Consider the following 72,089-nt stretch of genomic DNA (forward strand, 5'->3'; position numbering starts at 1 on the left):
GACTTTGACCTACCTCTCCGCTCTATTCCACCACGCCACCCTGCGACGTCATTACATTTTACCCAGTTTTACACCTGTCACACGTAACATAATATAATGGCGTCATCATCTTCCAACACAAGCGTACAACATGATTGCGTAAAAGATGACAGCCTTAGCTTTCAGCTGCAAAAAGAATGAAAGCTCTAGCTGTTATGGTTTTTATTTTAGATCTATTTGAATTAGACTATGTAAACAACGACCCCCCGCGGCCAGTCTAGGGCCACCCCCAGGACGTCCGTTTTCAAAGGGTTAAAACCATTTAACGCACACCTACAAGTTGATTATCCCACTTACACCATGGTCATTTGCCAACAATATAAAATAAAAGCATTTGCATAATTAATAATAATAATTAATAATTATAAAAGTCAATAGGTTATGAAGCTTTCTGTTGTCAGGACAGCTTGCCACACTGTTCTGTACTCATGTAAGGTGTTACTAAGCATAACTGCAGAGTATGTCTCCAAATCAGTGTTCTTCTGTTTTTGGCACAGAAAGTCTCCCAGTATATTGCCAATTTTGTTGCCTTTTTGTATTAATCTGATCCTTCTCTTACTTTATCATTTGAAGCACTTCAGGTGTCACTTCCTCGTGCTGTTTTTCCACTTGGTTTCTTTCTTATCTTCTCCATTTCTTTGTCCTCTGCTGCATCCCATTCTCCAAAACCTCTTCAACAGAGCCACATCTTCTTTAAACTAGCAAGAGACACTTGTCTCTCATGTGCAATAACCAAAATGGTTATGCCACTGGCAGAAAACTGCTTTCATTTAGGACACCATTGCTCATAGTAAGAAGCTGGTTGAGAAAATATTTTCAGGGCCTCTAATGTAAAGCATACTGATTTTTAATGAAATGTGCCTTACCTAAAGTTTAATAGCTGCTCTGATAAGCCTCCAGCAGTGATAAAATTTTAGGATCGGTTTGATGTTAGAACCTGTATAATGATGAGTCATTTCCCAAAGGTCATGTCTTGTGTTTTATACGTCAGAGACGAGGCTACAACACTCCATGATTATGATGATGATGATGATGACGTGCTGTTAGTAGCTCCTCTCAGCTTTTACACTGTTGAACAGACATATTCTCCCTCCTAACAGCAAGATCAATGTTTCTAACGCTACTCTTCCCAGCAATATATACATCATCTGATGCCATTTACGTCAATTATACATCATCATACTGCAAATGAATTTATATTAGGTAACACTCATGAGAATGCTTCATAATGGAGTGAACACAAATGACATATGCAGATGTATGGAAGTGGAGTGGTCATAATCAAATATCTAGATAGCTTGGACATATCATTAGTAATGATCATGGGCCTTGCGAGACCTCATCAATAGATGATATCACTGATGTAATAAAATAAAATAAAAAAAAACACCTCAGACATTGCCGTGGGCATGGCCCTGGAAGCAGCTTTTATCAGTTAGCTCACAGAAGATGTGAAGTGTTGGATGTGTGATTTCTGACAGGTTTTGAAAGGTTTTGATTGAAGCAGGACTTTGATGTTTAAGCCAGGACGCTCGCTTATGTTTATTCTGGAAAACTGTTTTGTCAGTAATTAGACCGAATGCACTGTCTGTCCTCAGTGACGGGGAGATAGTGTAATTGAGCCGTAGAAAAGCCTCTAATATTTAACTCCCAGATACTCCACTGACGGCGCTGACAACGTAATTAGAAATTCATTTCGAAGTGCTGGAGATTGTACGCACCTTTTTTTGGGGTGTGAGAGTTGGTGCAGGAGTTGGGAGTGTGTTTCACTGCTTTTTTTTTTTAAATGTGAGCTTAAGGAGTCTGTAAAATCCATTGAGGCCCTCCACATGGCCAGGGTAACAGCCCTGATTAGAGAAGGTCCTCCACACCCAATTTTATATATTCATTACAGCCAGTGCTTCCATCAGTACAGACTTAAGTAATTAGTAATTAAGTGTGATGTGTTGACAGGATTATATTGTATTGTTTTGATCTAATCTTTTTATTTGATAATGGAAAGTTATTTTTTATATTTGTATTGTGACTAGTGAGGCAGAGAGTGAGAGTGTGAAGGTCAGGGTGGTGGATGGGCGAGTAACACATTGGACTCTAGTGCAGCAATGCAGTAGAGAGAGTTAACATCCCTTTAAAAACCTGTACTTAACCTGCAGTTAGCCTTTTGTTAAAACTGTAACCATGTTCTTTTTCTCAAAGATCTGGTATTATGGCCTTTTTGACTCATTTTTATAAATTTTGAGTCTATTTTAAACATATCTGTGATATTTTATTCGCCAGAAGTTGTTTAGATTTCTCTAAATCCATCTTTCCTTGCAGTCCAAATTCCCCTCTGTCCTCCAGCAGGCTGATTTTTTAAGCTATTTACATAAAGTTGCCATTAGTAGTCTAATGAAAGTTCCCTTACACTGCATCTTTACCTGGAGTAATGGCTGTAGCTGGAGACATAAGACAGTTTATAGAGGTCTATGAAGCGGAGTCTGATCCTGAATGAAGGGAGGAACTGGCTGTTGCACATTTGAGACTTCAACAGCATGTTTCAGAATGGCAACATCATGTCTAAGTTTCCTAACAAAGTAGCCAGAAGTTGCTAGCTTAGCTTTAGTACATTTCCAGTGTCCTGCTTTGCTCGTCATCTGGCTGAAATGCAAACTCTGGCTACAGAAGTTACGTATGGACTCAGCGTAGTGCTGGGCGGTGAAGGCCTTGTGGTAAAGCTTCCTGCATTTCATACGACTGTAGGGGGTCCAACCTCAATGCCACTTGCTCTTGAGCCACGAATTTCAAAATTTCAAAAGACTTAAAAAGACAGGAGACAGAAATGAGTAATTTTACAGCACAGGAGGCCCCACCATCACCTTAATCCATCCCAAAGCTCAGTTTTCTTGTTTTCCACCATACCAACCCTTTAACCAACACCTTAATCGCCTAAAACTAACCACACCTTATCTTCCTCAACCCTAAATATACAATAGTTTTTATTTTAGTTTTTTTTTTAATCTTTTGGGAGATTTTTGGGTCTGGATCTTTTGTCCATCAGATGATGCACACTTACAGAAGAGTACATGCAGCATGAGGAGGATTTAGAAATAGAAGAAAGCGTGTGTGTACGTGTGCACTTTTCTGTGGACAAAGTCAACATGAGGCTTATTGTATGTCCGCAGAAGAAAATGAAATCCCTGTCCAGACAATAGCTCCCAGTGGGCGTCATGGCGGCTGGAGATACAACTGCCCTCCTACAACAAAGAGAGAAGACGAGGAGGAGAGGAAGGAGAGGTCCCCTGAGTTAAGGATGTTTTCAATTTTAGAGAGACGTGATTTCAACCCAACAGCCTGAAGCTTTCAGTCAAAATGACAAGAAGCTGTGTTTGTGTGTGTGTATCGGCACACATCTCACACACACACACACACACCCACACACACAGAGGCAAAAGAACCATTTAATCAATCTCTTTGCCAGGCGTCAAGCCTGCACACTCATATACATCAGGTGTGGCATGTGCATACTTCATATCGCCCACCGCGATAGATTTATCATCCGAGGTGAGCCCATGCTTCATATCCCTCCCCCAGCCATCGATCGGCCAGACGCCTGTTGCCCTGAACTTCCACTGAGAGCCACTTCATCTGAAGATGGAAGTCAGGAGCTTGTCACCCTGACCCACTGGTTGTGAGAGAGATCAGCCAGCACAATGAAAGCGATTTTCTACAGCTGCTCGCACACTTCCTCCTCTCACTCGCTGCTGTGATGTGTTAGATGGATTTGATTGTTTCTCAGACATGTTTATTTTCTCCAGGTGTCTTGTTGTTTTTTGTTACTGTGTAGAATCTCTGTTCTTTGTATCTAAAAGACGCCATAAAACACATGCTTGCCTACTCTGCTTTTGCTGCTACAGCTTTAGGTCTGATATGACAGGAAGCTTATGGTGGCTAATGTTAACTAACGTTAGATAGATACTGCTGTGTACCTGACCTGAGTCAGTTTCCTGGCTTTTTCAGCCTTCTCTATGTGCTACTGTCCTTTGTCTAGTATGTCACAGTGTAAAAATTTCAGTAGTTTTAGTATAAAAATAAAACAATGAGTGAACACAGCGTACCTCACCAGGAGACATTATTACCTTTCAGTTCCCAGGATTCTCTTGAGTCAGTTGCTTAAGGGTATGTAGTCTCCAACAGTTGTGCAGAGGCTTGGCAACACAGCATGTAAGATTGCATCAGCGCATCAGCCACTTTTAGCTAGCATGATAGCGACAACTTTCTCTACAGGGGGAGTCATACCGGTGGAGGACCCACCCGCATGATTCTGAGCTGGAAGATCACAGAGGTCCCGAGCCTCACCTGCTGTAGTTTGATCTGAGAGCACAGGAGATGTCAGAGAATGGTACAAGACATGTGTTGCCTCTCCTCAGCTGCGGTGGTGATAGTTTCATTAGTCATTAGCCATTTTTAATTATATTCACTTCCAAAACATTTTGGTATTAGCTACTCCAACTACTTGTATTCTCTGTGGAAAGGAGAGGGTAAGCTAATATTCTGCTTTTTTATTCGTGCTGCATCAATAATTACCACAGCTGTGGAGATCAACGGACAGTACCTCAGAGAGATGACTACATCATGTTTGATAAGGGGCCACAGAATTCATCTTAACTGACTATTCAACTGTAAAGAGATACATAGAAGCTGTTTTGAAGTGTTTTTTTGCACACAATATTTGAATTGTTGGAAAAATGACATTATTACTATACTATAATAAATGGTAAATGGACTGCATTTACATAGCACCACTCAAAGCACTTTACACTACATGTCAGCATTCACTCATTAACACACATACACTGATGGCAGAGGCTGCCATGCAAAGTGCCAACCTGCTCGTCAGGAGGAGTTTCTATTGCTCATTCATCCACCAATAAGAATCCCTGCAGCAAAATAATAGAGTAAAAATTATCATATTAAAACCAGTGAAATGTTTATCAGTGACATGCTGAAACATAGTTATCGGATCAGCAAGCTGACTCCGTAATGTCAGTTAAGGAAATATATCAAGCTTATATCAGTATATATCAGTCTTATAATACATCAGTGGTCACTTTCCTGTTCAGTAATTGCTACACTGGTTGTTGTTCAGGAAAAGTAGTCACTTTTCTCAACTTCTTATTATGAGTGATTGGGTTTTACCTGAACACACAATTTTATAAAAGATTTCTGTATTTGTGTTTTTGCCTGAGCTCTTCTTACTGGTTGACAGTAGGTGGGTTTCAGTTGGAAGAAATACATTTTATAAATCAGTCATGACTGAGCAACATTTGAATTGTGATTAACAGTTGTTGGAGTGCTTATGTTGCCAGCACTGTCAGTCAAATCTTGTCAAACCACACCCACGCAGTCCTAATGAAGCAGTTTACGAGTTTTTAACTGTCAAATGTAAAAAATAATAATCAGGCATTGTTTGTTTTTTTTCTAAACTTTAACACCATAACCCCGAGGAAGTTTTTCAATTGTATGTTACTATGTTTTAATTAAATATTCATATCCCTGAGTCTTTGACTTTTCCTAGAACAGTGCTATGTAGCACCACCTATTGTTAAAAATAGTGAAGATGAATCCAGACAGGCATTTATACCTGTAAACACCACCAGGTAAACTTTACCCCCATATGAAATGCATTTATTTATTAGCAGTTTATGTTTAAACATTTTAAGTTGCTAGGCAATGGTATTTGTTGGAGTGTGTGATCTAACAACTACATCAAGTCATAATTAAATGGTAAAAAGAGCAGAAGAGAATGACCTGCAAAAACACCTTCAATAATCACCTGAAGTGCAGGAGAGCTGTGTGGAAAATAAACAGTCAAGGTGCTGAATGTCTGCTCAAAGTGTGTTTGAGAGACATGTGTTCAAATGAAGATGGTTTATTCTGCTCACAAATGTTCATTTTGTGTAAAACTTATTTTTAATTCATTGATTATTCATCATTTTTTTTTTGCCATGTGACTCTGTTCTCATGAACCGAACACCAAAACAGAAATATATATTTGCGTTATGATGTTATAAATTTAAAAAAGCTTTAATGGTTACCTCAAGTCTCTTGGTGATGTTCTCTTATTCACACATTGTTAAAATGCCTAAATTAATCATTAATTAGGTGAAATGACTTTGTCATGTGGATTTTGTTGTGACATTAAATCACCCATAAGTGTGGTGGTTATTTATTTTTATTATTATGGTTCGTTATTGTCCATTTGAGGTATTTAGGCTACTTTGGTAATTTAAATAACATGAGTTATTTCATTATGTGATGAATGTGGTTTTATAATAATATCACACCACCCAAACATGCAAATATTTCCTTTTAATGTCCATTTTCAGTGTCATTTTAGACTGACAGACTGACGGCCATGCAAAGCCATTAGTGCTTACATTATAAAACAACAGGACCAAAACATAGATGATTAAACAAACTCATTTCATGACTTTAGAGATTCCTTTGTGAAGACAAAGCTTTAATACAATGACAGAGTACATTTTTTAGTATTAGAAATGTGGTAGCCAGGTGCACAGGTAAATTTTACCTGTTGGTGGTTTTAGGTATATAGTGACCCCTGGTGGTCTTAGTGTTAAATTATATTCTTACTGTGTTGTATTGTGAATATTTAACATACAGAGAAATACTAAAGATTTGAAATCAAGTTTTTAGGGTTTTATGGGCATAATTAGAATATTGTCTTAAAGTTCAAGCTCAAGAAAACGATGTAATTAGGGAGTCAAGTGTCAGCAAAATCTGAAAAATCCATTATTAATGCAATGCATCTTAACTTTGTGACTTGAACTTCCCCCTGGTTCCATAGGTCAGAAGTTTGTACTCTAATGAGCAAGACCGCTCACACAGTTAACAGTAAACAGATATTAGCTAAAAGAATTTAATTATGAATAGGAGTTTCAGTATTGTATGTATTTATATCAATCATCAAACCAGAGAAGCATAATTTCAGCCCTCCGTCTACACAGGATGCATTCGAGCACGGTATCTAGTGTAGGTCACTTGCGTTCTAAGCAGTACTCAGAGCCTGATAGGCATGTACTCGGTACTAATGCGTGAAATGTACGATAATAGACCTGAAGCATAAAAATACACTTACACAATGTGTGTTGTTGGAGGTTCAGCCATTGTGGGGGAGTGTGTGGCACTGCTGTTTAGTAGACTCCTTTGGATTCATCTCTTAAGTTTTAATTAGTCCCTTCCTTTGCAGAGAAGATTTCCCACAAGTGTCCATATGGGCACTAGAATTTAATTTGGACAAATAGCGAGCATGTACAGCATCTCAAGCGTTAGGGATGGGGCTCTGTTCAGTGCTGCAGTGAAAGGCCATTGCATGTTTTAAATTTGAAAGACTACAGGGTGTATTGTGACATTTCAGAGCATGATTCAAGCATTTCTAGATTAAATCAAATTACATATCAAACAGATGTCAAGTACATATTGTTTCATCACTGATAGAGACTAAATCACTGGATGATGCCATCTTTTGAATAATGTAACATGTTCCTGAAGTGCAAATGGCTTCATGTTACAACATGTTACTGTAGCCAACACCAACCCCATGTGAGTGAAGAGGTGACATACAGTCTGTCCTCTATATGCTGGTAACATGCAGAGTCAATCTATAGGCCTCGTCCTCCTTCTGCTCCCGCTGCTCTTAAAGGAAATGAGCAGATGCATCAAAGCCAATGTTACCCAGTGCTCACACAAAGACACACTAAACCACAGATTCCAAGTCAATATGTCAGGTTTATTTGAAAAGTCCCGGATCACGTTCAATGGACTCCATACCGCGTGTTTCCCAAATGTATCTTTGTGACCAAAGATGTGGTCGGTTCAGTAAATGGAAAAGTACATAACCAGCAGCTTTTTTTTAACCAGACTACTGGATGTTTTTCCCCCTAAAGTAAATTATCATGATATCATTGATATATTTTTCTTTCTTTTTGAACAACAGTAAAAATAAAAGTGTTGTTATGTTATAGAAGAACATATAAGCTACATAATGCAAGTTAAAGAGTAACTACACACTCAAATTCTGCTAACTCCCTCCATCCCTGCATATTTAAAAAGTGCAACGGGGGTGGGGGGAGGGGGGTGGGGGGTGGTTGTCATACTGTAGATTGAGAGCTCTGAATATAGCACATTTATCAGCAGGCTCATGTGTTGTGTTTTCTGCCATTCCACCATCTCTTATCAGGCTTACTAACGCTACCAACAGCTCTGTGAGAGGTACCGACTGAAACTACAATTAGTCAGTGTTCTGATATTTATACTTGGCGCGGCAGCTGATATAAGAAATACACCTCGGAGTCTTGCCTATCTTGTCATTTTCAAATCCAAGCAGACAAATAACATGCTGCTGCTGAACTCCATTCAGAAAACAAGCATTTTAAAAGTTGTTTGCTTGTCATCTTGTGGACAGACCTGACAAAGAAAGAAAGAATACAGACTTTTTACAAATCGGCATCATGATGTAGTTATTTCTGCATCCTTTATTTATTGCAATTAAATCACAGCAAAATCTAAGCGTATTTTAGGTTCATATCACTTTAAGGTCTGTAGTTGTCGTCTGGGAAGTGCAAAACTTGAGTTGATAATGTATCTCTCAGTGTCTACAGATAAGTGTTGGCTGTTGTTAGCAGGAGGACTGAGTCGTCATGATGACAGGCGGGCTGAGCTTCAGTAACATCACCGCGCTAGCTCCCATTGTCGGTGTGGGGACTAGTCAGTACCTGACATTTGTCGCTGGCAGTTTGGGGAGAATAAATACAAATGATCCTGCGGCCAAACTTGCGAAGTGAAAATTTGCCTCATGTTTGGTGTGAACATAACATTAATGCTCTAAATGGGACATGGAAACACCTTTACTGAGTAAGTTCTGACGTAGCAAACATTTAACTCACATGACTGATGAGCTGTTTCTGCTGTCGGCATCTTCCCAGATATTCCCATAATGTGCAAAAACATAGCCAATGTAGCCAGGTTAAAAATACCATACATTGTAATAAAGTTTATGTTAAGTTAAATAATTAAGGTTAAAAGATACATCATAAATACGGTTAAAAACAGCTATTTCCTAAAAGATTAAAAGGTTCAATGGAATAAATAAGTTAAAAATATGCAGATGTATCGTTATAAATATTCGTTTTATTTTGAAGAGTTCATGGTCGTAAAAGGAAGTAGTATTCCAGAGTAAGTTTAATACTGGTCATTCATTGGTTGAAGTGGGTTGGATCCATAGATGTATAATAAGAACCGGATAGGGCGCCGCCGCTCAGTGGCCACTATTGCAGCGAAAAATCCCCCTGCAGCCCAAAAATGATTTTCCCCATAGATCATCACTGTAGAAGAGACGACAGTAAAACTGTTGACAGGACCCCTCGAACTGCAAACAATTATGATTCTTTCTATATGAACTTTTGAGCCATGGAGGTTTTATGTTTGTAAAACTTTCCTCGAGCCGAGAAAAGCGATTTAAAAATCCGTGACGTCATCACAATGTAAAGTCTATTGGCCGAGCGGGAGCTCGTGGGCGGGGCACACAGGTGTGGAGAGAGAACGAGAAAGAGAGAAAAGTAGAGTGTGAGTAAAAGTCCTGTAACTTGACGGACTGAGTAGCGATGTATGCGCAGTGTTCACAAACAAATGTGTAGCTGGTGTCTGAGATTATCTAACAGTCTATGCCAGAATACTCATGCTACATATTTTCTACGAGCAGCTGAAGATACTTCTACTCATAGTATGTTGTGCAGTTGTTCAAGTTTGTTTGTTTGTTAGCTCATTAGCCGAACGTGTGTTGTTAGCATTCATTAGCAAAGTGAACACACGAGTGATTTATTAGCATTAATTAGCACAGTCAATGGACTTATAGCCACCGTGTAGCTAACCCAGTTTATGCTAAAGGATTTAGTTCATCGTTTTCGACGTGGAAACCCTGAGGATTATCGGACAGTGCTATGAGCTACTAAGTCAATGTTCAGAGAGACTTTTCACTACATGGGCAGGACCAGCCATCTTTGGACTTCAGCGTGTATCCTGTTCCTTCCCGGAGACCGAGGCTGGTGTAAACTGTATCCTGTTCCCTCCCGGAGACCGAGGCTGGTGTAAACTGCATCCTGTTCCCTCCCGGAGACCGAGGCTGGTGTAAACTGTATCCTGTTCCCTCGCGGAGACCGAGGCTGGTGTAAACTGTATCCTGTTCCCTCGCGGAGACCGAGGCTGGTAGAAACTGCTGATTGGAGTCAGACGTCATGACCAAGGTACCGCATTTTATTTTGTTGCTGTTTTGAGTTAAGCGGCCAAATAGTTTTGGGCCTCTCTGTTCACATGCATCGAATCAGGCCTGCAACGGGGGGTTTATTTTCTTTTATTTAAATACCTGCCGGTGTGTGTGTGTGCGCGCGCTTAGTGAATGTGAGTCTTTGAGCATATTGTTTACATTTGAAGAGAGTTATTGCCATAACTCCAGTTATTGGAAGAGACTCTTATTTAGTTGCATATATGGGAAATTGGCAAAAGTAAAAAAAAGAGAAGTTCATTATTTCTAAAACTAATTCCAGTGTGATGTTTGGTTATTTCTTTCACTAGAGGTATTTAACAGTGGATATCAGTGACAGCTTTGTTTAAAGGAGTGATACACCTGTTTCATTGTAGTAGTCTAATTCATCAAGTAGATTACCTTGCATAGATTTAATACAAGGGTTAAGTAAAACAGAGCCTAATAATAATTACAGTTCATTAACAGTGAATAAAGGGACCCAAGACAAATACAAAAGTATATATAAACAAAAGAGAAACATTTAAGTATTTTATATTTATTGCACATTAAGTTAGTTGATTTTAAGAACTCAGGGCTCCTCTCTGATTAGACGAGAGATAAGTGTGCTACATCAATACTAGCTAACATGAAAGAACAATTACAACTTGCACAATTGAAACAAATTCATGAAGATTTTCCTCTCGTAGAGAAAGCGACTGGTTTTGTTTCCGGTTCACAACCTCTACTTCTTCTACTCTGTTTATTACAGCTATGCATAACAGCCTATACCACCAACTCCTGACGAAACTACACTTTGCATAGCCTAGTTTATTGCTCCAAACCAGCTGATGTTCACTTAAAATTCACTTCACAATTAGATGGAAACATGGCTAGTGGCACAAATGATATTTTATGCTATTTTCAAGGTATTTAATACACAATTTTCAGCATAAATGAACCATCGTTGCCGTGTTATTTTCACCACACTGACTGGAAGCCAGCAAAGAGTGTTGCACACACTGAACAAACTATCTGAATAGTATCAGCCCAAATGTGCACATGTCAGTGCGTGTAAGACCCATGTAACTTTATGCAATCTGATTCAATCCCTAAAAAGATGTGGATAGTGCAAGACAAATGTAATATTTGCTGTGTCACTGAGGCTCAGGCCTTAGTGTCAAAGAGCAATTTTGATGGATCATTTATTTATTTAGTTTCCAAACAGAATTCCACCCAAAGGCTGTCTGATATCAGAGCTGACAAGACTGCCATGAATGTGCCTTTTCAGATAGAGGAGACCAGTAGAGGCTGTTTGAACTAGTTAAGCCCTGAGCACTGTAATGTGGCAAACTCACTATCAGTCAGATGTGAATTACTCATGAAACATTGATTTCTCTCTCGACTTTCTGCTGATCGACAGGGGATATTTGGGTTTTTAACTTGAACGAGTCGCTGTCGGGGAGCTACACGTGGCTTTTGAAAGGAAAATGAAAATTCACATTTCCTAAACCCTCCCTACGTGTCCCTTTAGTGCGTCTGTCCCTCCCGTCCACACTGAATAGCATCCTCCCCTGACAATAATCAAAGGTCTGTGTCGACAGATATCAGTTCCCTCCTCGGAGAGCCTCAGACAACTCGCTTGTTTTATGTGTGTTTTCAATCCTCTGCAGGAGGGGAAATAAAGCTTCACATCCTTAACCAGTGAAGACTGGATCAGGGAGCAGTTGTGTTCCCAGGTAGGCAGTCGAGCCCAGCTGATAAATCATTTTTTCAGCAAATTTTACTTACTTATAAATTTATTACAGATACATTATCAATATGACCATATTCTGTTTGGGCCTTCTTGCACTGGTTCCCTGTAGCCTTCAGGATTGCCACTTTTATTACTTGTTTTGAAGGCACAGATCGGACTTGACCTACTCTACATTGCCAATCCTCTCACTCCTTACTCTCCGGCTCATAGCCTGAGGTCTGCTGACCAGTTGCTACTGACTGTCTGCAGCTCCAGGCTGGAGACAGACAGTCACAGGGTGTTTGTAGTCAGAGGTCCTCTGGAAAAACCCTCCACTGGAAATTAGATGAGCTTTTAATTAGTTACACTGGCTTTTAATTCTATTATTTTTTTTATTAAACTATTTTCTCTTTTCATCTTATTATTTACCATGTATTGCATATGCTCCCATGAGTGTTGATTTTCTCATGTCTGTAAAGCTCTTTTTTCAACTTGTTTTTGAAAAGTGCGGTAATGGTTATTATTAGCATTATTATCATTTTTATTATTAGCGTATGTTGGCTGTAAGCAACAAGAAACACACACTACAGAAACATCAAAGATGTGTTTAAGGTCATTAAGAAAGGGTTAGTCCACCAGAGAGCACTGACAACACTGTTAAATGTCCCTCTCACTATAGACTTACTCTGTCCCTCTCACTATAGACTTACTCTGTCCCTCTCACTATAGACTTACTCTGTCCCTCTCACTATAGACTTACTCTGTCCCTCTCACTATAGACTTACTCTGTCCCTCTCACTATAGACCTACTCTGTCCCTCTCACTATAGACCTACTCTGTCCCTCTCACTATAGACTTACTCTGTCCCTCTCACTATAGACCTACTCTGTCCCTCTCACTATAGACCTACTCTGTCCCTCTCACTATAGACCTACTCTGTCCCTCTCACTATAGACTTACTCTGTCCCTCTCACTATAGACCTACTCTGTCCCTCTCACTATAGACTTACTCTGTCCCTCTCACTATAGACTTACTCTGTCCCTCTCACTATAGACTTACTCTGTCCCTCTCACTATAGACCTACTCTGTCCCTCTCACTATAGACTTACTCTGTCCCTCTCACTATAGACCTACTCTGTCCCTCTCACTATAGACTTACTCTCACTATAGACCTACTCTGTCCCTCTCACTATAGACCTACTCTGTCCCTCTCACTATAGACTTACTCTCACTATAGACCTACTCTGTCCCTCTCACTATAGACCTACTCTGTCCCTCTCACTATAGACCTACTCTGTCCCTATCACTATAGACTTACTCTGTCCCTCTCACTATAGACCTACTCTGTCCCTCTCACTATAGACCTACTCTGTCCCTCTCACTATAGACTTACTCTGTCCCTCTCACTATAGACCTACTCTGTCCCTCTCACTATAGACCTACTCTGTCCCTCTCACTATAGACTTACTCTGTCCCTCTCACTATAGACCTACTCTGTCCCTCTCACTATAGACCTACTCTGTCCCTCTCACTATAGACCTACTCTGTCCCTCTCACTATAGACTTACTCTGTCCCTCTCACTATAGACCTACTCTGTCCCTCTCACTATAGACTTACTCTGTCCCTCTCACTATAGACTTACTCTGTCCCTCTCACTATAGACCTACTCTGTCCCTCTCACTATAGACTTACTCTGTCCCTCTCACTATAGACCTACTCTGTCCCTCTCACTATAGACTTACTCTCACTATAGACCTACTCTGTCCCTCTCACTATAGACCTACTCTGTCCCTCTCACTATAGACTTACTCTCACTATAGACCTACTCTGTCCCTCTCACTATAGACCTACTCTGTCCCTCTCACTATAGACCTACTCTGTCCCTCTCACTATAGACTTACTCTGTCCCTCTCACTATAGACCTACTCTGTCCCTCTCACTATAGACCTACTCTGTCCCTCTCACTATAGACTTACTCTGTCCCTCTCACTATAGACCTACTCTGTCCCTCTCACTATAGACCTACTCTGTCCCTCTCACTATAGACTTACTCTGTCCCTCTCACTATAGACCTACTCTGTCCCTCTCACTATAGACTTACTCTCACTATAGACCTACTCTGTCCCTCTCACTATAGACTTACTCTCACTATAGACCTACTCTGTCCCTCTCACTATAGACCTACTCTGTCCCTCTCACTATAGACTTACTCTGTCCCTCTCACTATAGACTTACTCTGTCCCTCTCACTATAGACTTACTCTGTCCCTCTCACTATAGACTTACTCTCACTATAGACTTACTCTGAACCTCTCACTATAGACTTACTCTGAACCTCTCACTATAGACTTACTCTGAACCTCTCACTATAGACTTACTCTGTCCCTCTCACTATAGACTTACTCTGTCCCTCTCACTATAGACTTACTCTCACTATAGACTTACTCTGAACCTCTCACTATAGACTTACTCTGTCCCTCTCACTATAGACTTACTCTCACTATAGACTTACTCTGAACCTCTCACTATAGACTTACTCTGAACCTCTCACTATAGACTTACTCTGAACCTCTCACTATAGACTTACTCTGAACCTCTCACTATAGACTTACTCTGAACCTCATTCATGCATCAGAAATCACATTTCTTCTGTTCACAATCATAACTAAATCAATATTAGAAAACACAAGGACGTAGAGATATGAATGTATACGTGTGTGGACGAAGCACATTTATAAATACTGACTGACACTGACTCTGTGAGTCAGAGCGGGAAAGTGTTAATAAGTTAACACAATAAAGTTTCATTCAGTGTTGTCAATTAATTCATCATTTATCAGACTTACATTTCATTAATGGTGATAAAGTGTAATCTGACTGTGTATCAGGCTGCAGCTACGTTACATTTTAAATACATTTGTTCATCTTTAATCTGACGGGGGCAAAAACACAGGAGGCAGCGACTGAAGATGAAAAATATAGTTAAAGATTTAAAACATATACAGATCAAAGACACAGAGACATGACTGTAAGCTCACAGTCTGATCAGTAATAATGTGTTTGGTGATTTGCACTTGAAAAGGCGTCGAGGTTAAAATACAGCAGATTTTAACATTTTAGACATCTATTTGTATCTGGGCTCAACAGCGTTCAGTGATGCTGCTGGATCCTGTTCACTCACAACCATGTTCCATCACTGCAACCAATCACATGATGAATGATAGAGATGATTATTCATTGATCCCACGTGTCTAAAGCTTCATACTGATTTTTTTTTTTTACACATTATGTGCAATAAAGTTTTCAGTGCAGGAGCTGCTCTGACAAACTGACAGAGTGTGAGTGTTAGAACAGAAGGACATGCAGAGGTTTTATTCTGAGCTGAGGATGAATTCACACTGTGTAATATTTAAATGTGAAGGCAAAAAAAACACTGTTCAAAGAAATGACTGATGTGCAAAAAAAGCGGTAACTTTAGAAAGTCCTTGAGTAAGTAAACTGATATCCAACCAGGATTTAGATTGTGACATACAGTAAACCTCTGCTTATTAATGTGCTTCCATACACGCTTTGATACGGACTGAATGAGGGAGGAGACGGACACAAACTCAGGGTTCGTTGAAGTAAAACTGCCAGCAAGAAGTTTGGCTTCACAGAGTCAGTTACCATGGTAACCCCAAGTTTAAGTTCCCTCTCTTTCTGGAACTGAAAAGCCAGAGTTTCCCTCAACTCAGGATTAACAAATTCAGTTTTCACTAAACCGGTTTTCTGGATTCTATATCTGCCAAAATAAACACATAGAGAGAAAAAGAGACTTAAAAATGCTGCAATGTCCATGTCTGATGGTAACCAAGAGACGTACAAATTAAAAGCCCTCCAGCGTTTCATAGCCATATACTAGTCTGACCTAGCCTTGTGTTTTGATGGTTTGCCTGTATGTAAACATGTACAGTATATATCTGTATATGAACAGATAGAGGAGACTCAGTAAAGTCAAAATATGAACTGATAGCTAACAAATGAGCTAATATTCTTCTGCTTTCTGTTTTCTTTGAAGTTTATTTCTTTGTATAGCACTTTTCATTCAGTAGTTGTAACTCAAGGTGCTGTACACATAGAACAAAACATTAAAAATACTTTAAATTCAGGCTATTTAAAAGATTTAGGCTATTTTTTTATGTGTTTTCACTTACTCACAACTCCATAAGAGTTTTAAGGCTGTAACTATTAAGTTCAACATTAAAGCTGAGTGTAAATGAGCTAATACAGTGTTTCATGTTGTTATGTCACTTTTATTTGATTCACTATGAACACAGAAATCACAGAAAAGACACATGTAAGGTGACGGCACACAGCTCCTTTCTACTGATGGAAATGTCACCACACAAACTGACAACATACTGAACTGGAATCTAAATGGTTACTTTCTCATCTGATAAAAATATGAAAACTTAATCAAATGAAATATAAACAGTCCTACAGTGCTCACATGTGAAATGCGACCGTGGACCTTCTGCGTGTGAGACGCTTCGGTCGGTAAACGTGTGTTTTTGCGCTCGGTCTCATTGAGAAGCTGAGTCCCGGCAGACATGATTGTGGAAGCGCCGTAAACACCCACTAATGACAGAATAGAAAAGTGTTTGCACTGAATCATTTTGAAATAGCCACGGCCAACGGGGGGAAATAAGTCAAATTGCATGAGACAAACATGAGGCTTCCAGGTGGCCCAGAGGTCTGAGTGACCTTGTAGCCACAACATGTGTGGTCAGACTGGGTTCCTCTGTTACATTCCATTAATGACATCTCTGACTATCCCACCTTCTACTGGAAGACATGCAGTAACTACGCCATGAGTCTGAGTTTAAATAAAGAAAAAATAAGCAAAAACAGCAAAGGTTGAAACAGGTTTAAACTCTAAAAAAAATCAATACCAGTATCAGCCTCAAAAATCCAGTATGGGTCAGGCTCTGGTGGGTAAAGCCCAGCTCCTCAGGCGTGTTTTTATGTGGCCCAGTGGTTAAGTTCTGGATCGTATATCTACTCTGGCTACAGGCAGTCTGCCTTGGGAGTACAAAAACCAAAAACAAGGACGCAGGGATTGGGGAAGACAAGTCCCTGCAAAGGTTTTCCCTAACAATACCAGAGAGTTCAAAGCAAAGCAAGTGGCAGTGCAAATATCCCATATCCCAGAATCCCCAGCCCCGTCCTTTAGCTTAAGGCAACAGCAGTGCTGAGATCTGGGGAACCGGAGAGCTTTATCGATTTGGACGTTCCTTAAAGGTTATACTGTCTCACGTCTGCCTTCCCCCTGCAGACAAACAGAAAGAGAGACGGGAGAGAGAGACTTCCAGGGGGCCCCCCCCCCCCCCCCCCCCCCCCCCCCCCCCCCCCCCCGCCATAAAGCATCGCAGGCAGGAGTATTTTGGAGGTATCTTTTAATTTCATGCACGACAGCTCTCACATTTGTTTCCCCTCCCTTTCCCGTTCGCCTTTTTTTTTTTTTTTTCCCGTCCTCTAATATCCCACCCCATCCCCCCCCCCCCCGCCCCCCACAGCCCCCTCCACCTTTTTCCCTTTCTTTCCATCTCCAGGGTTTGCATTCAAATGACGCTGCATCCTGAGCCATCCGGATGGGACCGAGGCACGGAAACAATGTTCATTTTGAACCTTTCCTTTTTAAGTGCGAGCGAGGCACTCCGGCCTTATGTAAGCAATTTATTCTGCAGTGCTGATACAGCTGAGTGATGTGATGCAGCTCCTACACAGAAATTACAAGGCTTTTAAAACTCAGGCCTCCTGATGTATTAACACTAGAACCACCAGCATCCTAACATCCCCCCTCCCCCAGAACCACCACAACACCATCAGCTAGTGTAAAGATGTGATTCCTTGAAGCAGTTAAGTTGATCATTTTCATGTATATATATATATATATAATAATAATAAGTAAGACTTGACAAAATAACTATTTAAAATTCAGTTTATGGGGTTTATTAATTTTACAGCTGCTTTAGGCTATTTCATTACAGATCAAAAAGGTCAAATACATTTTAAAATTCATCAGTAACTGTAGGCTACAACAAACAAACAACCAAATAATTAACATCTTTAAATTATTTAATTATTGTAGAAGAAGAGCTTTGAGTAAAAGTTAAAAATGAATTTTGGATAATAACGTGTTTTATAGGTTACTGGAAAAAAGAAATGGAGCATGCTCTCTCTCTCTCTCTCACACACACACACACACTCACACACACGCACACTCTCACACACACACACACACACACTCACTCACACACACACACACACACACACATAATCTGCACATCTGTTTTTTGCTCACTTGTGTTTTACACTGTAATTCTTCCTCTATCAAATCTAGCTAGCTCTAGTCTACTCTTGTGACACGGCCTCCTGCTTATTAAAAGACATCTAAACAATGGGTGTTGCTAAGCAACCGGATGTGGCAGGAATGTCGAGCACAGCAGTGTACAGCGGTTTCTGTGAGGGGGTAAAAATGACCCCGCGGGAGGATCAAGGTGTAAATAATCACCCATCATAATTCACTAGATGAACTCGTTGTAGGAAAAATCATGAACTGAGAAAACACATCTGAAAACACCAGGAGGGTAAAAAATGACCTCTTGGCAGCTCTGGTGTAAAATGTCATTCACCACCTATAAATGGTACATCTTGTGTTAATTATGTGCACAATAATAACATAGTTATGGTCTTCTCAGAAGCCTACAGGCAAGAGAACAGTTGACAGATATGTGTGAGGGTTATGCGGTGTGGTGCAGAGCTGGAGACGGGGGGGAAGGAGGGAGGTGTGTGTCAAATGTGATTACAGGAAAAAAAAAAAAAAAACAAAACAGGGTAATTAAGTGTAGCGATTTTGGCTGGAAATTTGAGTCAAACCTTTTGACCTGGAGAGCTGCCAAATCAGCTTCGATTCACTCTCCACAGGTGACGGCGAGGGATAAGGAGTCAGACTACGAGAGGCGCGCTTAACCTCTGACCCCGGTGTCAGAGGAGGGAGGGGTTACTCAACAGCCTCGACTCGCTCCCAAGGTTCAAGTGTCAATCTCAACAAAAAAAAAAAAGCAGGAGAGGAAAGCGAAGGTGACGTCTAACTGAGAAAGCTTAGTTTCCTGTCGTTCTTGTGCGGTAGAAAGCTCTGTCACTGGATCCTCGTTAGCAAAGCTTGTTAAGAGACTTAATTAGTCCAATATGGCTGCGCTGATTGCTCCTCACAGGACAGAGGGCTCCAGCTCCAGTTTCAATGTGCTTATCAAAGCCAACACAAGGTCTCTAGTAGGTAAGCTTTTCTTCCTTTAGGTGCCCTCTCTGTTTGCCTGTCAAGCTCGTGTTAAAGGACCTCACCCCCCCCCACCCCCCATCTCTGTCTGCCTATCAAATTTCACTGAAGGACCCCCTTCAACTCTGCCTGTCAAATTTTATTTTGAACGCCACTCCAGAGCCCTGGGTTAAACGCTTCAACAGATCCGGGATCCTAACAATCTGCTTGTCACACGAAGCCACAACCAGTGAGCTCTTCCTCTTTATCTCTCCCTCTGTCTGCCATGAAAACAGATAGCACGGGGGTTTGTGCATAGATAAACCACACAGCGCACTAGCAGGCAGTAATCCCACCGTCCCCGTCTGCCGTACACCCCGCAGGTCAATCTCAGGCTGCTTCCCCACCGGCTTCCCCTTTCACTCCTCTACCACCCGCTTGAAGCTGCCCGCTTTTGTAATAAAGCTGCTAAACCGCAGTGCGAGCCCTCGCAAACCGCAGCATTGGCTTCGGGGGTAATTGCGCTGGAGTTCTCAGAACGCTCCAATTCCCTTAATTATTAACGAGTGTTATTGTAAATTATGGATTATTAGCTCCCCTCCACGACACCGAGCGGCCGGGGCACCGCCTCGCGATGCCAGCGAACGGCAGGAACAGGTGAGGGGAAGAAAAAGCGACAGCGTAATGAGCTGAGAGAGAGAGCTAAATGAGGACAAAAACTCCAAACGAGAAGCGAGGGTAAGAGGAAAGAGGATTTTCGGAGAGGAGCTGGGAGCAGGAAGGTGAGGCAAGCTGCCAAGGCCCCAACTCCATTTAATCACTCAGCTGTTCCGCCGTGCACTGCCTATCCCAACGACTCAGCTCACCAGAATGACTCAGAAATCACTTGTGTGAGTTTTCATTTAGATGCAGTTAAAATGAGAGAGACTTATCAGAACGCATGCATGTTTGTCTTTCTTTTTTTTTTTTTTTTCCCATCACCTTCACCAGCCTATATTCATCTTTTGATGCGGAGCCATGGGCTGAATGTGGGACTAATTGAGTGGGTCAATTGCAACGCGGCGTGCAAAGCCGTCGTCATTAAATCATTACAAAACACTGAATATGGATTTGTGTCATTTAATTCACAAGAGGAGGGAGGCTCGCAGAGATGCTAACTGAATACAGTTCACGCTGATTGTAAATATGGTTTTGTCCATAAAGAGAAGTGATGGCTGTGTGTGTGTGGGTGTGTTTGCACAGTTGTTAATTGACTTATCAGCAAGTTTTGTATTACTGTGTTTGTCTCATTGCCTTGAATGTTCAGATGACTAATCCTCCCGTGTTTAGTCAGATGTTTAGTTACAGTCTCAAGTTTGAATCATCTCCTGTTTGACTTACAGTTTAAAAGTCTTGCTTTAAAGGAATATTGCTATTCTTTGATGAATTTTTATCAGATTTAAATGTTGCTTGTGCTAAGTTAGACTTCTGTGACATAAGATAATATATCTGAAGACGCAAACCCTCTGCTGTAACAGGTAAAAAAAATAAATAACACAGCTGTTATCATTCACATCCATGATTCAGTTCATGCGTTTCCCCCCAAGACTCAACTTCAGAAAGTCACGCCTGATGAACTCAGACTTGCAGAATTAGTGACTTGTCTTTTAAATTATCTCTGAAAATCCACTGTTAGTGAAAAGCCTGTTTTATCATTTAAATGTAGTTGGCTACTACGTGTGCATGAGTTCCTGCTTCATTCAGGTAGAGATTGCATTTGGGTGCAGTTGGTACAAAACGCAGCAGGAAGGATCACATGTGTCTTTAGCCTGTTAGCCACTGACTTCTCATGTATTCAGGTTTCTAGTCTCTTAAGCTATTTAACTGTATTTATCTCATCTTGCACCTATAATTGTCTCATGCACAGCCTCTCTGCGGAGCTCTTGATGAATATTACTAGATATGTATCTGTTTCTGGTACAGGTTTTTCTCTCTCGTAGCTGTTTGTAATCATACTTGGTATTTATTAGTCCTTTATTCCTGCTACCTGATCTCAATTTTTATGTTCACTTAGTTTGTCTCAGTGTTTTATTGTTTTTATGTTTGCCTTCAGTAATGAGCTTTTTTAATTGCTGGTTTTGGTAAAGTGCTATAAAAATCAACTTTATTATCATTATTATTTAGTTCTGGTGGCGTCTCCTGCTCCGCTCTGCCTCTCGACTCCAAGCTGCAGCCTAGCATAGATTCTATACTGGATTCATATCTTTGCAGCCTTTGTCATTTTCATATATATATATATATTTATATATATATATATGTGTGTGTATATACATATATACATATATACTAGGAAGAAATGGAACCAGAAATGGAAATATGGGCAAAAACGTGGTGAGAGTTGAAGATAAGAATCAGCTTGACACACACAGGTACAGACTAATAATTTTCCAGATGAGATTAGGAATTTGAAATAATATTAGTCACGCAGGAACCCCGAGACATAGCGCTCATTTTTCCCCACATCCCCCGTCTATCCGGGAGCCTTTGTCTCACAGCCTCATTAGCAGCACGGTTTTATATCTTATTACATCAGCTGCGTATTGGTGAGAATCAAAGGCAAATCTGTACCACTGCTTTCTCTTTCATGTTTGTCCCTTCGTCCCACTTCTCCCTTTCCTCTCTCTCTCTCTCTCTCTCTCTCTCTCTCTCCTCCCCTCCACCCCTTTCTATCTCTCCAAAGGATGGTAAGATTTTAATGACAGCTGAGAGGATTCCAGAGATTTAATAGGAAATTGTGACTGCCACTCAAAGGATCCGGGATTATTCCACAGGAAAAAAAAAAAAAAAAAAAAGCGACAGGGAGAGAGGCAAGGGACAGAAGGGAGGAGGGATGGAATCCTGGTTTTGTTCAAACAAAGAAATGAACTGGTTTTTGCATTTAATAGCTGTGCAGGCTCAACTCCAGGAGGCAGCCACACACACACACACACACACACACACACACACACACACACACACACACACACACTCTGTAGCCAGTAGATATAGTACCTAAACACACGTTTGATGGAGTAAAGCTGTTGTCTTGAACATTCACAGTCCATTTGGGAGATGTGTGTGTGTATATTATATGTATAATGTACATTATTTTAAGCCTCCCAGTGGACGGCTAAACTTGCTCTGCATATGACTGTTAGTGGAGGAGGACTGGATTGAGCCTGACAGCCGGTACGTCCTGTTCATTAGGCTGAAACAGTCAGTCTCCCACGGAGCGTCATGTTTACCGTCGACAGCAACAAGCACACACACTGTGATTATTACCATGGAGACCTATGCTATGGACCAACGAGCACAAAAGACACACAGTGGAAATTTTTTTTTGGTGAAAATGATGATAATAATAAACAAGAAATATGGAAGAGATATCCACCCAAAAAATGTAGAATGTTAACAGTTGTGGTTAGTGGAATGTGGGTTTATGAGGGGATGAGGTGCTGAGAGTCTGTGTCTGTTCTCATCTCAGCTGCCGGACTGCTGGAGGGTCATTCAGCCTGAATACTGAGCTTGTGTGTGTTTGCATGAGCAAAGCTGAACCAAGCTCACACACACAGAGTGCTACTCCCACCTACTGGACAAATGCAGAACAGAAACACACCCACTCATTTCTGTGTGTGTGTGTGTGTGTGTGTGTGTCAAGCTTAGAAAGAAAGAGAAAGTGAACAATGTGTAAAACGTCTGGTATACCGTTCCTGGCTTTTATTTTATTTTATTTGAACAACTACCTGATCAAATGTATATTTTCCACTGCTATATAAGACACACTGTCATACCACGTACCGTACACAAGACTAATAACTAAATAAACCATCACAATCAAAAATACACATTATTTTATAGCACAACACTGTGCAGAACATCATGTATGTAATGATAAACCTTTGAGAATGGAAGCAATATCATGTGTTACAGAAACTGTTTATAATTAGTATAATTGTGTCTAAATTAAGAAATTAATTCTAATCTTCTAATAATAAAATAAAATAAATAGCATCCTTAAGTGTACCGTTTGATTAAACTGCATCACACTGTGATTTGAAGTATGTAGCTATTAATTTCTTTGCTTATATTCATTATATATATATTCATTATACATGCATATATATATATATATATATATATGCACATACATATAAAATGCAAAATGGAAATAGAAATGCTATGTAAATGTCTTCTTCATCACTACCCTTGCTTAAAATAATGTTTAGTTTCCTTGATAGAGACCTGATAATTTAATGGTAATGATGGTAGTAATGAGGTATTTGCATCTATACCACAAAGGCTGGTACAGATGCAAATACAGTGTGTGTGTGTGTGTGTGTGTGTGGAAAAGACACATAAATAGAAAAATATATTCAAACTGTAACTATGAAAGTAAAAAAAGGATTTAGAAAAGAGAGAGGGGGATGGGGGGGGGGGGGGGGGGGGGGGGGGGGGTGTTGCTCCCATCCTCAGTGGAAATAACACCCTCTGACTTTATATCATGTGTAAAGTCAAAGGCTGAATGTAAACTTCCATCCTCCGGACCTGCCCACCACACCACACCACACTCACACACACACTGTCATCTTTCCTACCGCGATGTGTTCACCATCGTCACGACAAGTGTGCAAGGACGCCGGGGCTGCGAGGGAATGTAATGCGCTATGAAATGGGACTCAAGACCTTAAGTGTTTCCATGGAGATGAATTGAAATTCCTGACCGTGTACAGTAACTCATTTCAAAGTAATTCACTGAACACTTCTTGATGGCATTGATATCGGCAACTCATGCAGGATTTGTGCAGAATTTGTTGCTTCGTACAGTAGAACAGATCCAGTTCTGTTCCCTTTACATGAACTACCTATGATTTAAAAATGAAAACAAATGTATAATAATTATGGTAGGCCTATTATTATTATTATTATTATTATCCCTTTTCTTTATATTGTCATATCTGTATTGCTATGAACTTCGGATAATCTTCCAAGTGAAGACTGGTGAAGTCTGCAGCCCAAACACTCTCTCTCTAGAAGTCTGCAAATAATCCTGTGGAGGCGGCTGGTGGACTTGATGAGCGGTGGGTTTGGACAGCCCTGCAAGTGAAGTCTGGACATTTGGTTTCAGCCAAATAGTTTCTACCTGTTGAGAACGTCCACACTGGAAGGTATGTGAATAGCCTGCTGTCATAGCGTCCTCCTGGCTGCATCCCTCCGCCTCCTGATCTCTCTCTCTCTCTCTCTCTCTCTCACTCCAACAACTTTGTGTCTTTATACTCTCAATGCAATTAATCATACTAAAGGAGATAACAGAATTCCTGACAGTCTCTCCTCAAAACCAGTCATGTTGTTGACTATGTGAAGCGGGTGTGGCTGTCATGTGATCCTCAGTTTTGGAATATTACAAATGTTGGCAGACACAGCTCCTTGTTTCCATCATCAGAAACGCTGTTGAAGCATACTGAAGCCTTTAATGCACAGTGATATTTATGACTGCATCATTCCATCACATTTTAAATATTCGACATGCCCTCTGCATCATTTTAGATACATTTTCCCACAGTTGCAGCCTGATATTACATACTGTTTGAAAATGTTGGGATTTCCATTAACGTTTGGTTGCACAGCATGAGTCTGACTCATTACAACAGACTGATGCTTGTAGTATTTGTTGGTTATTTTATGATGTGATGGAATAATGTGTGTCTGTTGTAATGCAGTGTATTGTCTATGTAGAGGACCAGGTGAAATCAAGTCCCTGTGAGGTCATAACTGTATTAATAAAACTATTAATACACCAGGATAAATAAGGGTTTTTAAAATACCTAAAATACTTTTTTTTTTTTTCTCTGACCAGCTTTTTTCATCTGTAAGAGCTGGATTTAATGCATGTGACTGTATTATTGTGATCCGATATCATGTTTTAAACACACTGACAATTTACACGAGCAGCAACAGACATGATGCCCGAAGAGGAAAGTTACCGCCACAAACTCAGAGTTCATTAAAAGGACATCAGCAGAAGAGAGTCATCACAGTGCTGCTCATGACGTTTGATTGACAGGTGATCTCAGAGAAGTACAGAGCACAAAGAAGGCAGTGACTGCTGAGCATCAGAGATGGAAGGAATTAATGAACACTTAACAAAGAGGAAACAAAACCACACTCGCAGACTATTATCTGCTGACCCACCTATAGCAGTGTAATTAGTTCAGCTTTCAATGGTTTTTTTGTCATTTCCACTCTGGTGGAAGCATTTGATTTGTTAATGGTCCAGCTGGTAATTTTTCAGTCACACAAATGTATATAAGGAGTATAATAATTGTAATCATTGATAGATATAGGCATATTAGGCATAACTAGGTAAAAAACAAGTGAAAAGCTGCCAGTGCAGTGAGAATATTTTTACTTGTTTCTAATAAAAAATGAACTTCTTTCATCTATTTTCTAAAACGGAGTCAATTTTTTCAATTAAAGTTAGTGAAGCAAGCTGAATTATTCTAGAGACACTCAATTACAGAAAATTATTCTAAAAAGATGATTTCTACTGGAAACGATGCAATATGTTTTCACTTTTTAAAAAGATTCAGTTTAGACAGAAATGAGATGACATGGAATCAGAATATATTTTGGTCAGATTATGCAGCCCAGTCGCCCAAATAAAATGTCTGCATTATACATTTCTGCAAACCACGGATACGTTGAACCTCTATGTTTCAGTATGTTGAATATGTAGCATATCAGCATTTCTATAATATGTATCATAGGGAAAGTAGTTCAGGTGACATCTATATGAGCTCACTTCCAAAACCACTGTTCCAGACCACTGCTTGCTTCCGCTTTCAACTAGTGAGACGTAAGTACAGTTGCAGCCATTTTTGCTGGTGACAAAACCAGGTACTTCAACCAAAACCATGATTTTTCCCTAACTCTAAGTGGGTTTTCTGCCCATATGCCATCCACCACCTAAATAATAATAGATAGATGACTATTTGTGAAACTCCTGCAATAGAATTAAACATAAGGTTATTACATTTTTGGACTGCCAGACTGCTTTACAGTTAGGGAGACACCATCATTTAAAGGTTTATGTTCTGCTGTGCATTGTACCTGGATTCTTTTGCAACAGGGCATTCTTTTGAGCACAGTGACCAAAAAGACAAGTCTACCTATGTGATGCATATATTACATGTTTGTAGCATACTAATTTATAGTACTGGTAGCCTGTGAATATTATACTTCATGCTAGCATCACACAGGTTGGTGCTAATAGAGTCTGGCACTATTTTCTGTTTCACTGTCAAAAAAATTCCATGAAAAGAGCAGAACCAACGATGTCATAGTTCATCTCAATATTTTATGACTTCCCCACCATGTCTGTGCCTCTCTGCTCCGAGCCCATTGGTTGCTACTGAAGACATACATTTTAAAAAAAGGACTCACAAAGCAGGGGGAAATAGTGCATTTTGTTGGGGACTATTTTCAGCGGCAGATGAATCCACATTTGGTGCTCTAGTGAGTATTTATGGCAGCAGGACGATGTGTGTGAGATTGAGTCAAAATAAACTACAGTGTGTGTGTGTGTGTGTGTGTGTGTTCATGGTGATAAAGGAATATGTCAGCCAGTGCAACAGTGTGGCTCACTGATGTGTTTTTAATAGTTTTTTGGACAACAATAGAGCTGTATAGCACAGAGGAGTAAAATATATCACTTTGATACACACACAATGCTTGCTAGTAGAATAGATTCATTTCTGGTTTGGGTCTGAAACATGAGATTTGTTGACAAGAATACAGAAAATTGACACATGTGGCCAAAAAGAAAAAGCTGTTTTTGGGGTTAAGTTTCATGGTAAGCAGACAGGGAGAAAGAGGCATAAGTTTTGCTATTATCTATCATACACCCTCAGTAGTCAATCATATTGGAAGACTTGTGCTATAATTTGCCAGATAGAATAAGAAAACCTTCAGAGTTACTGCTGTTACAGCTGCTGTTTTAACTTCAGTGAAATCCCTCACAGTGTTTCAACACACTCCAGAATTTGTTGTCATCATCACATCGCTTCAAGAGAAAAAAAAGAAAAGGCATTGCTATAGTTACCTCCCAGCATGGTACGGGGGGACACATCAGCACATTGCAGAGCTGCTACTAATGTTAGCATGCCACACGGACGAATAAAGGGAGAGCTGAAGGGAGAGGGTCAAAAAGGTAAGGAGGTACAGAGAAAAGCAAGTGAGCAGGGGTTTTATGTGTGGTTGTAAAGTAACAGGCATCCTTCAAGGCTTTTTCCATTGCATAACCTGACAGTCCACAACTCCTCTGTCTGTCTCCTCCTTTCTCCACACATAATGCAAACTCTTTTATACACTACCCGATCCCCCTGCAGTAACACTAGCTTGCATGTGCTTTTGAACATTCTCGCACACACACACACACACACACACACACACATAGGCTCACGCATGCACTTTACTTCCAATTCTAGCCATTTAGCTTGAGTACCACTTCAACAGAGTAGGCCTATTTTGCCATGGTAACCGCATCCCGGCAGGAGGAAGGACGAGAGGATGAGAGGGAGGGAGAGGGATGGAGTGAGGTGGAAAAGTGAGTTGAAGAATGAGAGCATGCGTTACAGAATGAAAGAGTGAGACAGATAGAACATGGAGAGTGAATTCAGAGAGACTGAGAGAGAACAGAATGAGAGGGAGGAGGACAGGAAGAAAACAAAGGGAAAGTAGATGTCAGAGAGAGAATGAGTGGCAGAAACTGAACATTAAGGTAGACTGAGCATTATAGACACAAAACAGCGGTTCCAGTACAGACTTCTTTCTTCTGGTTTACCTTGTTGAGAGCTTGTAAGTCAATACTGTGACATCAGTAAACCAGAGCTATATCCCAGTTCAGGCTTCTGAAAAGATCTCCAGGGGCCGTATTCATTAAGCTTCCTAGTGCAAAGAGTTGCTCCTAGTGATGAAATTCTAAGAATTATGATGTTTTCTACGAATTTCCCCTTACAGTTAAGACTAGATCCTGGTAAAGATAGATGTTATTCATAAAGCCTCTTAGCCCTTAAGAGAGCTCCTACAGTGAAAAACTGTTAGCAGTATGGAGGAGGACTTCTAAGAGGCTTGAGAGTTTCTTAAGCAGAGGAGAAAATGGCAGAAAGACAAAGAGGCATAAAATTACATGAAATAGTATTTATAATTACACCATGTCTTAATAGAGACTAAATTCTATGATTAGGCCTATCGATTCCACTCTCCATTATATGCTCATTATCATCAAGAATGGTGTTCATCCCTCCAGAAGAGTTCCAGAGACTTGTAGAATCAATGTCAAGGCTGATGAACACCATCCTTCAAAAAGATATTCCTTCATTTGGTGTTTTGATGATGGTGGTGGAGAGCGCTGTCTAACACGTCAGTCCAAAATCTCCCATAGGGTTGAGATCTGGTGACTGTGAAGGCCACAGCATATGATTCACATCATTTTCATACTCATCAAACCATTCAGTGACCCCTCATGTCCTGTGAATTGGGGCATTGTCATCCTGGAAGAGACCACTCCCATCAGGATAGAAATGTTTCATTATAGTATAAAGGTGATGACTCAGAACAACTTTGTATTGATTAGCAGTGACTCTTCCCTCTAAGGGGACAAGTGGACTCAAACCATGCTAGCAAAATGCCCCCCAAAACATAACAGAGCCACCAGATCCCCTCACTGTAGGGGTCAAGCATTCAGACCAGTTTTTCCATTAATTTGTCACCTGTCTGTATGTGCACACACAACACATACAATACAGATAAACTACTCTACTGATTTTAATGTAGACACACTGTCGTCTAATTATGAACTGTACAACTCTATTATGTAGGGAATAAAGCAAATATGTAATAAACACACATTTCCGATCAGACTGTATTAGCAGATTCTAATCAGGGGGAAAAACATGAGGAGAACATCACAATTTTTGACAGAACTCTTTGAATGTTAATAATCTATCCGCTCCCTCCCTCCGTGTATTGTACACAGCACCCGGTGCATTGATTTACAAAATTAGCACCTTAAGGCTTTGGAATTTTCTTATTTCCAAATTTATTTAAAGTTGGCAAATTGGATTTTGTTTTTGTTCCCCATCAAAAACAACTAAGTGACCCTAATTATAAAGTTTACTAATTAGAAGTGAAGGTTCATTTGAGGATGTTTGTAGCCCAAAATCTTTACATTCATAAGCTGCAAAACCCCAGAAATCTAATGAATTAAGGATAAAATAGATTCAACTGATCTTTAAGAAATTACTTTTTTGCACCCAAAACTAAAAACTTTATGATTTGAATACTTCCTAGAGGAACACGAGGTATATAAGGTATACAATGTAATATTTACAATTAATGGGCCAAAAACTGGTGTTGTGTTTCTGGTGGATTGTTGACTGTTGGTTAACTTTGTGTGAGAATGACTCCATCTGAACATGAACCTCATCAATCCCTTGGCCTTAGCATACACTATACTGGCAGTAAGGCTACTAATAATATCTCAGAAGTCAAAAGGAAAACTGGTTGGTGCTGCAAAGCTAAAATGTTAGAGTATCATAAATTATATGACTTGGTCTGGTAGGGTTTTCCTGGAAAAATTAAACAAAAATGAATCAGACCATATAATAAAATCTCGTTTGTATTAGTGAACAGTCTGTTTTCCATCTTCATGCTGTATATTCTGTAGTGCCAGTGGCCTACAATTACTCAACATAATGCATGTAATTTGCTGCAAAATATTCTATACACGGAGAGTCACAGCCAACAGTCAGCCAGTACATGAAGGATTTTAACAAATCAGAGGGTTCTTTGAAGCGTCTGTCACACTGGAAGTCTATGAGGCATTCACTGTGCTCCACAATGGTTGTGTTGTGTGGGCCATACAGATTAATGTGGCACATAGCCAATGCTAAAATATAGAAATACTTCTCTTAGCCTAAGTCACTGGCCTTAAATCAAGGGTTGGTAGAGATAGCTGTATGCTCCCTTTAATAAAGAAACAGTCACCTCCAGAACTAACCGTTTGTTTAAGTAAGACAAAAGATCCTACACATAGTGGCTTTACAGATATGGAAAGATGGTGAACATGCTATATGGAAGGCAGGGCTGAATGCAAACATATAACATGACAGCTAAATGATTGACTTTAAGCTCCACTAACCAATAGTTTCTATATAAACAATGCCTCAAATAACAACGAGTATGAGCTTTTTAGCCTCTTTAAGCCAATAAGTTTTCATTTTACAGCACATTTATGGTTTGGTTCAGTCTCACTGCTCTCATCAATCTCATTTTCAGCAGCAGTAGTCAGCTAAAAAGCTCTGATAAACACTACCTGCTCAGCACCAAACAGCAGACAGACACAGTCAGAGACTAGCTGGTGAACATAGTGGAGCATTTAGTAGCCAAAGAGACAGATTTGTTTCTCAGAAGTTGGTTGAGACCAAGCTAAAATGAGAGAGAATACTGGACTAACATTTGCCAGACTCCAAATAAATGCTAATATTGCTTTGTCTCGGCCGGATGTCTCAACCTTTATCAACACTGTCATGTGCTGTACATGGATTATTTGAAAATGACCACAAAGACAGTCAATGAGTCTAATCCCATAATACACACATTACATACTCAGTTAACTTTTCATAGTTCTAGCAGTCTGTTACACTTCTACATAGTGCTAGCAGTGGGAGCTAGTTGTTGGCTAACATGGTAGTTACAACAAATGTATAAAGGAAAATGTTAGAGTTCTTTTGCCCCCAAATGGCAAAAAACTATTAATGCTAGCTTCAACAACCCTGTCTCCTTTAAATTACGGTCACTAAATTGTTTTCCCAAACCTACTGGCTGCCTGGATTATGTTGACAGTGGTTTTAGCTTAATGTTAAAAGCACATTTTGTCTCGTGCTTCAAGTCATGCACACTTTTTTGTGTATTGAGTCTGAACATGACCATACATTTAATTGTACTGCAAGATCAGATCAGATCAGCAACTTGATGCATTCATTTACTTTTTTTATGATGTCAACAGAAAACATAATTCCTGCCAAACATATTTGCTGTTGCAGTTTAGTAGTATAGAAATGTAAGGGGCTGCTAGTACAAACTAAAGGAATACTCCATGTTATCTTGCACAAAATATATCCAACAGTGCTGCCAAAAACCTAAAAACCTGACATCAACAGTAAGCTGAGAGGAAATTTTACGATTAGACATCACTATCAAAGCACTGTGACAAAATTATGGAGCTGACCTTTAAATAAATGTTGCATTTAGTTAATGACATTTCTGACTTTTCTCCACTTTCTGCACTAATTTCATTCAATTTAACAAACAATACAATTAAATCGTTACAATATTCATGCCTACATGATCTGGTTTCTGATCTCTACACTACTGCTGCATATTACAACCATAACTTAGAGGTGTCTGTGGGTTCCTTTAGAGATATTGCATGATTCGCTGAGCAGGGAACCTTTTGAATAACCCTCTCATTTCTGGGTGTAGTCTTTACTCTGCGTGAATAATAGTCTCAACAGGCAGACAGCTTTAGTAATGGAAAACGGCTGCAGGAGCTGCACTGCCATCCTATGCCAAACCTCCACTCATGTGTAGTACATAATGGGATGCCTCCAACTGTATTCTGCCTATAATTCGTTAACCCGTGGTGAGTTAATACAATTTGCACCACTATACTGATTTGTCCAATATTGTTGGTCAGTGAAGAATGAGGCAACCAGTAATGGATTTTGTATGAATATAACTGTGCTCTCATTGATATTGGACCCTGCTTTGGAAGATTACACTATTAGTCTATGGTGATGAGATCACTGCTGTGGCAGGCGGTTTAATAGCAAGGGGAGAAGGTTATAGAGAGAGTGGATTAAATAAAGGGGAGGGAATCAGATACTTGTCATTGATTCCCACCAATAACCACTGTGGTGCAATAAGGCTGTTCTGTTGGAGCTCTAATGGGGTTGTGTGCATTTGGCCTTGATAAAGTCTTGTGTTCTGTCTTCCAGCCTGTCAGCTGGAGCCGTGACTGGCTGGACTGCAGTGAAGTGGCAGTGCTGTGGAAATGAACCTCTCTGTACGCCTCAGGAAATTTGATTTCTAACCCTGAGACAGCATATTATTTTTTTTGATTATATTCATATTCACCTTGATATCATCTGTCTTTATAGAGGGAAGAGAGAGATCTCTGTAGATTTGTGTGTGGATCAAATATCCTCTGAAAAAGAGAGAAAGATGAGGAGATTTTTTCCAGTGTGTGGGTATTTTTTTACTGCTGCTGTCTTCAGGTGTTGTGTGGGTATTCAACCATTGCAAAGATACACATAAATGTCTGCGAATAAATGCAGAAAAGGTTGTAACGTTATGTGTAAGCCACTCTCAGCTCTTGGGGGCATTCTTTTTAAAGGCTTAAAAATATTCATTCATTCATTAAAAGCAATATTTACTCTTTATTTCAATGACATTGCTGTTAAGGGATGCTGCACTTGTTGCATTATGATCCTTACGATTGCAAATATTTTTCCAGTGTGATTTTCTTGCTAAACCAATTTCTGCTATCTATATTCAGATAAGAACCATTGCTAATATGACCATTAAATTAACTAGTCATACCATTCAGCAAAGTATCATGCTGCATTAAAAACAAAAGTATGGATTAAAAACCATACCTCCCGGCTCTCAATACCTGCAGTTTAATGAAATCCCTGTCATTTTACAGAGGAAAAACATGGACATAAGATTCACTCTGATGCTTTTTATGTGTTCTGTAGTGCTGGGTCTGCATGTTCAACAAGCTTGAACTCCAGGTTCTAAATAAAACACTGAAACAGAAGTGAACTCATTAACCTTATACCTAAAATATGTGCAACTATAGAAGAAAACAGCCTCTGAAAGCCAACATTTCTAGTTTCGTTTAGGATTTACAGCTAAAGCTCCATTCAGTAAGGTTCTAGTGCAGGTGCAGATTAGCATTAGCTCATATAAGCCTCCTGCAGGTGCTCTCACCAATACCTTAACTGATCATGTAGTTAACATGACATTATCATGTAGAGCTAAGCTTCTGTTTTTTTATGGAAAATACAAACAACAAAACAAAACAAAATAAAAAACAGGAACACTTCTGTTTTGAAGGTATTTCCTGAGTCCTTAAAGATTCTTCTAATCATCTGGATGAGAAAATATAAAAAAAAATTTAAAAAAATGAACAAAGATAGAAATGACATAAAATATGTTCTTGCTAAATGTGTACAGTGTGAATCAGTTATATTTGTATGTTGATTTTAGCTTCTGTTATTGTATATTTTCATAAAATTACATTTTCATACAAAACAAAATGCCTTTATACAAAAATATAGACAAAAAGGGCAAGACGATATGTCATGTCCAGTTTCTAGATGTAAGTTTACGCACACACACACACACTCACACACACTCCGTAATGGTACACAATGGTAATACATGACATATGCATACTGGTGCTCGTCCCACTAACACCTTCCTTTGAGACAGGGAGCACATGTTCCTTTTGAATGCTGCAGAGATCAGAGATTATGAAAACAAAATGCAGGTGTGAGAGTAAAAGAGTGATCAGTGACTGAACCAACAAAGAATGTCAGGCAATATACAGCTATCAAATAAACATAGCGCTTTTCAAGCATTACTGTTGAAAGACCATAATTATAATCATACGCTAAGTATATAATGTGTATATATTAGCATGTATTTTTAGATTGAATTCCTGCCTTCCAGGCGGCCATTTATTTCAGGTTATTTCACTGCATCATGCCCGGAAACATGCATGACATAGCTTGATTTATTTATCTATTTATGCGTTTATTTATTGATATATAACCTGTAGAATAACAACATGACTTTTACCACTGCATTCATTCCTGTCATCTGATGGGAATAATTGCACTAACAGTATATCGTTTGAAAATCAGAATAGAAACAATAAGGGAACATGGTGTGAATTTGTTTCTTACATTAAAAAAGAAAGTTTTCTGTTCAGCAGCAAACTTTCAAATAAGTTGTCAAGAGTGTCACTGAAAGCACCAACTCTAAGAATTCTTCAGACATGCTATGCTGCCCGCATCTGCAAGACCATGCAATGATGTAACTTCCATGACATATAGACAATCAATTCTTCACTCTGATGGATTTCCTGTTTTTTTTTTTTTTTTTTTTTTTTAGCAAGTTTTAAGTCCTTAGAAGTTGACTGTCACTGTGATCTGAAAGTAAAGCAACCATGAATGGCCGCCTGGATGGTATAAAGCCAAAAAAACTAATATAAGTAAACTAATATTGAATGATTAAATGTCCTTTTTTAACTTTTGATTGGAAACAGTTAAATATTCCTACAGTATCAATGCATATCAACTACAGGGTGGTTCAGGAGATTGTGTTGGGCAGGGCTAACCTGATGCGCCAGATGGTTTGTTACACAGAACCATCTGAGAAGTTGTCCTTGGAAAGTGTTTGGAAAAGGGCAGGATTCTTCAAAAAAATCCTTGGCAGATGATTGGATGAACCATCTGCCTATCACCGTCTGTCACTGTCTTACCTTGGGAGGCAGCTGGATTTGCGAGATCACGCAAGAATCCTCATAGGACACTGATTGGACACCGATTGGTCTCACATAATACTTTTTTTTTGTTTTGTTTTGTTGGGGTTTTTTTTGCTTTGTACTGTTTGTTGTTGTGCTTTTGTATGTTTTGATTGTGGGGGAACTACGGATGCAAATTAGCTTCGAGCTAACTCCGGTGCAGTGCATCTTTAATGTTTCAAACTGCACACTGTCACAATCAATAAATCAAATCAATCAATAATCTTGTGATGTTGTGATCTTGCAAATCCAGCTGCCTCACAAAGTAAGGGCAGAGCTGCTCTCAGTGTGTTCTCACTCTCTCATTCACTAGCTCAGCTGGATGACCGTCATTTGCCTTTGAAAGCTTTCTTTAGCGAGAAAGCAAAGTTTATTTATATAGCACATTTCACAAACACCAGTTACAAAGTGCTTCACAGTCAAAGAAATAAAATAAAATAAAATCATGTACAGAATAATAGCTTATTCTGTCATTTCTGGCCTTTTCCAACTCATTCGACCTCAAAAATGGCTGTTTTGCAGCATCGTTGCATTAAACGCCTTTCCACTGTCATGGCACAGAAATGAATGGTTTTTCATCAGATCTGAGACAGAATCATCCAAAATCAATGCTTTTATGAAGAGTTTCATCATACACACGATCGTGTCTTTTTCTCTCATTTCTGCCGGTTTCACAGTTATTCTGTCTCAAATAACAGTGTTTTACAGCATTCTAGCAAAATTAGATTAAAAGCTTTCTTTACACAGCTCACTGGATGCAGGTACTTTACTAAAGGCCATAATGTAGTCAGCAGTGTGATTTTTTTTTGGATGCATAATGATAAATGTGTCACTGTGTGTGATGTGTTTGGAGGGGGGACACTCCCACATATTGATTATGAGTGATGCTTTGACCTTTTCACCTATTGACGTTTAAAAATCCCCTCCAGACATGTTTTAAGACATATAAAAATATTCTGCTTGGAACAATAATTTGTGTCTGATATGTTTTTTTTCCACAAAAAACGTCAATTATCTTGTCAAAATCTTTAAAATGGCATCTCCTCCTTCTCCCTCATTAAAAATTCCAAAATCAAAATCATTCGTTTCAAAAGTTGAACTGCTGGACACAAGATGTTTCCTACTTGTACTACTGTAAAGTCCGTTCTCAGTGTTTGTGCACTGGAGGATTCAAGTTTCTCCCATCACACTTGTCTAAGATTGGCTTCAGACTAATTGTGATGTCACAAATCATGCTCATAGATACTCCTTAAACTGACATTTTCTGTGAGCTCAGAGAAACTTTCCACTGTCAGCAGATGAATGTGAAAACAAACATTGCAAATACATCATTCTGCACAGTGAAGCTCAAAACATCCAACTGTAGGAACAAGAAGAAAACTAGATTGCAGTGGAGGGAGACTTCAACCACATATTTCATGGGTAAATAACATAGCTATGAGTGTAAATGCAACCGAGAAGTATTAGAGATGCTCACACTCTTGCCAGATGTTGAAGAGGTATAAATGCAAAACTTGTATTTTGCCTGTACTCCATTAATAACGTCTTTGTGTCAGTTTATCTTGAGAGTTACCCGCCGGACTGGATTTGGGCTGACCCAGATCTACATTTGGACAATTTGTCTCAGGTGAAAAGAAAAAAAAAAAAGGAAGAAGCAGTCGCTTATTTTCACCCAAAACATTTATAGGCTGCTTGTTTATTAGACCTATAACCATGGATGTATTATAAGAACTGGATAACGGACTCAAAGATGGCGTCCATTCACGTAAATGGAAATAGCTGGCTGAGCACATACTGCCTAAGCATTATCGCCAGTGGCCAGGGGGACAAATTGGCAGAAAGCTGAGTGCTGGCACCGTATCCAGCTCTCTTAGTACATTAGACAATAGAAATGTTAGAGTCACCCAGACCATCAGAACAGGTAGTCCACTATATTAGGTGCAGTGGATCCATTTTTGTTGTCACCAGGGCCGTATATGTTGGGAGAGATTAAGCAGCCCTCCACCGAAATCCATGGTGTTTATGTGGAAAAAACAGAGAATGTTTCATTATTTCTCATGAAGCCAACGGGGGACTTTTCTTTCCATATACTGAATATAGAAACAGAGCATATATCAGTTTACTTCAAAGTATACCCATAACATCATTTTAGCCCACAGAGGTCTTACACTAGCAAATACAGAGACGGAGGTGTTGCTTAAGTGGATTAACATCACAATACACCGCCGAGAACAAAGGTATGCATTTTAAGTTGTGCACATGTGTGCACATTTAACTGCATGAGACAATCAATACCAAGAAGTTTAAAGAATTTTTTTTTTCTCGACACATGAGAAAACATAGGTGAAACATACACACTCACTGCTCCACTGTGTGTGTGTGTGTGTATATGTGTGTGTGTACAATGTTGAGCCAGAGGGTTCTGTCAAGACACTGCACAATAAAGATACAAATGCTGCTGCTTCAATCATACAGCCAGGATGAGAGGATAAAGCAGAGGAGGGGAGAGCAAGAGCCCAACTGAATGAATAACAGAGAGAGAGAGAGAGAGAGAGAGGAAAGGAGGGGGAGTGAGTGACGGCTGGATGGGTTTTCCTCATTGACAGTGTGTTTAGTACTTATTGCCTGTGGCTTCATTACGAGACACCCAGGGAGAGACAGCGAGGCCAGAGAGCAGGACCACTGTGGAATAAAGCAGCAGTTAAGCCTTCACTGCTGCCTGGCAGACATGCAGGACGTCTGCTGACAGCTACCAACGACGACAATTAAAAGTATGAAGGAGTAGGTAACCTTTTCAGTTACAAGACTATGGAATGAGTGGAAATGATGAAATAATAGCCAAGTTCTGGCATTGTAATGACTGGTGATATGTGAGTAATATAGTGTGTTTTAGTTCTGATGATATTCAGTGTGTTTGATCCATTCAGGCTGGTGTGAAATCTGCCATGCAGACTTCTGCACCAGGTCCATCCCTGTGTCTGACTCAAACTGATACTAATGTTATAGATATGATAATAATATTGACAATAATACAGAATTCAAAAATTGAACTGCTAATAAATGTATGCAATATGTTCAGTTACTGCAAAAACAGTCCAGGAAGTGATCTCTTAAGAGATGTACATATATAGTTGGTCATTTGGTTACCATGGTAACATGCAGGGGTTTTCCTGGCTACATCAAAAAAGTAAGAAAGGAAGTAGTAATTAATCAGTCAGTGGAAAAGGAACATTAGTTGGTATTAGTTGGTAGCTGGCATAACTGACACAGGGCCGTTATCAAAACCTCCCAAAAGCAAGACGCTGTGATGTCAGCTGTTGTCTCCATTATGTCCATCATGCTCTCCATCACCAGGATCACTTCAGCTTCGACTGTCGCTCTATTAATTATGTCATTGCGTTGCACCATCTTCTTCATTTTGTGTTTTTACTGCACTCAATAATCAGCACCACTAACTGTTAATATTGATGCACTCAACTATTCACCAAACACTAGTGGATGGAAACACACAATTTGCATTTTCACTCATTATGAAATTTTGTTTAAAATTTGTGCTATATTTACCTGACATACAAACCTGACTAGAAAGGGTCTTATTAGAAGATGATATCAAGATGCATTGTTGGAAGTGTAGGCCCCGGTGTTTTTGGAGCTTGACCCATATGAGGGACTATAAGTCTGGATATCTCAGCCTCTTTTTGACTATTATTTTTTTCATCTGTCTCTCGCAGGCTCCCCTAACTTTATAGAGTTGTAACACTAAAATGCTGCAGAGCCCCTTTAATTGTCTCATTACTCAACATACCAAAGACCTTGACTGTATAAACAAAGTGGATGCAAGGAAAATATGTTTTGTGTCCTGCATTCAGACAGAATGGGTGGAGGGGAGAAAGAGTGAGAGATGGGTTGTGTCAGGAATGCAAAGTCATTGTATCTTAGCCATCAACAGAGGCAGGCAGAAACACTCATACTTGTGCTCTCTCTCACTCACAAACACAAACGCACACACACACACACACACACATCTACAGAGCCGAGTTTATCACCGCTGCCCAGTTTCTTGGTAAATGTCAATGCCCACACACACACTCCAACAACTTTATTGAACACACACTGTACAACTAATTATTTACTACAGCTACAAAGGAGAAATAACCAGAAAAAGTATCGCAACATGAAACAAAGTGACTCACATTTTCCAATAAACATGGTCACCCATTGGATTCCAGGCTGTGTTTTCATAAGAACTTCTAATTGAACTTAACACATTATTAGCTCAAAGGTCTTGGTAATTAATGCAGAAACACTGACAAGAATCTGAAACCCAATTAATGCCACTTTCTATACATGTAAGTAACTTCTGCTGTGTTCTGGTGCTCCTGGTGAACTCATTAACACTGCTGGCCTTTGTCACTCAAAGGAAATATTATAGTATTTATTACAACCAGGTTGCAGCAACTCATTGTGTCGTTTTGCATCCTCATTACATTACTGACACTTGGGGTACCACTTTATTTGTTCATAAATCATTACAATTGCATTAGAAGAATGCTGTAAGTTCTCGGTGGGCATACACCATTCAGTAGGTGGTGAATTATCCAGAAAGGTAAGGCATTTTCTACTTTGTCACAATCTCAAAATGATTCCAGTACAATGGTTACCTCCCTTTAACTTGACAGAATGCACTGCAAAAGCACAAACAAACATTGAGCATTTTGACTAACCTACTGGAAGTGATTTTTCAATACTTTACCCTTGTATTTCATTATAAAATGTGGTTCTGGATTTTCTTCTTCTGAGTAGAAAACTCAAATAAAATGGAAAACTTGAGGATCAGTTATGTTTATCTAATGCCAGATACAAACCAATATGACATCAAATACACATGGCTCAACAGTAAACAAATATTACTTTGACAGGATATATACATTTAAAAGGTTCATTTTATCCATCCATAAAAATCACAGCGGCCCCATCCTCAAACAACACTGATTACCAAAACACATCATAGATAATAACAACATAAAATTACGGTGTATTTTATGGGTATTTGTTTCCTGTGTTTGCTCCGCAGATATGTGATTGCTATCTATCTCAACTGTGTCAAAGCAGCATAGACACAGCTGCAGCTAATAAATGTTAATTAATGGCTGCGTTAATTGATTTATAGGCTACTTGGGGGCAAAAGAACTCCACAACAACTTAAAAAACAGAAACTCTAATTGTATTTTCACCTTATAAACTTATAGTATAATGGCTAACGTGCTAGCAAATTATTGCCAGTTAACACAGCAAACACACCACCATGAGTATTCATTTGGAGTTGTGTCACACTGATGAGTGTAAGTCCATATTATTACCTTATGAAACTGTAAGATTTTTGATAGTTTGTTAGCAAACATTAGACTGCCAATGAACACAGCTGAACATCACAGAGAAGAAACATTCACTCTCCTTTTAGCTCTGATTTACACTGAAAGTGTCTCAGCTGTGTTTTTCAATTGCCCGTATCATGCACATCTGACACAACAGTACACTTCCATGTTAATCAGTACAGCTGTCTACACAGCCTGCATATCGGCTTGTGCTACACACGTGTAACCACAACCTGAAGTGTAGTTAAAGGCTTCAACTCTATTTTTCTCCATTTTATATGCATAACTACAGTCATTGTGTATTTTGCTCTGAGTGCTTTCAAAATCTGGGTGACCCATGATCAACACTGTACCTGAACACTTCTAGTGTAGACATACTGAGCCCTTGCTGCTGTTGCTCTGCTAAATGTGCCGCTCATGCTATGCTTGCTGTGTAGACATGGTGTTACTCTCTGGCAAAATAAAACAGTGTGTCTATTTAGCTAAATACTCCACTATGTTCACCAGCTATTCACTAACTGTGTCAGCTGTTTGGTGTTGGGCAGGTAGTGTACAGTGGGTTTATCAGAGATTTTTCAGTGAAAACAGCTGCCTGCTGCTGCTGGAAACAAGGTTGAAAGCAGTGAGACTGAACCAAAACAGGAAAGATGTGGGCTGTAAAACGAAATCAATGAGCTGAAAGAAGCTAAAATGCTCCATTGAGCTGAGGGCAACTGCAGAGCTGGTGATAATTCTCTGTGGGTTCATCACTACAAGTGACACCTTTTCACATTACGTATAGTCATTTGAGCCATTGTTAATACACATATGATAAGTGGAGCTTTTAGTTTGATTCAAGTAAGCTAATGAGCTGAAAAATCCAACTGGCTATGATTCACTACCTACTCAACTGCTGTCTCTTTCTGTGGGTGTAGCGTTCCTCGGTCATCATGAAACATCAGTGTAACATGAACCTTTGAACTCTGACCCATGCTTGTGTTTGACCCAGTCAATCAGATCAGCAAAATCATTACCCTCGACACATTTAGCATAGCGCTTCAAATAAATGAGTTCTTAAATTAAAATCTTAAACACCAGCCTCATTCTCACTCACCTATCTGCTACTTCACTGTAACTTTGCCAGCTCTTTGAAAACTTTAGTTAGGCTCAGCTTACATACAGTGCACAATCAAAGGAATGATTATTTTAACAGAGGTTTCCTCAGCTTGGGACTGAAATAGTGGTTGAAGAAACTGTGTAGTACATTATACCCACAGAGAAGGATGTGATAAGAGGGAAATGTAGGTTTTGTGAAATGAAGGCTGAATTTGATCCAGGCACTGATATTGAAGTACTGCTGACTAGGGTTTTAAGATGTAAGAAAAAAAAAAAAAGGTTTAAAAAACGACTACAGCACAAATTGCCAGTCACATTGTTTGAGTCATTAAAATATTGAAATGTGGAATAAAATGGACTGAGATCATTCTTGAGTTTCACCAATTTCTTTTGACCTCCTTCCAGCATTGTTGAATAAATTAGGAAGAGTTGCCCTTGAAAAGACTGGAAAGATGCTATCATCCAATCATTTTTTTAAAACCAGAATCACATCATGAGGCTCAAAAAAACCCCACACTGAGTGAGATTGTAAGTCTCTTATTAGCCCAAAAGCCGGTTTCACTTCAACACAAGTGTCTACTAAACAGTACCCTGTCCAGAGAAAGACCCTCGACATAAAACCAAAAAAAACCTCAAAAAACCTGTAAATTACAAAGGATTTCAGGAAAATGAAATTCTTTAAACCAGTGGTATTTTTTAAAAGTGCAATGTTGTCTTTGTTATCTCACTGTGTCACATTTTTGAAACATCATATTTTACTTGTTTTGTATAGAACTCCATGAGGGGTTTTGGGGAAATAAAGGCAAACTTGATACAACCTAATGTCACTGTTTCAATTATGTCAACAAATGGATGTAGGAATAATTCGAATAATAACTTTCAGCCAGGAAGTTCCTGGAACAAGCCCTTGTCAGAAAAGTAATGCCCATCCCTGTGGGGCTCATTGCTATTTAATACAGTCGGTTGAACCTTTTAAGTTCAGGGACCTACGTCTGCCTATAGTGACTGACCAAAACGTGGCTGCAAGATTTCTCAGTGTTGTCACCATCATGGTTAAACTGATGTTGCGGTTTAGAAAAGCAACATTTTCACATTTTTTAAATTTTTTTTTCTACCCCTGTGCCCATTGGTATGTTTGTGACTGGCTGTGATGTTGACTGCGCTGAACTGGGAGCAGAGGTGAGCCAGTTGTCAGCTGGCTCAGTGCTACTTTATTGTCAAGCACCACTTGGATTTCCACTTGCATCTCTCGCCTGCTCAGGCCAGGTCAATGATGCGTGGCAATAAATCACTGATGTGCAGTCATATTCTCTGATATTCTCATGGCTTTACCACATGATGAAAACATGCCCTGCAAAAGTGTTAGCACCTTTTTGTTGATGATTGACTTGAATGCAAAACCCTCAAGCAGGTGAAAAAGTGGTGGTAAATAGGCATAAAAATCCAGTTTTTGTTTTTATTACGCTTTTAATTTTTACGATATTAGAGTGTTAAAAGTGTGTATAAATAAACTATTTTACGTAGGAGGTCCCCACACCAGGTCTTGAACCCGAGTCTTCCAGATCATAGATGACTGGGCTAAAACCCAGTGCATCACCAATGCACAGACAGACTTCTATTTATTTATACACCCATAACACAGAGACAGCACAGCATGTAACGTGTAGGGAAGAAATTGAAAGGCGATTCTTGCTTTGCACTTTTCATTTATTGCCTATTTTGTACAATCTAACTTTGTAGAAAGGAGAGGGGGAACAACAGGTTATGGAGAGTCTCTTGTAAGCACTTTGCGTGTGTCAGTGGCTCAGCTTTATCTCTGGGGAACACCCCCAACTCCAGGAGTGATGTCCAAATAAGGAAATGTGCATCATGTAGCAGGTGGATGTGACTCCCCTCACTGAGACCTGCTAATAGATGTAACAGCGGAGCAGAGGAGAGAGACTGAGATAGCGATGTAACTGACCTGCACGCCGGTATCTGATATGTTTTTTTTCTTCTTCCTGAAAACAAATAATTTTTAAAATATTTATATGAAACAAATGTTCGTAAAAAAAAAAAAAACCACTATTTGCACTTTGCCAAAAAACATATTTGTATTCAGGCACACCCCTACCATGTAGTAACAACACGTACGTGGCTGCTAATTCAGCAGCAACAAGCTGTACTATTGAAAGACACTTTCCACCTGTCAGTCAGATAAAAACTGGCATCAGGGCATCAGTGATGACATACAGACTGAACTCTTTGTCCCTGCTCTCCTTTGAAAGAGAACTGACTGAATCATTGGTCTATAAAGAAAAAATTTCAGTGTTGAACACCAAGCCCCCCCTGCTGTAATCATCAAAAGTCTGCTAATTTACAATTTTTTGCCCAAGTTGCCTATTTCAATATTATTGTTTATTGGGTATTGTTTTTGTTGAGTGTACAATTGGATTTTATGCTGATGCTGCTGCATCTGTGTCTGTGTATGTATGTGTCTGTGTATGTATGTGTGTGTGTGTGTACGTGTATGGTTGCTTGATGATGCTGTTGTATCTGTCAGCCGTGTGTTTGAATATGTGGCCGTCGTGCCAGCCTATGTTGGTGTCATTTTTAACTTTACTGAGCATGTTGGTGCCTGCGTACCTCTATCCATATGCTGCACTGTTGAGTCTGTCAGAAGTGTGTGTGTGTGTGTGAGTGAATACGAGGCCTCCGTGCCACCCGCGTGGTCATGGGTGTGCCAGGATGTGCCTGTGCCATCTAAATCTCAAGCTGGCACACCCAGCATAATCACAGCAGCCTGTCAGACAGTCTGTCAGACAGGCTGTGATCTCAAGTGATCACTGTGATGTGACTCAGCCGACTCACTTGCGATGTAATGTTAACGCTATAACAATGGCTACACAAGGTTTTAAATGTGTTATTTGATAAAGTTGAGGAAGAAGAAACTCCTCCGCCTTCGACTGAGTCAACCAAACTCATCAGCCCACAAAGTCAGCCCGGCTGCTCGCTTCCTGGTGGTACACCGCTTTCTCCTGGTCAGCCAGATGCAGGTTCATCCATAGCTGCGGGAAGCAGGGGTGCTGAGGGTGCTGCAGCCTATAGGCCTATTTGTGTCGTTGCAATTATTAATTTTTTTCTGCTGTGTGCAAGCCAGCGTCGGCGAAAATAGTGATCAACTTGATAGGACAGAGGAAACTCTCCAGAGGAAACAGAATTAAACTTTTAACTTCCAAAATATTTTTTCGACAGCTCTGATGGAGCTCAGGATTTATCAGGAGGACGGCAGCTTAACTCCAAACAGTTTCACTATATGAACCTGGAGTGTGTGTGTGTGTGACCTTTAGGATGTGTAGAAGAACACAGAACATTAATTAACATCAGATCCTGACCGATCTTATCAGCGTGTTGGGAGAGTTAAAAAAAATCAATGAAGTTACACTGCTGTGCCTCATGCATAAATACGCAGAGTGTCTCTCTCAGTGGGGAGACACACTTTTCCTTTCTGCTGCGGTAGGATCACTGCAAGTATTTAATAAATTCAAACATTTTTGGGGGAGCGTGTGTTTAACAGTAAGCACCCCTGCTGCACCCCCAACTGATATCATGTTCCCACGGCTATGGGTTCACCTGCCGATTTATGCGCCATTTATGAACCACATTCACAACTAAATTTGTATGAATTTACCTGCACAGTCAAGAATGGAACATCAAGGTGCTTCTCATCACAGTGGTGTGGATAGTTTTCTTGATAGAATAGAGTGTAAAGAGGCAGTTTTCTGTAAAATGTGCAGATTTGTTTTTTCATGAGCTGACCAGTACTGAAGCAACAGTGGCTGACGGCTATAATGAATGCGTCAGCCATATTTCTGTCTAAGTTAACACCTTCTCTGCTGTCTGGGTTCATGTTTAGTTGCCACTTTGTGCAATAAAATAGCTAATTAACAATGCCGTGTACTGTAGGGCTAATGAGGAGCTGGTCATGCCAGTGTAACTATACTGCATCTTAGACTGGGCAGGCTATAAAAGACCACCTTTTGTCTGTACTGTTGTCTTGTTTTTTTTTACAGCTTATGAACTCTTTTTAGCCAAAGCATCTCCGCGGAGCAACACAGCAAGCAAATGTGTGTTCTCCTCCCTGGATAATTTAATTGAAGGGGTTGTGTATTTTCTGCTGGTGATTCTACACCTCCCACATTAGGACATCACTTTCCTCCAAATATGCTCCACATTGTTGTCTCCATTATGAATTTTTTTAGAGCACTGTGACGCACTTGGAACACTGCCTTAAGAGGAAGAAAATAAAAACAAGTGATTTACTTGGTCACAACTGAGGCCAGCATTACCACACAGTCTGACTGTATTCCATATATTCCTTCTTAATTCAGTCAGTTGATGCTTTAATGTCACTGGTCACCCTCTGTGCCCATATTAGGCTCTGTTGACTGTGGTTTGCACCACGTGCCACTGACTCCCAATCCATCAGCATCAGCATCAGCATGAAGACGTTTGGAAAGGATCGTTCCAATTTTTTGAAACCTGGGTCCTACTTTCATAGTTTTGACCATATTTCAATTATCAGTTATAACAACATAGTACTCACCATGTTAATTCCTGAAATCATATCCAGAGTGTTCGCATGCAAAATGTTTGTAATTTTTCTATAAACTGAGATTCATATTTGCAACAGACAGTTTGGGGAATAATTTCACCATGTGCCCTTTCTTCCCTCATGTGAGTGCACGTTTGTAGCCCAACATACTTTTTAGTGATGTCCCCGTGTTCCCACATATTTTCGAGTCATAATTAGGAATCCAAAACTGAAGATTTAAGACCCAAGTAGTGATTTTTTCTTGTTTTTTTTTTTTTTTTTGTGTGTGATACCTTTCCAAAAAAAAGTGTACTTGCTCTTTAAGTCTGTACTGTTTATGTTATTGCTAACAGTTAGCATGACTTTCTGTAAAGCTACTCAACAGTGTATAAAACAGGGTGCAAAAGAGAGAGCAAAGCACAGAAAAGTAAAAGGGACGGTGTGTTTCTGTGTTTATGTGTACAGGTGTGTGCATGAATTTGGCTGCAGGATAGTGTGGGAGTGTGAGTACCCAGTGAGGAGGTACGTGCTGTGTGTGTTTGTGTGCTCAGTCAATTTTGTAGTGTCCCTGAAAAGCTGCCTGAAAAAAGCCCCAGATCCAGGTAATGAGAGGGAGGAGGAGTGTGTGTGTGTGTGTATGTGTGTCCTAAAGTAGGTGTTGTGCTGGCTCTGTTTAATTGGAGCAATATGCATACAGATGCAAATGTCCATACATGGTTTTGGATACACTTTCATACTGGCACAACAGAACACACACACACAAACATGGCACAGCTGTTCAATGCTGCACTGATTTATTTCTTCTCTCTCCTCCACACACTCATCCTGCTTTTCCTCTCTAATTACAGAATGAGCAGCGTGGGCAGCTCATCCCAATCTGGAACTCTCAGTCACTGACATTTACCAAGAAATGGGACAGTGCAGATAAAAAAACAGCCACCAAAATGTGTTTGTGTCTGTCTGTTCTGGTTAGACTGACCAAGCCTGACGAACCCACCCCTCCACCCATGTATCCACCTATCATACTCTCCTCTGTTCTTTCATCCATCCATCCTTTGTACATCAATAAATTGTTATGTGGAGTCACACCAGTGAAATATCACATGCAGCAAAGTATAAATCAAAATAATCATAAAATAAAGAACTAAAACAGCTTCCCTACAGAGAATGGTAGGTATCATAAGGGGAACATTTTTTTTATCATTTTTAAATGCTAATTAGCAATTTGCACCCTCAGGCTTATCATTTGCACCTTGAAATATCTTTATTTGTTTCCCTGTTTTAGAATTTGTATGAAGAATTATTACTTAAATTCAATAGAACTGACACAACTTGTTGTCCTGTTTAAGGGTTGTCAGATATAACACAGTGTTGTGTTTGAAAGATAAAAAAAAGTATTCATGTATCTGAGTCCAAAACGAAAATAAAGCTAAACCAAACCACATGGCTCATTTAAATTGTCTATGACCCCCATAGACTTGCATTCATATTCTAAACTGCTTATCCTGTCCAGTGTAGCAGAGGGGCTGGAGCCTATCCCAGCATGCATTGGCTGAGAAGAAGGGTACATATTGGACAGATTGCCCATCCATCATAGTGATAATACTCATAGACAATTCATATTCACACCTACAAGAGTTTCCAGTTTGGCTGACTGACATATTGTTGGACTGTGAAAAAAATTAAAAAATGTGAATTTCCTGTATGATTAGACAGAATGTAATGTATTTCTTTCTTTTTCCTTCACACCTATTACATATCAAGATGGGAATCATTGTTCTCTGAACATGCACATAAACATCTATGTGGAATTAAGCAGAGAAGGCTGTTGTGTGTAATGGCATGCCACCTAAATCTCTGAAATACGATCCAGGACATCTAGTTTGAGTAACAGATCTTGAGTTTGAAGGCTTATCAGACTCCAAAACTGGCCAATGCAGTGCCTTGCCAGATGATATTGTGTTGTGGTTGAGTAAAAATTTGGTCAGGTTCAACTTTATTATGTGCCCCCACTGCGTTGCCAGACTGACCTCACTCAAATGTTTTTTTCACACATGGTCAAAGTCGGTCTGAGCAGCTAGGCTAGCAGATTATTGAGGCTGTAATGCTCATTGTAAAGAAAACCAAACTATTATACAGATAACCCAAAGCATTGAGCACACTGTGAACCTGCTGATCCTCTGACTTTTTATCAGGAGCAAACTGACTAGTAACCCAACAGCCATCAAGACATTTTCCTCTGAACCACAAGTGTCAACCTGCTGGAAGTGCAAGAGAAGTCAGGGTATCACTTAAGCCATTAGGTACCATGCAGGCACCATGGATATTTGTGCCAAATGTATGCATGTGTTGGTATCAGGATCCCTGCTATTATACCTTAATCACTTCCTCTATCTGTATGTCATCTATGGGTAAGTCCTGCGTGTGTTACATGAGTGAGATGAGTGCACTGCTGGTGTGTGTTGCCCTATAGTTCTGCTTTCTGATTTATTTTTGCTTGTTTTATTTTATATCAATGTTTCTTTAGTTTTGTGGCCTAAGCATGATCTGACAGGTATATACATCCAACATTGTTGTAAAGAGCAACTGCTGGAAAATTAGGTTTGGTTAAGCTAGCCAACTAAAACATTTGATTAGGTTTAGGGAAAAATTGTGGTCATGCTTTGAAAAGGACATGAACTCTGGTCTCTGCACACCCTTAATTTTTCCTTAGGGTTAGAGTTAGAGTTAAGGTGCTGCATACTGGGTTACTGTACAAAACATAAAGCCATCACCTTTAATACATGTTGATTCTTTGCATATATTTGGCAATACTGTTTGTGCTATACAGTAATGATAATTCATTTATTTAACTGTACTGAGCTGCAGCAGACAGACAACACATCCTCTCTAAAAATAATTGTCTGTGTGTGTGATGGGTGTGATTGTGGTTTACAAATAGGTACACGGAGCAAATTTTCACACTAGTGTGTGTGCATGCACTTTGATAAAAGGTGTGGATGTTTATTTACCCCCCATTGTCTCGTCAGGCGGGCTGACACTCTCATCAATCGTTGCATGTGATCAATGGGAGCCTCCCTGCTCTGAATTATCTCTGTGTGAGGAGGGAGGCAGGTGCTGCAGATGGAGAAGGCTCCCATTCATTACCAGCACCTCCATTACCATCATTACTAGCCTGCCACAGCACACAGGCAGAGGGAGGGACGCAGAGAAGCCAGGCCTGTCGCACTCATCAACAACAAGCCACATTAAGACACTGACCCACTTTCCACTCGGCACTGCAATGAGTCCTGAAGGATGGGACTGGACGGAGGTAGACGGGAACCTGAGCATCACATCCAGGTGATGTCAGCCAAACAACACCCGCAGGTCGGAGATGCAATAAGAAAACTAATGCTGGGATCAGACCACATGATAGTAGCCTAATCCAGCAGACATGGGGTATCAGGAACAAAAATGAGAACCGGGCACAATAATTTGGTGTTTAATCTCATGTAATGAGTCATAGAGGAAGACAACCATCGCTGCATCCAGGAGGCCTCACAGACCTATCTTGCCATATTATACAGTTTCCACACAAAGTCTGTGATGCTTTGGACACCATGGTTGTCTGCATTCCAGATACTGGAAAATCTGTCTTGTGCTTCTTCTGTCCAATCAACGTCTCATGTCATTCAGGTCATGAAAAATTGCAAGCTAATGTTGATGGGAAAGAACAAACTGAGTTTGCAGCCATGAGTTCCTCAGGCACATCATGTCAAAGTCTAGGAGCCCTAACTGCCAAGGCTCTATCACCAAAGTTAGACCTCAGGCCAACAAGAAGAGAGACACCTGAGGATCTCTGGGGGTTGGAGGGGACATGAGGCAAGAAAAGGTCTGAAAAATAACTTAGGGAAAGGCCTCCCTGGGCTTTGAAAGAAATTAGTAAAATTTTGCAAGACCAGCCAGTTTAGAGAAACCAGTTTGGCAAATTTCTAACAATTACCGACATAAGTAGTTGTCTTTTTGCTTCTATTTTAAGACAAAGATAACTCTCATATTTGGTTGAAATGTCACAAGAGTCCTAAAGTCACAAGAAGTTCAACACAAACCCTTCAACACCTTGAAATCTCTGCTGGTACACCCCAATGACAGATTTAAGTCCATTTCAAAATAGTCAATTAATTGTTTTGTTAGAGAAAAATATTGTAAGTCGCAAGTGCATTGTCTGTCAGTTTATTGTGTTACTTTCCAATACATCAAAATTCTAAAGCCCAAGATTAGCTTATTTGGATAACAGGGTTTTCCATCCTGCTTTATAGTCACTTTCATACAGTCACATTCATATCTGTGACTGGTAACTGAGACTACAGTTCTTCTACTGGTGGCCAACCAAGACCCTATGCTGATTCTTAGGACTCTTCTTGATTTGTTAATTGCTGGAGCATCATGCTGCTGCCATCCTCTGGTCTGTTTACAGACTGGGTTTACTGGCCATATTTCCCTTCTGGATCTTTTTTTTTTACCATATGGACTTTGGGTAGATTTTTCAAGAGTCTGCTTAAGGACCAGGTCTCAAACTAGTGAGGGATTTCATTTGATTGTTCAAAATGGACTTGACTTAGAGCTGTGTAGCTGTACAGGACTGTTTGCCTTCCCACTCACCTCTCACTTAGAATCTTCAGGGATCCAAACCAGAGACCTGAATCTGACCAGGTCCAGATTACATTCAGTCTAATCAGGTCTGGGTAAGGTTCTGTTTGCTCGGGTCTGTGTGTCAATATGTCTAAGACACAAGTAGATTTACGAGGACTTGCTGATTGATGCTTATTAATTTGTGGTGCATCATACTTCCACTTTAGGTGTTCTGGTGTATTTTGGGTGATTTTAGACAAGGTTTCTATTTGAAAACCAGGATTGTGTTTGGACAGGTTTTCCACAGGACTTTCTCATGCCAGGTTTAAATTTTTGGACGCCTTAAGACCTTTGTCATGTCTGTTGCACTAAAATTAAGAAGGGGCAACTGAAGAAAAAAGAAAAGTCTTCACTCCCTTTTTCTCCTCCCCTCTTCTCTCTCCTTCCTGCCATTTTCACCCAAACTCCCACTTCATGTTAAAAGGTGAAGAATGATAAACAACAGTGTTTCCCATATCTCCCTCTCTCTCCGTCTGTCTCTATCTATAACTCTCTCTCCCTCTGGCCTCAGAGGAGAATCAATGCAATCTTCTTACCTTTGAACTGCTCTTTTTCTCACATCAAACCACTATGGCCTCTAGCGTGGTGCTCTTCCAGCTCTGAAAGTGTCGGACAAGTGGGATGATCGATGTTTACAGCCAGTAAAACAGCTACTATTAGACCTCAGTGTTTTACTTAAGCCTTGGATTCAGTTGTCAGCTGTCTCTCAGTAGCCCTTGGGGGCCGATAACACTATCTTCAACATTAGCTTTTCTCCAGAAAGGTCCGAGACGGGCCTCCCTCTAAACACAGGCCGGCCTCCGGGGCTGGAGAAAGACAACAAACAAACAGAAATCTATTCCATTTCTCTTCTCTTTCCCTGTTTGTCTGGTGGATAGGAAGGGTTAGAGAGCTTAGGGGAGATGTTTGCTGAGTGGAAACATCAATGCATTTCATCAAAAATAAAAACAAAAAAAGGAGAAAAATAAACCTCCATGCAAGATGAATGCTCGCAATATGTGGGCCCATATGGTGCACTTCCATTAGCCTCTGCAGCCTTGCATGTTGAGGTTTGTCACAAGCAGACAGCTTGTAATAAATGTTTAGGGAGGGAACAAGGCTTATGTTTACTCTTGGAAACTGGAGCGAGGCTTAGGCTTGGACTGATATAGGTTCTGGAAAGCCGATACTGGTATTCCTTAGATCTTACCAATGTACTCTAACAGCTTATGTTTTATGATATTTCTTTACATTCTTTAGTGGCTTACACATTTTAAACTGTAAAGTAAACTCTCTCAGGTTAATGTAAAAGTTTTACTTACAGTGATATTAATGCAAAGACACTGATAGATTAAGCTCAGTGCTGTCAGTGGCTAATAATGTTCTATTTAGTATGATTGAACTTGGCCATTTTATGCCAAAAATCTGCAAAATTCAGTTCAAAGAATCTATGTGAAATTACTTCCTTTTTTCATTAGATAGAAATTACATTACAAATCAGATATCAGCCAGTTTCCCACTGCTGAAATAATGGAGGACATTTTTTTTACTCTGCAGTCTTTCTCACCCTGCCTTAATAAGTGTTTAATCCAGTGGTTCCCAACCTTTTTGGCTCGTGACTCTTTACAGCCAAGCAGTCTGTCTTGTGACCCCTCGTTACAGGTTGCATAATGTCTAATGTCCATATTCTCATTATATGGCATACCATATAACTATACCAATCCAAAGAATAAACAAATCAATTTGTGTAGAATTTTTCATTTGATTACATCTTAATCCCAATTTAAAGGAAAGGTTCACAGATTTTTCACGTCTGTCATAGCCATATAATAGGTGTGTCAAAGGTTTTAATGGCTGAATTCTTCCCAGTTTTTTGAACATGTGTAGGAATGACATTTGCAGAAGAGCCAGTGTCCAATTTAAAGCTGATACGGTTTTATTTTGGCCAGCTTGCATGGCTGCAAATGCCTGTTTTCTCCTATTAGCGTTGCTGCTGTGGTCTACAGAGTCAATGAACAGGTCACTGCTTTCTGCATATTCCTTTGAGTCATTTTCACCAACTGTCTGAATGCTTTTGCTTGGCTTTGAGTGCCGTGCCTTTGCAAAATGGTTTCACTTGCCACATGTTTTACACTGTTTGCCCCTGGTCGTACATTTGTCCCATTCCCCATGTGCTCTATTTCCACAATAGTTACATCCTCTGGTGTGCTCTCTTACTTCTGGCTTGTAATCACTGGGTGCAGTTTTTGACTGACTGTGTGGACAGTCTCCTCATGTGGGTTACTGCCACTGCTGGCTATTGTTTTTAGTTATGCTTTAGCTATTTCATGCAGTCTAGTAATGTTCAACGCCTTGTCCAATTCAAGGTCCGATCTGATTGTTAAGCAGCTTCTCTCTCACTGCGGGTGAATGAATTCCAAAAACAATGTGGTCCCTTATCATCTCATCACCGTTAGCATAAGCACAGTCTTTCACAAGCCCCCCACAAGCAAATCTTTACAAACTGCTTGAATGGCTCGTTAGCTCCTTGTACTTTCTCATGAAACTTGTAATGGGCAAATATTACATTTGCTTTACATAAGTTAGGTATCTATCATAGTATGCTTTTATTACATTTCTTTCCTCTTCAGTGAGTGTCCTTGTATTGTAGATGTCCCTCCCTTTTTCACCGATCCAAAGGAGAAAACAGCTGCACTTACTGTCCTCATTCTTTTTCTTGAGTGGCCCTGAAAGCATCAGATCAGCATGCAACTTGAACTTGCGCCATGTTTCCAGCAAGCTAGTAGCATCCCAATCCATACAAGGTACAAGAACACCAGCAATGTCTATTATTGTCATTTTAAGTCTGTTTACTCCTACCTCATGTCTTGTTTTCTGTGCTGAGTTTGCAAAATTAGCTTTCTGACAAAGATGTGCTACAGAGCTGTAAACATGATGTTATACAGACTGGTTATTCATTTGACCAGGAAAATTTAATTCTGACTGACACAACCCAGTCTCATGGCAGTTCATGAAAAAGTCCCGAAATTTAATCTATCAATTAGTTTACATGGACATGATTTTTCCATTATGTTTGTGACAGTCATCATGACTTTCAAACTAATGTATTTCAATTGGAAGTATGTTTCGTACTGGACCAACTGTGATAGAGAGCTCTTGACCTCAGCTACGTGATTATAGTCACCAACTGGGTCAAATACAGATAAAATATGGTTAAAAATAATTTTCACACATTTAACAATTAGATATTTAAAATATGATTACACAGATGTGTTTACCATCCCCTTTAACTCCTCAGTGTACTCTCAATTCAGTATTTACAACTTCAAATTCTAGGAAAAACATTAATATTTAAAAAACTACAATTCCCTAGAGCCATGCCAAGCAGCTTGATGCAATCAGCACTGCAGTTTAGTTCATCTTGTTTGCAAAGTAGGGTTGTAAATATAGGGTTGTCAAATTATATATATATTGAATATGTCAAATATTCATTACAGCCTAACTAGTAATTACACTGCATCTAGATGATCTATGTTAAGAAAAAGTAAAGATGTTGATTTATTTCAGATATTTTGGCAAGTATTATAGAAATGGGCTTTGGGGTTAGTGTTCAGTATTGGCGAGAGTTATGCAGCGCTTCAAACTGTTTAAGGACCTTGTTTGTTATGGATTCAAAATGTTTGTTCAGCCACATCATGCATGTATTAAACTGCCTCCTGGATGCTTACCAATATCTTAACAGTCGCAGTAAATTACCAGCTAACTTTCCTGAAATAGGGAACTGATCTCAGAGTGGTTTCCATGGTAACATACTTTAAAATGGCAATCTCGAAGATCTCCGAAGATTTTCATTAAGCTATGCATTCAAATCAGCGGAGCTCATGCAATAGACTCGCTCTTCATTCTCTTGTGTGTGAAGTGGCTTATTTTTTAAAAAGTGTATCACTTATTAGCTTTTTACTCAGAACAATATTATTGCATGTACAGTAACTGTCTCTCCTGTGCTGCTCTGCGTCTGCAGCATACACAAGGACAGCTGAGCCCTCCTCTCGGTGCTCCTCAGGGCAGAGGAGACAAAGTAGCACTGCCTTGTGTGCGTGTGCAGCACACACAGCGGAGCAGAGGACAGCGAACCAGGTCAAGTACTTGAGTTGAATAACTACACTTGTTACATTACTCTAAGTGCAATAAAACCTACGCGAGTAAAAAGCCAAGAAGAGTAATTTATTAATGTCATCAGTGCAAAAGAACAATACACCGCAATTACCGCTTATTGCCATATAGTGCCACCAAAGAGAATGAAACAGAGATCTTTGAGACTGCCACTTTAAACATGGTAACAACTTTTACATCAACCAGGGGAAAAACTGATCTGGTGCCAGGAACAGCACTATTTCTGGCCATAACAATACCCTATCGTATTGTTGAGTTACCGAGGACACTTTTGCGATTTTGTGTTGAGAAATGTTAAAGAAAAACCTTAACACGGTGACAGTGAGGAAAATACTTCTGGGCGGGTCCTCTGGTCGCAATGGAAAGACAATGATTCAAACAACATGCAAGTATGTGGTTTCAGCATTAACCGCGTCCAAGAATCACTGTAATGACTGACAAACTAAACATCATATACATTCACTGGAAAGATTATGAAAATAAATTGCACATTTCTCGCTAGAAATGTTGTCAAAACACATTTGGACGTAAACCAATACAAAATAATTGGCTAAAAAAAATGGAGACATCTCACAATTTTAGAGCCATTATTGTTTTGATCTATCTATCTATCTATCTATCTATCTATCTATCTACATATAGATTGGCTCATAAATAATAATAATAATAAAACCAATATGTGAGTTGGGAATGGTTACTTTGGGCAGCTCAGGTCCAGAAGTCCCATTCTTTTCTTTACAACATAGAGGTCTAATAATGATTGTCATACAAAAACAGTGAAACAATAAAAAGCAATTCCATTCATTTTCCCAAATGCAGTGTTTCATGTCTGTTCTGGGCATGAAACTCTCCCTAGTTCATCATTACAACTAAATAACAACTGCACTGAAATAATTCAGGTTTGTTGAGTCTATGGGACTGTGTAGGCTACATGATAAAGATTTAGTCAACTATGAGCCACAAACTGCATTGCCTCAAGAAATTAGCCAATTGCAAAGCTTCAAATTCTGTTTCCTACACAGTTTATGGCTGATTGATTTTACTATACATTCATACATTATTTTCCTAACATTTGAATATACAGTACAGTATTTTGTTCCTGATTGTAAACACCAATCTGCAGTACTATATAATGTTATACTGAATATAGGTTATGTTATGACTTTATCTGGCATCTTCACCGTTGTAAATGGTTGCTGAGGATCATGGGTAGGCTAATTTAGCCGCTTCCTCTATTGTCCAAAACTGACAAAAAACTAAGAATCTAAGGTGGAATAATTAAAACAGATTGCCATTACCTATCATATCATTGAGTTATCAAGGACACTGTCATGTTTTTGTTTTGAGAAATATTAACCCCCAACCCACTGACTTTGGTGGAAGATCCCCACTTGATTTAATTGAATTTACACTGCTGGAGCCTCAGATTAAGTTAAACTGAATTTTGGAATACGGGCACCTGACTGTTGTTTAAAGATAGACTTGAAAAAAATGTCCTTAAAAGTCTTCTCATACACAACCAGTCTGGTGTTGATCATTTCTTCAATAAATATGTTCTCAAACAGGCTGCATGACATTCATTATATTAGAGGTGGATGTCACCACAGTGCTATACAGAATTAGTTGAATCAGGGCAAAGGATAGACTCTGGAAAGCTTCTGTTCATGAAAAATTGCTTTTTTGTGGGGGAATTGTGATGATTCACTGATACGGCCTTCCTCCATGAGACAAGCCAGGAAAGCCTTCCTCCTCTCTGTCTCCCTCTCCATGTTTCCTTCTAGATCCCAATCTCTGAGACGATGCCTTGCGAAAGCTTTATTAATGTTGCATCTACCGCAGGAAGACAAGCCCTGTGGCGGTCGATAGCAGGGTGGTAACGTGATTCTGTCACCCCTACAACCTCCCTTACACATACTCTGATTTACCCCAACTAACACACACACACACACACACACACACACACACAGCAGGCATGAGTGTGCTGCTAGATGTTATTTGAAGGGACATCAGTTTCTATGAAAGATAATAGCCTTGCAGCTGGGAGCCAGCAGTCATGATGAGCCCTGCAATCATTAGAGGTTGGGTGTGAGATATTGGTTGAAGGAGCCATCCTGTGCTTGGAAAGTCACAGGACTGATATCCATTAAAGACAATTTCCATCTTAATTAAACATGTGTGTCATTTGGAAATGGCAAGGTGTGGTATAATTGGATCTTGTGCTGTTTAACGCTTACAATAAAGTAAAAAAACAAACAAAAAAAAACACAAGAGATGTAACAGGAAGATCATTTCAGAAGGAGCATTTTGGACCAAATGAAATATCTATCAAAATGATAGTTTGGTGACCTGCCATCAGAGTCCTGCAAACCCTCCCTGTTGACAAGATTTTCACTCAACACAGGAGGCACATTATCAGTTACTAGGAGCAGCTAACTCAATGTTTTTTTATGGGGATCAAAGAAAAATGCCAATGTAAGAGTTGTTATTTCTGTAAATTGACTTGCCTGTTTAACTGCTCATCCACAATTGTTGCCATTTTTGTGGTAATTTTTCTATCAATTACTTTTCATGGGTGTAGCAAGGTAGATGACATTCTTAATCCAGCCTTAAAAGCTCTGATAAGTCAAATGCATCCTCAAACCTCAGTATCATAACCAGTCATCCAATCAACCACTTATTATTAAATCAATTCCAGACACAACCCAAACTGTTAAACCCACAACTTAACCTGTATGTAGCCCTGTATGTTGTGCTCATTGACTGCTGTACCTGACAGATGGACAAACAACTGACCAATCAAGAATGTGAATGTCATCATAGAAAAAACAGGTTAAAAAAACAAACAACAAGAACAACATAGGCACAACAACGCTGTCAGTGGTTTCTGTTCACTTGCATATCCAAGCACGCTTAACACCTCTCCAGAAGCTTGCATAATTTACACACATCACAGGTACCTTAATTATTTAAATCTTTTGAGACAGCATCAGGCTTTAATTGTATTTGGACTCTTGTGCTGTTGTTAGCGGTTAGCAGTTTCGCTCATAGAGACTGAGGACAGTCTCTCAGGTTTTGTTGTTAAAACTGGGTGGGAACAATTAGAGAGTTTTAAAAAACCCTGCATTGCAGAACCAAACCAGTCTTTATGCCAGATCTTCATATTGTGGCATGCAGTTCACTACAGAGAAGAATGGGGCGAGAGCATCATTTCCAGTAAAGTGTGACCTTGACAAAATGTAAGGGTTGCAGGTTTGTTGGCGGCCGTTCTCGCTGACATTCAAGCAACTACTGTGCATTTAGAAATCCCCAGACTGCAGTAGGCAGAGATCTCAGATGTCTGGTATCGTGAGACTACTGAGGTCATTACATAGTTGTCACAGGTGTTGTTGTTGGCCCCTAACCACTAAACTATTTTCTTGCATGTGGAAAGTGATAATCACAAAGTCTGAAATTTTGGGGGCTGAGAATCTGTTTCCAAGAAGAAGGCAAGTATTTTTTCACTCAGCTATTAATGATGTACGCTTTGTTCTCTGCAGACTCGTGCATTCACAACCAGTGAAGTATATCTGTCAAACTGTCGTCCTTGCTCTCATAATGAATTGTCAGACATCTGAAAGAATGACTGCATGCTGATATAATTATCCTCTTTTGGCTTTTGTGTAATTTAAGTGCTGGAAATCAAGTAAATTTGGTGTGTACACAACATGGAAGAGTAAAATTATTTTCTTCTAACACCTCATAATAATAATAATAGTAATAATAATAAAAATACAAATTTTATTTGTATAGCGCTTTTCAAGCTTAAGCACAAAGTGATTTCCAGATTAAAATGATTTAATATGAGCCCCTGCATATGACATACAAAAATCAGGAACATGAGAGCACATAAATCAAGCAGCACTGAACCCATACATAAACAGATGAAAGTGCAAGTGCAAAATAAAAGAAATAAGTTCATATATAAATAAGTAAATGCAGTAAAAAGAAATGAGCTCATATAAAGCAAGTGAAATTTGAGTAAAAGATCTGACAAATTTGTCTAACGAGCCAGTCGGCCACAGAGCAGTTTGAAGAAGGACTGGCTAAAGTGTGTGCACTCCTCTGAAGACTCAAAGGTGGCCTGGGCGTACTTCAGGCCAAGGCACATCACACACATCAGGTGAGTGTTCAGGCTTGATATTTTATCACTACAGCGGCAGGCTCGCACCTGTGTTTTCTCCTCTGCTTTAGTGAGAACATCAGTGGAAGCCATGATCACTAGCTGGGGTTATTAGCTTTGAAGCTATGCTGTGGCACTATATCTGCTATGGCTAACTTGTCATGGCTAAGAGATAACAGGGAACAACTTGGAGTGTTGCAACCTCAAAGAGAAGCAGCTAATGTTAGCTCGGGGAAGTACAGGAGATCATCTTCTCGACATGGACGGCTGCTTCATCTGCCCATCCCCAGAAGTCTGCGACCTGGGTGTCATTTTGGACCCCACCCTCTCGTTCCAGTCACACATCAAATCCATCACAATATGCACTTTCTACCGCCTCAAAAACATTTCCATACTCCAGCCATCACTCTCAGACTCCATGGCAGAGACCTTCATCCATGCCTTTATCACCTCCCATCTGGATTACTGCAATGGAGTCCTGGCTCCAGTATGTGTACAACTCAGCTGCCAGGGTTCTCACTCAGACCAAGCCATAGCAGCGTATCAAACCCTCCTTCATCCACCTTCACTGGCCCCTGGTCAAGTCCCACATCTCCTACAAAATGCTTCTCCTCACCTACAAATCCTTCCAAGCCCTTGCCCCCCAGTCCCTATCTGACCTCCTCTGCCCCTATATCCTATCCCAGAATCTGCAGTCTTCAGACATGGGTCTGCTCTCCACCCCCAATGCCAGCCTGCAAACTTTTGGTGACAGAGCCTTCAGTGTGGCAGCCCCCGTCCTCTGGAACTCTCTCCCAGCAGAGATCCACAATGCAGCATCTATGAACACTTAACAAAAAAAACTGAAAACCCACCTGTTCACCATGACCTCTAGTTAACTGCCATCCCCAGGGATCATTGCTATTATTAATATCTGTTCTTGTTTTATTTGTTTTGTCTGCCTCACTGTGTAAAGCGTCCTTGGGTCAGGTAATGCTACCAGAGTGTTGCCACTTGATTTGACCCTTGCTTTGCTATTCTCCACAGTCAGCAACTCAAACTACTGTTTGTTGAAATGCTAGGCACAGTGTCAGCCCAATTTATAGTGGGAGGGTCTGGACAGTAACACGCTTAGTTCCTGGCCGGCTGAATGTAATAGGAGCTTCTGATGAGATCACGCCAAGGGCATTCCCTAATGTGAGACACAAAACGAATGCTATGAAAGAGAAGTGATAAAAGTTGTAGACTAACAACAGATGAACAACAACACTCACCACTGGCAGATATTTGCGCTGACATGGTTGCTTGCCTCCTACCATTATATGCATCTGGGTTATCTAGGAGTAATGCAATTGCTGTTAGATTTCTGAGCAGGCTTTACCAGCCCGCTGTCGAATTTCATCAAGATTCCATGCTTGCAGACAGACTGCTTGTTCTAAGAAACCACATTCCAACTGACTTTGCCTGAAGGCACTTGCTGATAGATACTAGTGGAAGTCACTTAACTGCACCAGTTTTTGCCACACATAAGTACTGCTGAGAAGTGTCTTAAAGCCTTGTATTTATGATAACTGTATTCTTTTATCAATAGGTGCATACATTTTGACAAGTCTAAACAATTTTTGGGAGATGAATGACCTTCCAAAACACTTTAGCCAGCTTTATGGTGAGGGATTTTTGGTATACAGCATCCACGGTCTCATTTACCTCTGTGAATACACAGAATATATAGTACCTTAGTACTTTATCTTTCCACAGGAAGTTGAAAAAGGTTGTCCAATTGGGCCATGCAGTCTTTTGACTCACGTCATAAGCAGGTTATCAGAGAAAGATAATGCGGCAGTCATGATGTTGAATTTCAGGCAGCTCAAAGACTGGATATATGTATGGCCCAGTGCCTGATTTTTTCTCACAGCAAGTCTGTCAGCTTAAAGTTCTGGTTATGGATGGTGTGGTTGTGAAGCTCAAGGAGAAAGATTCTTGCATAAAAAAATCATAACAAGGTGGTTTTAGTTTAAAACACTTGAAGAACAAAGAACAGTGTACATTGTAGGCAGGGACTATAAAACCCTCTTTGAATATCCAAATGACTCTAAAGAAATAGGAATTTGTGTGGTATAAGGAACTTTGTGCTTGAAAGTAGTGTGCAGAAATAGGTTGCCATCATCAGCGTCATCAACACTGGTCTTCCGGGGCTTTAGCCAGGAATGTTTTTTGACTAGACAGAGGAAAAAAAATCTATAATCCCCAACTTGCACCATGGCATGGACGTACGGCGTGAAATGCTGCTCCTGCTTCTTGCTGTCGGGCTCACACAGCAGTAACAACACTACGCCAAAAAGGTAAGGTATAAACAAAAGTCCCACTAACGACCATGCTGCTCCTAGATCTGAGAACCACTGGTTTATTGACTAATGTAGCTACACGAACCCCAACTACAGATCTGTGATATCTGCTGCTGGTGAATTCTGACATTTTGCTGTAGAAGGTGGCTAAGCTAACGTTACCAGTACACATCAACAAGCTAATTAGCATAGAATATCTGATAATTAGCCAGCTAGCTTACGTTAGCGGCTGCATCAATTAGCTCCTGGTACGTATGTAAAATTATGCTACCTTTGTTTGATAGTTGGTCAAAGCTCATCATGTGCGGGCCATCCAATTTCAATGTATTTTGCTTGATAGATGGATATATGAAATATATTTTGCCAAGAAGGGAGCGAGCAGACTGGCAAGAGGAAGAGAGAACACAGGTTACCTATTCATAACACTTTGAGTGTGACAATAATAATAATAATAATACATTTGAAATAAATTTAAATTTGAAAGTGCCTTTCACAAACTCAAGGACACCACAGTGTAAAAAATGTTGTAAGAAGTAGATTAAAAAAGACTAAAAACCTTACTGTCTGTCAGAGGCTCTAATGGGTTGAGTTTGTTAGAGGCAAGACTGAGGCATCTTCTAAAGACAGTTTTGATTAGTAACTGAGTCTTCTTTGGTAACAGTTCCTCTGTACTGTAATTACCTTATCTGTGGTGTGTAGTACTATATATATGTACAGTACAGTTCCAAGCTCCATCCAGGAAGGCACATCAGTCCCAAGTATTGTCAAGAAAGGCACAGCGCAGCAGTCCCATGCTCTACCCATACGGCACAGTACTGTCAAAAGCCAATGGAAGGTATTACAACAAGATGTTGATCAGTACATAAAATTTGCCAGTTATGATGTAATTGTAGATGTTCAAATTTTCATTTTTCACTTTAAGTACTTCTTCTGTTTCTTTTTGGAAATAAAACTTTGCAAGCCCTATCTGCTAATTAAGATCACATGATATGATTGAAAGCTCCATAACAGCTACTAAATGAACTTAATGGTTAGACTGCTTTCTTGACTGTTTTAAACTTGGTCAGTGGGTGCTGCCGAAAAAGCCTGATGGGTTTTATACTCAACATGCAATATAGGCTGCATGCATATATATACCCATTTACATCTGTATGTATGTATGTGGGTTTGTCCTTCACATATCTTGAGAACCGTTCATCCAATCTACTTTACACCTGGCGGGTGGATGGCTGGGGAAACAAGGAAGTGCAGTGTCGATGTGTGAAGTTGTCTGGATGAGCGGTTCTCGAGAAATATATAAAAATACCTCATAAATAACGATTTGCTTCTTCTGCCCATGGGGTCAACAAACATAAATACGGACAGTGCCACTCTGCTATTGCAACCCACATTGCAGGAAAATGTGCTGGAAAACTTTCTTTGAGAGAGAGAAAGCCTGAGAATGACAGAAATATGTTCTTTTCTGATTGTTTCACAGCAGTCACATTCTAAAGCACAAACAAACAACCATCAAACACTCAACAGGTGATTATTGAGAAGACAGACACTCTTTTGGTGTAATTTGGACATGCGACATATTTAATATTAATTAACTTTGAATAAACAGGTGAACAGCTAGCCAGTCAGCTCTGTGTCTTGAGTGCAGTGGGGGCTGTTTGATATAAACACCGTGACATCACAGTGGGGTGGGGCTTCTGTGCTTTGACTTGCTCAACGAGACAAAGACACACATCCTGCTCAATTAAACTGCCTGAGAAGGAAGATCGAACACATTGCTTCTATGGTTCAACCACAGTTTAGTCTCACTGGATTAAAACCATTTAATTTATTAAATCCTTATTGTTTGAATTGATACATTTGTCAATTGATAAATATATGTGTTGATTCTTGAGAAATAAGAAGCAGTCAGCATGTTTTGAATGGGCACTGCCCTGGTATATGTACAATACTGATGGGAGATGTTTTCTTTCTTTTTTTTTTTTTCCTTATGAAAACCATCATACCATCAAGTTCTAAATAGTCATTGTTTGCCACAAGCCAAATGACCAGACCTTCACCTCTGCTGCAGCGGAAGACCCACTCACACAACACTAAATTTTCCTTCATTCTTCTACTGCTGCTGCCTGAGTGTGTGTGCCTGCTCATGTGTGAGAACAGGTTCTGGAGGTGTGTTTTTGTTTTGCTGTATTTTTAAGAAAACTCTTCAACAAGTGAAGAACCCAAGTCGCTCAGAGTTCACTGCCTATCAGAGAAAATCAGATCTTCTCACCTTAATCTTGGCAGCACATAACAACATCACATCTTAGTAGACAAAGACAGGCAACAATTGTCCTTTGTGCATCCTGATATTCTTTTCTTCCAGTGAGTGATAAATAATCTGAGGAGAGAGCATCTCATTGATCCCTCAATCCCTCAAGAGCTGAGGGACGCCCATCTCATGGAAACAATGTTTGGCACACAGAGAGGGGAGAGACAGGGAGGCGGAGGGGGAAATGGAAAACAAAAACATGATGAAAAACAGAAAGAGAGAGAAAAAACACATCAGACGATGGATTTTGAAATTGCCTCGTGCCAACTCTGCTTATTATATTTCACATCTCATTATGTTGCGGGGGCTTTTCTTTTTTTTGGGGGGGGAGATGGCTGTTTGTCAGCCGCTGTGACTGGAATAACAATAACAGCGGCTTGCTTTTCTGCTTCATTTGCAGAGAGAAAGACACACAGGAACTTGTTCCTGCACTGCCTGTGACATGAACACAGATGAGGTCTCATGTAAGCGGAGACCTCAACCAGAAAAACAGCACTCTACTGTACCTTTGTCCTGCTGCTGTTTAACAGCTCAGGAATCTTGATGCCGAGCTGTAGAGGTAACTGTCTGAGGTAAATGTTGTTCTATCGCATTAAGTGGAGTGTAGGAGTGTGATAAACATGGACATTAGAGCCCTTTTCAGGCATGGAAACTGTAACACTGCTGCTTCATCTGTCTGTTAAAGTAATGGCTTTTTTAGCATCCAAACATAGGTGCCCATTATGTAAATGTTCTGTAATGGCTCTATTCAAACATGACCGGGCAGACAAGGATAGAACTGCAATACTTGTGGTATTTGGCACCTATAAGCGGAGAGAGGGAAAATGATGATATGAAAGAAGAAAAACAGTTTCAGGTCTCTCACAGGCTCCATCAGTTATTGATTTTAAAATGTAGCTTTCACTTTATTGTTTTTTTTCTGTGGTTTAATCTCACCAGTTTAACCAAACCGAATTATAAATAATACATTCTGTATTCATGAAGCAAAACTATTTTTTTCTGATTTATAAACGAACGGGGGGTACTGGCAACTGCTTTACAGCAGCCGTAATAGATTTAGATGTGTTATGTTTGCATATAAAACATATAAAATGATGTTAGTATTATAATCCTACACTCCACCTTCATCTCAGCTGATTTCCTGTTCTGAAACTGCTGTACTGTACTGTACTGTACTGTTCTATACCTTTATGTTAGATTACCAATCTTTTATAATAGTCCTCTGTGCTATTACCTTGTTTCAATTTAAACAAACTGTCTAATTTTCAACAGAAAAATACTTATAGATTTTTTCCCATTCAGCATATTGGTATTTTAACTCAAGTCCTTCAGATACCTCGTAGGGTGACTAAGAAATGTACAGCCATGTTGACAATAGCTAGTCTACATGTTAAGGGAGCAGAGAAGAACGCCTGGATCTTGTCTGTCAGGTGCTTCCAGACTGCACACTGTGCACAGTACAGCAAAGCCACTGAGGCGTTTCTATTGCGGTCTGCGGTCACCTTTAGTCATCTCGACAGTGGAAAATAAATGCTCATACATAGCAGTGAAGACACTGAAGAGCAAACTTCATTTCGAGGATATTAGGCATAATCTTCAGTGCCTTTCAGTGTGCTGTATGAACCTTATAGATCCTCAACTTTTGCTTTGTGGCCTTGATCTATTTCTATCTATTATAAGGTGCACACATAGGCAATGTTGTGTGAGCTTGATGTCTGCCAGGCATCATCTCCTTCCTAACTTGCATCTTGTCTTGAATTAATTACTGGAGGAGAAGGAGAGTGGATCTATTTTCTGATATGCATATTTACTGTTGCATATTTAGATGAACAGTCTACCACTATATGGATGCAGTCAGTCCTTGTTACATAACCTGTCTTTACTATACTCTTATAACTAAGGTTGTATTAGCTAAGCTGTGATGTAAAGAAGAGATGTTATAGAAACAAAATAATTACACTTGATTTATAAACTTGATACCAGTTCAGTGTGTGTGTGTGTGTGTGTGTGTGTGTGGGGGGGGGGGGGGGGCAAGCATTAAGCTGGGGGCATGGATTTTTTGCTGCTGCTCTGGCTAGAAATCATAGCTAAAAATCAGAAGGTGAATAGTTCACCTTCTGATAACTTGAACTGGGGAGGAAGACAGTTTTCCTGCTGCTAATATAGTGTCATTTGGAAGTAGAGAAATCAGATGGCATAGAGTAGGACAGTAATTAAACCAAGTGGTGTAGTCACAACACAATGAAAACATATTTCCATATGCTTGCAAAACACAACATCCTATAGACGACAGAGAGGTGATGGAGCCATGGTACACCCACAACAAAACACTGCTGGATCCAGTGGACATGCGGGTTAGACTACAATCCAACAGCTGCTCAAGTCACGTTAGAAATGACAAAATGCCAGGTTGAGACTTTATGAATTTCTATTTTTGCTGGTTATTTATACTGCGAGCAGATGGTGTGAATGAAAGCTAATATCAGGAGACGGATGGTCTGATGATCATAGTGGGAAACGTGATGCAGGTGCTTATTCAAGCAGAGACCAACAAGTAAAAATTGCCACGTCTGAAAGGCACGTTGACCTGTGAAGTTTTTTCAGGCACAAAACTCTTTACACAGTGAGTGAGTTATAGAGGATTCTTTTCTTTTCTTGAATACAGCTAAATCTCAAACACTGGCTATATACCTTAACACAGGAAGATGACTCAAGCATGATTTTTGAATGAAATTTCTGTCAGAATAGATACTAAATGAATAGAGAGACTAAAATTAAAATGGTTCTTTGTATTTGTTCTATATTTTCATTTTGTGTCGAAACCTCTCATTCAGCACTTACGACACTGTAGTGCATTGAAACATTCTTCTTATAGGTCTGTTAGTCAAATGCTGTAAAATGAAGCTTGATCCTTCTAAGAAAGTTTGGTGTTTCTGCAACAAATAGTACAGAATTATAAATGATAAATAAATATTAATAAAAAGAGGCAAACAAAATCCCCAAGGTGTCAAGAGTATAATAAGCATAAATTTGGAAACATGAGGTGCTAATGTGGAACACTCTTGTGTCGAATTATTTTCTGTCATCGGGTTAAGAAGCAATTTCATTCATTAATATGGATGTTATGCAAATAGTGTATGTTACCTCTATATTAAAAAAAATACACTGCCTCATTTTGTTAAAGCACCCAATGGTGCTGAAAATGTCCAGGATCAAACTAACCTAGGAGCAGCCAGACTGTTGCCATGATTTTCAGTGTTTAAAGGAAAATTCCAGTTTATTCGAACCTGATGTATTTCCCATAAATACATCGGGCTCTATGTGTCATGCTAATTTTTCTCTCTCTTGCTCCGTTATAGAGATTCTGGCAATTCACAAAAACACATTTATTCCACAAAACAACAATCGTCGGGAGGCAAGCTTCTGAGACTCGTACATCTCTCCAAATACACATGATTTTGCATGAGTCGCTTCAAAAGTTTGTTTCTGAGTCTGAACGAATGTAAACACAGAAACTAGCCGCCTGTAGCAGCATTATGGCTAGCGGCATAGGGAATAGGGGTGTGACCGAATACAAATACATTATTCGGCAAAGCACAAATAGTGGTTTTTTTTTTTACGAATATTTGCTTCATACAAATATTTTAAAAAAATATTTGTTAGTTAGAGGTCTGTCTGCAAAGTTTTAGTTCAGTAGTCAGCACAGTCATCTATGATCTGGGAGAATCCAGTTCGAGACCCAGTTTGGGGACCTCCTTCATTAGGTAGTTTATTCATAAACATTTATTGTAACACTTTAATTTTCTAAAATCAAAAGCGTACTAAAAGCAAAAACAGGATTTGTAAGCCTCTTTCCACTTTTATTCGAATACAAATACAAATAATTTTTGCTGCCTCAACAAATACAGATACAAATACAAATACTGGACTCTCTGCACATCCCTAATAGGGAACTACATCTGAAGCAGTTTGCTAGCTAACCAAACCACCCACATACTCATCCATATATGCCAGTTACATGTATAAGGCTGACTTCCACTGCAGTTAGACTGCGTGTGCAATGACAGATTATTCTGTGGATTATTATGAGGACGATCATGAGTCATTTCACTTTGACTGGCCAACTATTTGAGCCAGAGTACACAGAGAAGAGATAAAACAAATGGAAGAGGAAAGTCAAAGAATGGAGGCAGAAAGGCAACAGGACCACCAGGAAATACAACGTACAATACCAGTTACCTCAGAGAACCTGCTGGTGTTCCTGCAGTCACTGCTCTCCTCCTCTGCTGAGTGAGGAGGAGAATTTTTTCTGACCTGTTGCTGCCAGACCGGAAAATCTAAGAAGTGCCCATGGATGAGAGTAATCCCAGCTGTGTAACTACTACAAGTAAGGGATAATCAATGACTAGGTGTGCGTTAAATGGTTTTAAGGCATGATGTGGAAGTAAAGTACGATCCTCCGCTAAATGCCTTAAAACCATTTAACGCACACCTACAAGTTGATTATCTGTCTTATACCATGGTCATTTGCCAACAATATAAAATAAAAGCATTTGCAAATTTTTAGTGAGAGTTTTGCACTCAAAATCAATAGGTTATGAAGTGTTGTCATGACAACTTGCCACACTGTACTTGACGCCAGCCTGAATTGAGGCATAAAATTCACGTAAAGTGTAATTAAGCATAACTGCAGAGTATGTCTCCAAATCAGTGTTCTCTTGTTTTTGGTAGAGAAAGTCTCTCAGTATATTAACAGCCCAGTTTGTTGCCTTTTTTGTATTAATCTCATCCTTCTCTTCCTCTATTGTTTTAAGCTCCTCAGGTGTCACTTCCTTGTGCTGTTTTTCACTTGGTTTCTTCTCCATTTCTTTTTCCCCTGCTGCATCCCATTCTTCAAAACTTCATAATGAGTAAGCTATGACAGCTGTGCTCTTAAATGTTGCTATGGTTACAGTTTGGGTAGCGGACTAATTTAGAACGGTAATTAAATTTGAGCCAAACTACGTGTGCAATACACAGTTTTAATGCACACCTGCCGGCCAATCAGAAAAGCGTATTCACCCAGACCATGATATAAATAGATTTACAGCATTTATGAACATTGTCGTACTGGAGACTGTTTCACATCCACAAAATCAACTGGATGAAAAGAAAAAGGTTGGCTGGACCAAATGCTCAGCTCCACACTGCGAGAAACGTGATTTCAACATGTATGCGAGGAATTACAGGAAGTCTCTATTGTTAAGCTGTACTCCATGAAAACTGCACAGTGTGTATCTTGTCATTTTATCCTTGCAACTTGCAGACATGAACCATTTTATTTAACTACTAAATTACTACCCATCTAGCAGGAACAGATGCTGAGATATCCACAGGGTCCATGTATAGCCTGTGTATCTTTTGGTCATTCGATTTTTCATTTTAAAATACAAAAATTAAAATTGAAATACAAGGCCCGTTTTTCTATTTAGTGGTCAAAATTTTAAAGATGGTGTGATTTTCGTTTTCTATTTTGAATAACAAAAAATAAAATCATTAGAAAACAGAAACAAAAGGCCCGTTTTTTCATATTCTGAGACCAGATGTGGTCACTTACAAAATAAAAGTGGAAATGAGGATGGAGCTGTGTAGAAAAAAAAGACAAAAGTATGGTGCTGTGTAACTGACCGTGATACATAGACATGGAGTAGGATGTTGTATTCTGTGTCTCAGGTAAGAAGATATGACTGCAAAAACTTAGTTGTATATTTAAGGTAAAAAAAAAAAAAAAAAAAATCATAAAGGTATAGCTAGCAACTGTTGTGTTACCATTACCAGCTACGTTGGAAATCACTACAACTATGTATCTCTGCTATAGTATCTTTATTAGCAGCCTCGTGTGCCACCTGCACTGTATTGAATAACTAACATGTCTCGTCCTGAAACGCTGCATCTGTGAGGGTAAGGCGTCTGAGGCCTGGGCCCCCAGGAGACTCAACAGTGGTTTGTCGTTGGTCTCTTGTTTGGGTCATATAGGACTTACATGGGTGCGTGTCATAACTCATTCAGGCTGCTAAAGGCTTTGTCTTGGTAAAACTCCCCAGAACCAGTGATTCTTCTTTGAGAGTAAGTCTCTGAGAAGTTTGTCTTTCTCTGCGAGCTGTGGGATGAACTTTCCCAGCTTGTTTACCATTCCCAGGAAGCTGTGTAGCTCACTAGGTGTTAGATAGCTCTGCTATTTCTCTGGCTGCCACTGTTTTGACTGGGTATGATTTAACTCCTGCCTTTGAGATAATGAGGCCCAGGACTTTAACTTCTCTTCGTGACAGATCACATTGCTCCATGTTGAGGGTTATGCCTGCTTTTTCTGCCTTCATCAACACTGCATGAAGATGGGAATCATGCTCTTACTGTGAGCACCCCAGATAAAGATCACAACTCTCTCTGTCCACTGCATGTCTCTCTTTTCCTCACTGTGTCTCCACGCAGGTTGCTGTACTGCTGTTTCACTGCTTCTGTCTTCTGTGATCTCAATTGCTCTGCAATGTTCAGCCAATGTGTATAAAGCAGTCAAAAATGAGTCCACAGTTTCATTTTCTCCCTGTTTTCTTATGTTAAAATGTTCTTAACAATTAAGAAGCCATGAAATCCATCTCTTAATGCAGCATACTGCTGTTGCTGTGTGTCGGACAGGTTCAGTTTTTTCAGCACGTTGGAGGAGGAGGAGGTTGTTTACCTGGTTTTCCTCCGTGGCTGTGTGGAGGCTTCTAACTTGTCGAAAGCGCTCAACCCTCCTGATCCATTTCTCATATTCATGGGGTTTGGTGAAGTCGAATGGCTCCGGTGGCTGAATGCTGAATGTAACACTCGGCCCAGGAACTGGTCCTCCACCCGCGGCTGCTCCTGCTCCATCAGCAGCAATGCTAACAGCTTTTTTTTTGTTCGACTAGGCTTCTACCCAAACACAGGTGACCTTCTCTCTGGATAGACTATCCCGCTTCTGACACCATGTCGTGCTATCAGCTACACGGGAAATCACTATGACTGTGTATCTTTAACAGCCTCAAATGACACCTGTACTGTATTGAAAAGCTAACATGCCCCTCCCAAGAATCCCCAGAATGCCCCTGTGCATGTACTATGTCACATTCACATAAACCATTACACCACAGCTAGCCTTTAGCCTAACCCCACCAAGTTAGTGGAGTTAGTTGTTGGGGAATTCTTCGCCAGAAGTCCATCTCGTCATGGATCATCCCTTTAACAGTGTGTGACAAAGTGGGTGAGAACACACCATTTGTCCCCATGTTCACCATCAATGCCATATAGTTTATTAATTTAACCATGCTTATTAATTGTTTGTTTAGCCATAGGTCCATCATTAATCTGTAACTTGCAGACACATACTGTCCTGGGTTTGTTTATGATTAAATTGTGTTAAGTTATTTACATTGATTATGATCTGTTTATGTATGGTTGCAGGTTATATGGTAAGCTGTGTGAAGGTGTTTCTACTTGGAGGTTAGTAAGATTGGATAATTTTATCACTTTGGATTTACCTGCAGAAACGGTACAGCCCAGATTGATGTTGCTGGACCACTGATGGAGTCCATATAAGGAGTTGCTTTTTGGCTGTTAGGGGGTTCGGACATCAGTGTAGTTGTGTGCACGTGATGTTAAGTTAATATAAGTTGTGTTGTAATGAGTTGAGTTTTGATCAGTTATGCCAAGTTAACTGTTTAGTTTTTTTGTTTTGTTCATATTTTTTGGTGAGTGTGTACCATGGTGTCACTTTTTTTTATTTCCAAATACACATTTTTATTCTCTCTAACCAAGGTCATCTGTGTCTCATCCACTACAATTAATTACATGTACTGATGCAAACCTTTGTGTTACAGCCCATGGTGTAATGATACAGTAACAAAGACAATTTTAAAAGCATTAAAGTTGACTAACCCAATAGATCGAGAACACTTTAAGGACAGATGGGGACACACACACACAGAATAGTTTTTTTCATTTTGTTTTTTTTAAGAGTTCATCAAGGAGCCAGTCTTCACACAGCGTTGCCAAAGCATTATTGGCTGCAAAATGTGTGTGGAACAGTGGCAAGAGATCTCTGTGCACTGTGCAAAATGTAGAGGGAACACCGCAGGCAGCAACATATTTGAAGTTAATGGTCTGTCAGAGGCATTTTCTGTTCTGAAATCCCTTTTTGAAGAGGAGTAACATTTTGCACTTTTATACTCACAAATAGTTGTATGTGTTTGTTTTATCGATTTAAAAAATTTGGTTGAGAGTTCTTGTACTAGTGATGTGAATGTATTTACATGTTTGGGCTGGATGATGTCATATATAAGGGCATAATCCCTTTAGAGATGTGGGACATAGACGTGTGTGCATGTGCATGTTGG

General features: G+C 39.8%; 3 long non-coding RNA genes across 5 annotated transcripts in view; 2 read left to right on the top strand and 1 right to left on the bottom strand.

Annotated features, from left to right (window-relative positions):
• Nucleotides 1-14,101: 14,101 nt before the first annotated feature.
• Nucleotides 14,102-15,024, bottom strand: LOC122991117. Of its 3 annotated transcripts, none has more exons than XR_006405539.1 (3): nucleotides 14,522-15,024; nucleotides 14,369-14,479; nucleotides 14,102-14,142 (listed from the first exon to the last, which is right to left on the bottom strand). It is a non-coding gene; the product is annotated as an uncharacterized LOC122991117 (long non-coding RNA). The 3 variants fall into 3 exon arrangements; XR_006405538.1 differs by lacking the exon at nucleotides 14,102-14,142 and adding an exon at nucleotides 14,277-14,337 and having other exon boundaries at nucleotides 14,380-14,479; nucleotides 14,589-15,024; XR_006405537.1 differs by lacking the exon at nucleotides 14,102-14,142 and adding an exon at nucleotides 14,277-14,337 and having other exon boundaries at nucleotides 14,380-14,479.
• Nucleotides 15,025-17,447: 2,423 nt separating this feature from the next.
• On the top strand, nucleotides 17,448-20,772 carry LOC122991118. Its single transcript, XR_006405540.1, has 3 exons — nucleotides 17,448-17,497; nucleotides 17,661-17,775; nucleotides 19,036-20,772. It is a non-coding gene; the product is annotated as an uncharacterized LOC122991118 (long non-coding RNA).
• Nucleotides 20,773-60,704: 39,932 nt separating this feature from the next.
• The window catches only part of LOC122990513, a 14,948-nt gene continuing 3,563 nt past the window's right edge, over nucleotides 60,705-72,089 (top strand). The window contains exons 1-2 of the long non-coding RNA XR_006405391.1: nucleotides 60,705-61,385; nucleotides 64,097-64,268. This is a non-coding gene — a long non-coding RNA (uncharacterized LOC122990513). The remainder of the gene's footprint in view (nucleotides 61,386-64,096; nucleotides 64,269-72,089) is intronic.

This window comes from Thunnus albacares, chromosome 10 (assembly GCF_914725855.1).
Source record: "Thunnus albacares chromosome 10, fThuAlb1.1, whole genome shotgun sequence".
In the NCBI taxonomy this organism is placed as follows: domain Eukaryota; kingdom Metazoa; phylum Chordata; class Actinopteri; order Scombriformes; family Scombridae; genus Thunnus; species Thunnus albacares.